We start from the raw sequence: 72089 nt of genomic DNA on the forward strand, positions 1-72089 counted from the left end.
CGTAAATAGTTATACTGGATGGGCTCAGTCGATGAAAAAAAAAAAAAAAAAAAATGTATTGCTCTTAAAAAACACTCCGATCACGCGTCCCAGAGAAAGGTGAGGGGGTGAGATGATCGGCACTCCTTTAACGTCTTAGCCTATACCAACTACGTTCAGGTGCTTTTACATACATGGAGCTCAATTTGGTTTCCCCCACTTGTGTTGTTAAAGAACAGACGCGATACAATACGTCGCACAAGTATACCCGTGTCACGTTAGAGACGCAAAAAATTATAGGCGCAAGGCGATCTTATCGCTTCATACGACGATTTTTGATATGTACAGGAATGAAACGCTCATGTTTTTGCACTTGCAAACTCCATTCTTCCTCTTTTTTTTTCTTCATTCTTCACCCTCGTCTATTGTACATACAACACACTTTTTTTTTCACTTACAATATCCATATAGTCTTCAACGTACAGCGACGACGTACCTATATGTAACACACAGAATAGGCTAATAATGCCGCAGAGCTGGGCTGCCCTGCAGGTATGGTAGATGTGTAAGTATATATTTATACAGAATAGGCAGGAGGAGCGCTACTCCCTCAAAATGCCTCGAGATAATTCTTATTTTTTCTTCTCTTCGTATTATCGCGTGAAAAGGACGACAGTGAGGATCCACAGGATACCGAAGGACGTCACCGCAGTCGAAACGCTTGCTTTAGTTCCTGAAACACATAGAATAAACACAATATCATGTATTTCTGCGAATATGTATATATTATATGGTATACGGTGTAGATAAGTAGGTATGTGTGACAACTAAGTACATGGGGTGTGCTGAACCCCAAGCGCGGCTGCCGCGGAAGGTTCGATGACACGTAATAAAAGGGGACGAAGCAGCATAGAGTTGGGGCTGCGATTTTCTGGGGGGTTGAGACTCGGGGCTGTAATTTTCTCTTCTTCTCCAAAGACGGGACTGTGCGTGCGTCTCGGTTTTCGTTTACTGTGCAATATTTTCTCTCATTTTTTACAAGGAATACGTACAAGCCCATCGATGTTATGGTTTGAATTTTTCCATTTTCGTTTTTTACGCTTATTTCTAATTTATCCATTGTTCAAATAGACGGGAGCATCCGAAAGGGTTTTGAAATATACAAATCCCAGATTGAAGATCAGTTTGGATGTAGGTTGTCTCGTGAGCCCAAAGAATTCAACAGAAGGCTGGTCCAAAGTATATACTTAATTGCCACACGTTTCAAACGATTCATTTTTAAACAACAATAAAATGCAGCAAAAACTTTTTTAATCATCTCAATATTCCACTCAAAGTCCTTTCAAGGTAATAAATAATATCAGTAGAAATACGATGAAATGAAATGCGGAAAATGGTAAAAAAACGAGTAAAAAAGAGAGACAGACAGGAAGGGAAAGTCGCGGCAAACTGGCATTCAAAAAGTTTTGAAAAGAAAGGGGCATAATAAAAGGCAATAAAAAGAGCGAGAGGGCGAGATAACGCCAGAGCACTTTGAGGAGGAGACAATGGGGGAGAGGACGGGCACGCTGCTAATAAAATGAGAGCAAAGTGTAAAAGAGAGAGAGAGAGAGAGAGAGAGGGAGAGAGAAAAAACAGCTATAAGCAAGACGAAAAAGCCTTTGGTTGAATTCGCGAGTACAAAGAGCGGTGGGAGAAATTTTCAAATTAACTTCGGCTGTAATCCAGTAATTTTATCAAATGCGCCCCTATCACATTTTTTGCAAATTAAAAGGATAATTCTCGACATCCTACGCAGCTTTTAGCCAATGTTATACTGTTGTTGATCAATTTTCAAAAAAACAAAGCCCGGCCAATCGGGTTAGCGGGAAAGAGAAATAGAGTCGATGCCAAATAGAGGCTGCAGCGAGGGGGAAAAAAAAGTGAGGCGCGAAAAAGCCCGAAACATCAGCCAAAAAACGGGGGGGGGGGGTCAGTCGCAAAAATACGAGGGACAATAAACAGCAGTAAAAGCAGTCAGGGAAACAGTGCAGAGCAACGAGCGAGCAAGGGAGAGAGAAATAAGATAAATAGGCATTTTTAGCTTGTTTTTTGCCTGTCGTTTGTTTGATTTTTTTTTGTTGAAAAAAAAAAAAAAAAAAAAACCAGAAAAAAATTGCATGCAAATATAGAACGAGACGAGGACGAATGGTGTCACACAGACTAGCCGGCGCATAAATGTTGTTCATTAAAGGAAAAAAAGTTTCAAAATGACCAGAGATTCACCACCGCTTTTTGTTACCGCAAAATGATTTTTCTTCTTCTTTCAATCGCAGGGGTTGTGCTATGCCGTCGGAGAGCCGCTTCAAGTTGTGAAAACAACTTATGGATATCAAAGCCGAGAGGTGATTTGAAATTTTAATTATAATAAGAAGATTCCGAGCGAGCACGAAAAAACACACCATAACCGCGAGCTGTCGATCGACGAATAATTTTGATGGATGTATGTATATATGTATTGTTTTTTCATACATTAGATCCTGGTGCGACTATAGGCGTCATGAATAATTTTAAAACCACTCCCGGTTGCGCCAACTTAGAGGGAATCGGAGATTTATCCCGTGTAATAAATAACCCTCGAGCCCGAGAACTCCTTGCATGTACATTTTTATTCGCGATGGATTGAAATGTGAAATGATGCTTTTGATGGATCGCGGGGCTCCGTTGAACAACTCACCCTCGGTTGATGACTACGTTACAAAAACGAACTTAAAAAAAAAAAAAAAAATGGTTTGTCTACTTGTGCCATGCTCAAGGTCTTCTCGACACTTGTTTCTACGTAAAAGTAATTCGAGTCATACATATTTCGATTTCGCTCTTTATCATCCTTTTGTACGTATTTTAAACAACACCGTAGGATATTTGTAAGGAGGTGCAGGAAAAATAAATGTATAACTATAAATAAAACATTGGTAACGCGAGTGTTCTTTAACAGGCTTCACAAGTGTTTGCCATTGTTTTTGAGTTTGTGTACATAAACATGGCTTTGTATTCTTATCCTCTTAATCTTGTATGCATTGAACTTAATATCTTTATTGTGTCTTTATCGAGGTATCTCTGTCTCTGCACGTTTTTTGTTCTTTATCATTGTATTTTCCATTATTTTCTTTATACGTATTTGTTGTTACTTTGTACTACATTTGTTACTTTGTACAGCTGTTGTATTTTTTTTTTTTAATGTTGAATAAACCGGTAGAGTATAAAAACCATCCGAATTGCTTGTTCGGAAAATTGGAATAACTACAGTCGCTCTACCAATAATCGAGACGCGAATGAAAAAAAGAAAAAAATAATAACGGATGCCTGATATATCGGACACGAGGCGAGCAAAAAATGAGAAAATAAAATAAGTACATGCATGCATGTTAATACACTCAATCCGGGCGAATCTCCCGTAAAATCGCGCGCGAGAAGGCGAGAGGAAAAAAGTGCGCGAGTCGATTTTCGATGCGCCGTAAATACCTGCGAACCGCGTATCTTTTTTTTTTTTGTATGGATCTCTTCTTTTTTTTTCCCAGTAAAGAGCGATCGGATTTGTGGGATATGGGACGTGACCTCGCAAAGTCTCCGGTATTTGCATGCAAATATTTTTTCGAAAATGGACCGCCGCGAGGGAGGGGGTGGCCGGGTCGGGGATTCGCGCCTCGACAAAATATGTTGCCGGCGGGCTCCCATCCCTCGTTCGTACATTAATCACTGCGTGAAAAAAGATGCTGCGTCGTACTTTTAATTTACGCTCGACCACTCCTATAAAGTATACGCACACGCGGCGTTCGTTTTCTCCCCGTTTGCGGATATAGGTTCTTCAATTTTTTCGTTCATACCCGCCTCTTTGGCTATACACCGCGTTAGGGGTTACATACGGAATATTTCACGCTTTTAAGGAATAAATGAGAAACGGGAATAGGCATTTTAACGCGTCGTATTGACTTTTTTTTGAAATAAACACGGCTTCATAATTTTAATGGAAAATACGTGCGAATGCGCACCGTCGCCGTTTTATTTATTTTTTATTCTTTTTAATGTTTCCATTACTGTTATCAAGCACAATAATCTTTGTCATTATTATAATATTATTACTACTGTAGCCCCTTTGTCGAGCTATGGAACAAAATCACAATTATTATTATTATAACTACTTTAACTACACGATCATCATAATCATGATCATCAAAGTCCCTTTGGCGCAGCTAAAATGTATTTTACGAGCCATGGAATGGAAACACGCACAAAGTGTACGAAATAATATAGTTGCAGTACATCGATTAATCAACAGTTCGATCGACGAGTGTATAGGTGCATCGTGTAAAGTGGAAAATATTTTACGTGATCGGAGCAACGCATCATTGGGACACAAAAGCGACGTTCTTTGATGTCATTGTCGTTATTTTTACGTATGAATATTAAAAGCTTTCATGTGATTACTTTGTATTATGTTATTACGATGATAAAAGCACTCGCGCGTAAGTACATTTTGATGTTACATGAAATTAAATTATGTTGCGTGAATTGAAAACTGATGAAAAATCAATACAATGTTACTTTTATAATCTTCAATATAGCGTTTGCGTGCCGCTCCACTAATTAAAAATGATCGAGTAAAGTTCGATCACGTTTGTGGCTGAGAGGAAGCGAAAATTGTTTGTACAGATTTCGCTCGAATTATTGGAACTATTTGGAATCGGATTACCCCGGTATGAGTAAACACGTCATGTTACACAATTACAAGCGCGTTGAAAGTTTTCAGTTAAATAACGAAATTCTACTCGAAAAATCGCCCTTCAATAAAAAAGAAAAAGAAAAAAAAAACTGAAAAGTTTCGCGGTCGAATCGAATTACATGCCTTTCGTTCTTCCATCCTTTCCAGCCATTCCTTACAACCACGAAACTCCACGGGCCGTCGGAGAAAGTCAATAAAAGTTCGGAGCCGGAAGTTGAGTTGATTAATTCAAAACACAAATTACAGGCCGATGTACCTCGAGTGCGAATCGATCAAAGTACACGTGTACACCAGCGGTATGGAAAAGATGTGTAAGCACGAGCCGAAATAACATCTCTGGTCGAAAAGGGGAGGAATGTGGTCGATTGGAGGAGGTAAATGTTAAGTACACGCAAAGTTTTGGCGCTGGCGCGGTGAGAAAGAACTTTCGGCTCTTTTAATGCGGTGCAAAACTCAAGACGAGAAGCGAAGCTCGCGGAAATGAGAATTGTTTTGCGACGCGTGGGATAACAATGAGAGGTGGAAATATAAGCCAAACTATTCGGAAAATTTTGTTGGAACCTGTCGGGAGGAGCGAGAGCTTTGGGAATTCTTTTATTATTTCTTCTTGTTTTGCTTCTTTCTCAATATCAAAGTTTTGCGATGAATTTCAACGAAACGCAGCGCGCTTTTGTGTTCTACTTGTGTTTCTTTTCGTTTCAGTCTATTTGCACATCCAACTGTCGACTGACTGCAATTGCCTATAAGCCACTTTTATTTTCCTTTGGTTTCTTTATATACCGTAACGTTTGTTTTACCATTCATTTCATTTATAAACTTTACACAAATTTACCAAGAAATTATTTGAAAGTCTTGATATCTTACCCAACGCGTAAAAAGTTAGGTGCCCTTTTTCGTGCGCAAATGTACAAAAAACGTTTGTACTTATTCTCTAGTATCCCATTTTAATCTATCACTGACAATATTTTGTTAATCAAGCCCTAGATTTTTGTGAATTACTGGGATTCGAGGAGGTCATTATATTATAACATTAGATTTGAAGACCAATACTTACTTTTTTTTGTTAAACTGAGATTATTTGAAGGTTTCATAATTTATTTATTACAAAAAGTGACCTTCGTGAGAGTTAATGGGTTACAGAGGGTTCAAGTTGACGATCCTTAAAGGTCAATTTGACCATTGAGACGCAAAATATAATATACCTCTCAAATATGTTGTTTAAAGCGGGGGTTACTTAAAGGTCAAGGTAAAATTTATAACGCTACCATTAAACTGTGCCTTTTAAATTTGTTAGTTCTTACAAAGGTAATTTATTTATTGGTAAATTAAAATTTCGTTTTTTCTTAACCAAATTTTATCATTCTATTAATTTTTTTCTTAAGAGATTTAATTTAGCAATTTACTTTGGTGATTTTTCTCATGAAACCACGTTGATTTTCACGAGCTTTTTTTCTTACCCACGAGTATGAGTTTGAAACTGCGTTTTTACGGTTTCGAAAATTTTCCCTCGGCTGCGATACACACAAAAGGTTCAAGAAAAGAAAACACGGGAATAAAAACTTTTCGTTCAGCGCGTAGTCTCTCCTTTTCGTGACTTTGAAAAAAAGTATAAAATTACATTGTTACGCGAAATTTATACTGGCGACGAAAAAGTGAGGGAACCCGCCTCGAGCAGCCAGAAAAAGCGAGCGAGTGTGACGAGCGTGTAGGTGATGTGTTTTGCGCTTTAGGAAAAAGGGGCTCTCTGGTATCGCAACGTTTTTGCGTGGGGAGAAAAGAATTGGTATTTCACCTGGCTTCGAGGGAGCGAGAAAAATCGCGAGAGAAGAGAACTGGCGAATTTTCCACGTTAACAAGATTTTCAGACGTTCTCCTCGCGATAAAAACACGCCTCTATTAAATATCTTTTCTCTATCCTCGTGTTTATTCTAATGTACGTCTAAAACGATGCATCCGTTGACCAAAAAAACAAATAAACAAATGACAAACTCCTACCACGTCTACATTACACGAAAAGAAATTCCCACGGTAGAGCAAAAATTTTAAGGCCTCCTCTTTTTTTCTGAGACAGGAGCCAAGATGGTAAGAACAGGGGAAAGAAAAACATCACGTCACGCCTTGGGGAGCAGAGACGAGATTTCCCTGGACGTCAAATCACTGCAGTTTGCTCAAACGCCACTGCCTCCGCTTGGGTACACAAAAAAAAACCTAAGACCCACACACCTGCGTTGTAGTCGTTCCTCACGTGGCTCTGAGCTCGTGTCTCTCGGCTCTCCAGTGGCTGTTTGAAGAAGCTACTGTCGCCAATGACCCGATGCTCCTCGACGCGCTTGTACACCAGTGGTATGATGGCTATGCACTTAAAGTGGATGTCACCGTGCAGGAAGTGGCTTGGCTTTACCTCAAACTTTAGACCAAGTTTTTCGATTTCCAGGCCATTTTTGTCCATTCGGTGGCTGCGGGGACCAATCGTCTTGTTATCCGTGACCTGCGACACAGAAAAATGACCGATGGACTGTTATACAATTGGTAATGCCTTCAATTGTTAAATAAAAGTTATGTTTCGCACTTGAAAATATGTTTAGACCAGCTTTACCAAAAAGATCCATACGGTTGGGTATTGTGTATTTACACGAAAGGGTAGAAATGAATCTATACATTTTTTTTGTTTATAAAATTGGATTTTTGCAATTCAAATTGTGTGTAAAGGTCTTGCTATATTTAAATCGAAAATGAAGATATTTTTAAAGGTTTGAAAAAAAAATGCCAATAAAAAAACTCAAAAGAGAAAAATAATTACTTAGAGAAGGGGAGGAGGGCGAGAAGTTTTAAAATCAACGCTTGAAAAAGTTACGAGTTATTTTTTGGTCATGCACATGATGTAAAATGACAAAATGACTTTATACTAAATAATGTTTTTTCAAGCCAGTACGTGACATGCAGATGACATGGAATGAACTTTTTGGTTGACGTCGTTTTTAATTAAAAATATTTTTCAAAAGTCTTTGATAAAATTTTTCTCTCGGGAAATGAAATGTTACGTTTTGTGTCATGTTTTCTTGTTCATTTTAACGTTAACTTGTAATTTGATGCATTTTGAAATAAGTATTCGTGGAGTAAAAAATTAATGTTTTTGATTTATAATTAAAAAATTCAATTAAGCAAAAATTAGAAAAATTCGAGTAAGTAAAAACTTTTTTTACTGCGTATACTGGAAAAATTCGATTCCTTGTCAAAAATAAATTATAAAAAATTCGAAATAAATTCCAATCTACTTGAAACTTTAACGGTAAAAGTCAAAGTAGATTGTACTAATATGGAAGGAGAAAAACATTCAATGTGCCGGATTCACTGATCAATCGTCAGACAATTTTCGCCGTCCGGATTTAAACGGGCGCGGGAGAGCCTTCCCGCTATATTTCACGCAAAAATTTCATTTCAGAAGAGACTCACTTTTTCACACAGGCGGACAAAAGGGCCGAAAGCTCGCGAAGTCTTTATCGCGCCGCTCTATTGTTTAACGGCTCCCAGCATCCGTGGATTCGCGCCGATACTCAATCGAAAAAATTCTAGTCTATGCTCCCTCGCGTTTCCGCTCCTGCACGTGTGTGGGTACTGTTTCAATGACACGTATCCGCGGGGAGTCAGAAAATCCATGCAGCCAAACCTCATCTGCGGAATTAAAGGTCTTGTCGCGCTTGGCGTCTCTTTCGGCTTACGTATACGAAGTTATACCCTACACATTGCATAGAGACATGTGGAGCAATTTCATACGCACACACACACACACACACACACACACAACTTCCACCTCCAGCCGAATAAAATTCTCATTTCGCAAGAGGTCTTTTATGTAACGTGCCCGCGCCTATCATCCGATTGCTCTTTTTTTCCTTTTTTTTTGCTCAGCCAAACGGAAATCGAATGGATACCCCTCCTCACCCCTTTTTTTTTGACAAACGGTCTTTTTTGTAGCGAACGTGCGCGGTGCGACAGTTGGGAGAAATAGAAACGCGATTTTGTCGGGATGATGGAAAAAGTGAAATGGCGCTTGATTGAACTGTTATTTTGCAATTGTTGGGTTGTTTGGTTGTGAAAGTACAAGTGAAACAGCTTTTTCCTGCAAAGACATTTGCGCCGCAGATGCGTAATGCCTTTAACCCCCTCACCAGCGTTTTTTTCCTCTTTTTTTATCTTTTAGATCGTTTTTTCATACAAAAACGCATGTTTGTGAAATTAAGCTGCTTTTGCGATTCAGAGCTTTTTTTGATGTTTTTACGTTTGATTTTTATCATTTAATTGCTCAAAAGAGAAAGTCATAGCTCGGAAAGTGTTGCAAAAAGTAGTTATATGTACATAAAAAAAAGGAAATAATATGAAAGGGTCTGTTATCTAGATTTATAATTTTAAATCAAAACATCAAGTAGTAAAACCATGCTTTGGTGGTGGCATGGTTGGTCATCACCGCTTCAAAACACATGATGTATAAGATTAGTTAAACCAATTGGAGTTGGAAGTGAAGTAGTACAACTATGTATTTTATCTGACATATGTTTATCGTATGACAATTGCGGACTTTTGAGAAAATGAGAAAATCATTATCCAATGATGTTTTTTTTTTCATGGTAAAATCAGTCTGGTGATTATTAAAAAATAGTCCAACAATAAATAAAGTAGTGTAACAATGAGTTTGGTCAGACATACTTTTTTTTTAAATAAATATGATACGTAAGAGTTAGAGCTAAACTTTTCCCCATGTCACATAAACATAGTTTGCATGCTTGAAAGAAAAATCAAGTAGTACAGATATGTGTTTGGTCGGCCACGATTTCCTTGAAGAATAAATTCGAACTTCTAGAGTTGTGTTCAACGATGTTTTTTTTTTTTCTGACAAATAAGAACAGTCTGACAAGCGGACAGTCAAATGACTAATGAAGTAGTGCAACCATGCGTTTGATCAGACGTGCTTCCTATCCAATATTAAAATCAAAAGTTAAGTAGTTTAAGAAAACGTTTGATCAGACACATCTCTTTCGCAGAATACATGAATTTGCGCCCAACGATACAATGTAAAACTTTTCCTATTGTCGATTAAGTTAGTTTGACAACTAAACTTTTTAATCAAGGACTAAGTAGTGAAACCTTGCATTTAGTCAGACATATCTTTTCTTTACAAGGAATTCGAGCTTTGATAGCTCGAACCTAACAGTATAAATTGATGTTGACTTTCATCGTTAATCACAACACTTTGATGGTATGCATTAGTCTCACGTGGCCAACATGTTTACATTACATGGTACATTAAAAGTTTACAATTTACTACCACTGCAAAGTAATTCAGTTAGTTCATACATTGGGAATTGTGATAATCAGCTGATGTATGTTGATTAAACGAGATCCATTACCGAAATTTTAGTATCAAAGTGTACTTAATTTACTTGTAGCAGTTAACCTCTCGATCGAATTAGTGTGGTTAGGATGAAAGGGGGTCATTGAAATTATGAAACAGAGGATCACTCGGTTGTAGGGGGATATTGTGGAGAAAAAAGAGGGAAGTGTAGAAGGGCTCTTTCGACTCGTCAACTTGATTTCCCGGACTCAGCTGTGGGGGCTGCCATCTAATTGCCACGTCGTCTTCGTAAAAAAACTCTGTCGTTAACGATTCTGATCGACGCCAAGGAACGAGAGAAAAAAAATTTGACCAATGCGTAACGGAAGAAACGAAGAGAGAGGAAAAAATTGGGTACGGGGAAAAGAAAAAAATGAGTGGGCAAACAGAAAAAAACTGACAACAGAAACACACAAAGAAGAAGACGAGAAAGGTAGGGGACAAAAGTTTTGGAATACGGCCATAAATCCATAGCATGAAGACATTAAACTCTCTCTCTCTCTCTCTCTCTCTCTCTCTCTCTCTCTCTGTCTGGCTTGAGCAAAAGAGACTCGACTGTATGTGGTCTCCTTGCCTGTCTACTCCACAACTGCCACAGCGAGTCTCTTAAAATAAAGATATACACTGTAATCTTTGCGGCAGGTCCTCTTAGTCTCCCACTACGTAACACAAACAAGCTTGATTAGCATTTAAAAGCATTTTTCGCTCCTTGACTCTCTAACTCTCTCTTTCTACTGTTTTTTGTTGTAAGGGGTGTGTACGTATTAATCAAAAAAGTACTTAAGCTCAGATACGAGGCAGTGAATACTTGCGTTCGTAAAAATGATTTGTACGCGATTGTGCGGGTATCGCGTGGGAAACCAATTTTGTATGCAAGAGGTGTGTGACTATCTGATTGTACCCATATAAAAATGAATAATGTACGAATAGCAGAGATAGTGGAGATAATGTACCCTTGGGTTATGTACTTAGAAAGGCTCCATTAATTTTCACATATGTGCAATGCAAACTATTTGGTGTTTGTAAGACAGGAGGATACAAAGTATTGTATTAAAAAAAAATTTTAACAAGATACATAATGTTAATACCGTAGCTTTTTGGTATTTACAAACTTTTGGCCTCGCGCAAAGTGATCAACATTCTTATGAGGCACTGAATCAAAGCGATTGCGTGGTGCGAAATTGTTTTGCATGATTAAATAACATCTATTTTCAGTTGTACTGCTCATGAAAAGATGGGTAAATTCGACCTGTAGGAATAATATAGAAAAAAAATTATTTTTGCCCAAGATGTGCGATTATACCGAACACAGACCCATTGTACGGTATGTTTTAGAAATCTTAAACGATATTAGCATTGCGCTGCAGCAAAGACCACTTTGGGTTACAACGAACTTTAAAAACCTAAAATTTGTTGGAAAAAGGTGTAAAATCCGGAAGACTCGAGAGGCTGTATTCTCGACCCGCACACGTGTTTACGTGAAGCATAAAATCGCCGGAAAACGAGAAGATGCACGTGGGTGCGGTATAACGTGGCGGGGAAGAAACGATCGTCGCAGAAAGATAAACGAAACGGCTTTTTAAAAATCCTTCGGGGAACCCCGCTATCCTTCTCTCTGTGCCAGCTGCTCCTGCAGGGTCAAATAAAAAAAAAAAAAAAAAAACGAGGACAACGACGACGAGCGGAAAAGAAATGTTTCGCGTGTCGGCCTTTATTATGTCCCGGTGGATGCTGTTAACTAGTTCGACCCCCAACTCGAGCCACTGCTGGGACCCCGCGTATATCTTCCGCGTACTACCGCTGCGGTGTATTACACGCTCTGATGCATTGTCTTTCGGGAGTGAGCTGGAAATCGTCATTTTTCATCCGGACGCGTGTTGGTCTCTTTTGATTTTTTTCCTGCATTAAAAGGAAACACAGAAACGCTCGCGTGTTTTTCGCTGCGCGAGTTTTCTCTTCCGCCTCGCCTTCATTAAACGAGGATCAAAGCGTCCGTGATTTTTTTTTTTTTTTTTTTTTTGAGCTCTCACCACCACGGGAACCATTTATATTTCTCTCTTTGAACAGCTTGCAGAAATAAAAGTTTGCAAATATTTGTTTTTCTGTGAAGTAAAATTATTTAAACGCGGGCTGTTTGTTGGGAACAAGCGAGCTCGGAGGAAATAAGAGGTTTTTGATGAGTGGTAAAAAAAAAAAAAAAAAAAAAAAATACACATATTCGCGTTAAATTTTCAATCGGAAATTCTTCTTTGCCCACAATACAGCTTGTAAAGCTCGAAGCTCGTTGAAAAATGATGCGATAATGCGAGTGGACGGTAATACTCCATTGAAAATGTGAATGTTTGTACACGAACACGGTGCAGCAAATATTAATTTTTTCATCAAAAATAAATATTTTGAACCGGATCTCGTTTCCGCATACCCATTCATGCAGACGCGAATGATGGAAATATTCGGGTTTTTTGACTTTTTGTTTCAATGTTCTGGTTGATTAAAATCAAGCCCGAGTAAAATTTTCAACAACTCCCCTTGCCCCAGCGCGGTGCGTCCAACAGTTGCGATTAAAGTGAGAAAATAGTTGCCGCACTCGAAAAAAATGATTAAAACACGGTTACGTGTAAATTTTGCAGATAACTTTTCTACCGAATTTTTACCGTTCGTTCGAAGCACATTTTCAACTAAATTACTATTTTTAATTAAAAGGAGAGAGAGAGAGAGAAAAAGAGAAAAGTACATGTATTTCATATCAAATAGTTGGTAGCAAATAAAAAATGTGAGGGAAAACATTGCTTTGATTTACACTTCAACACGAGCGTTTTGCCTTTGGATTTGCCAAAGATAAAACAAAGAGGATACAATTTCCCGTTCCACCACAGTAGCTTAGCAACAGTAGCAGCATGATCATTAGACTTCAATGATGATGAATTCGCATGACCTACCTAATGTCGTTAGTACGGTCTGATGGTCCACTTAAAAAAATAAGTGATTAATAATTGAAAATTAAAACGTAGAGACATTTCGATGTAGAATGTACGAGTAGCCGTAGAGAGAAAGTAGGAGAAGCGAAGCAGGTGGTTGCAAGATGCGTCGACGTATCGATTAGAGATCAATCCTCGCGAATTTGCGTGCAGCCGCTTCGTTACCATATTTTAATCAACGTGGCTGTACTCCAACTACGTATACGTATATGCCCGTGCATGATTCGTCCCGCTGGTGAACATAAATTTACTTGTAAAATTTACTGTAATATCGCTAAGTACGAATAATTTCCTTGGATTACTCTTTTTTCCCTTGAAAAAATGATTTTTTTTTTTTCTTTTCCATAGGAGGAGTGATAGTACGGTATACACAAAATGCATAGAAGGACTTGATTAAAAATACCGCTTTTGACTCCAAAATCAATCAAAATTTTTGGTCCATGAAAAAATTCACTTCCACATGTTTGCTTGTAAATAACAGTTAAACCATGTACATACAGCCGATCGATGAAGCACAGGTAAGAAGATCTGGATTCTTGAGTACATCCTCGGGCAGGTATATGCCAAAGGATGTGGCTGGAGGACTGACGCCATGATTTATCTTTTTAATAACACAGTCGTACGATGGCGTCTGCACCCAACGCACCAGCCGTGAGAGCTTAACGAAGACTCATCGTCAGACAGTGGTCGTAGCGAATTGCGTGTGTACACTTATTACGAGAGGGTGAGGCTTCGAATGTGGAGCGCCAATTTTCCGTACCAGAGTGTTAATGGGGGTGGGGGGTAGTTGGGGATTCATTACGCATCGGTGGCTCTCGCGTGTCGTTTCTAGCTCCGCGACTCGAGGCCTGCAATTATTGTTCGATCGCGCGTTGCGGAAAAAAAATTGGTATGCGTAGGGTAGGCCCACGTGTATCATTAATGTAGCATAGTAATTAGGAAAGAGCAAATGAATTAGTGGGACATTCGTTTTTTTTTAAATTTCATCCACATTGTCTTCACAAGTCGTAAGTCTGATCGATGTGGCGTCGATAAGGTTTGATGGCATGTATAGATAATAATACAACTGCGTCGTCCAGAAAATGGTACATGGAAAAAGTAGGAGGGAAGAAAGTGTTGCCGGTTGTGTAAAAGTGCTTGTTTTTCTCTCATAACGCATAGGGCCTATCTTGTAATTATTATAGATATAACATGTGTGCTAGTTACAAAAAAAAAAAAGAAAAGAAAAAACTTTTGACGCGCTAGACATAAAAACTTGCACCACAAAAAAAAAAGAAAAACCCAAGAAAGTTCCTCCATTTGTGAATGAAATTACTTTCGGTCTCATTAGACGTACAAAAGCATCAACCAACTCCAAGATTCTCAGCTAAAGGTGGTAAGTATACCACACACTTGACATTAAATGACGTATGTACCCTAAACGTGCACGTACTTCATCTTTTTCTCTTTTTCCCTCCCAAATCTGCTTAGGCCAACATCCCAACGTCCCAGTAAGTACAGCGACTTCGAGCCAACTTTTCGCGCAAATCTCATTGAGCAGCTGCCCAACGCCTGCCCAACTCCGGCAACTGTCAGGGACGTGTATAAGTACATCCTACTTTTCTTTGCTCTTTAAGGCACGTGTCCCTCGTCACGTGAGAAAAGTCTATTCCCCTGTAGTGCGCAGAGGATGGGATGGGTGAGAAAGAGACATGACAAACTCCGAAAAACAAAAGACATTGGACCAAATACCGAAGTAAAGAGACTTAAGTGTCAGAGCAAGAGGATCAGGTTGAAAAAGCACACAAAGTAAGTAGCTTTTTTTTCAGAGCCAAGAGAAGCAAACAGAAATCCCGGGAGGAAAGAAAAAGAGGCTCGTGGTAAGTCGTATTTCAATGCAGTGCACAACTGATTAATCAACATTGGAGCGCCCCAGCGTTTCGTAACATTAATTTTCAAACAGAGAGATGTAGCGGTGTTTGAGTTAAGTGGTTAGTGCAGTAAAAGCAGTAGCTACACTAGCGTACACCCATCAGCTCCCGAAATTCCCTCAAAGCTCTCACACGCCAGATTCGAAACACACCCGGCCCTTTAACGCTACTATGGTTTTTGGGCGCTAGTACCCTCTCTATCTATAGTTTTGAAATCCTTTTTGGCCCTTTGCTACGAGTGTACACGAGAACTGGGGGGGAAAACAGTCTGTGCATCCGGATATTTACGACGCAACGCAACCGCACCCCCAGAGAGAACCTTTTTTCCTTTCTTCCTTTTCACTTGACCTGTTTTTTCGTCTTTTTGCGTTTCATCGCTCCTTATGGCCCGTAGGCCTGCAGTTTTTCCGCGTAACCCCCGCGAGACTTCACACGTGAGTTGGCTTCTATAAACTCTCGCAACTTATTTATTTTCACTTCATGGACGTTTCAGAGGAAAAGGGGGTTACATCGTACGTCACACTCCCAGTGGAGGGGTCAAAGGGGGAGAAGGCATGTGGTCCAACAAGAATAAATCACGGGAATACGTTACACGTGAATGGAGCCAGGTGAGATAAAAAAGTATCTGTATAGCTGACCACGTACGCGTATACAATTGCGGTTACAAGGATGTATGTAACGCTACTGAGGTTTAAATACTCGTGCGGACGAGTTGCACTGAATCACTGCCATTGGGAGATTGAAAATATTCAAGGAAGTGAAAAACATGGTGGGCAAAATGGGTGCTGGATCAGAATTCCAGATCTTTATGGGTTTGTTGCTTTTTGAAAGGGGACTCTGATTTCAAGCTCCGAGTAGATCGGGTTGGGTATATTTTTTGTGCTTCTGTTTTTAATTTTAAGGCTGAGTTTATGTACATGAACATTTTTTTAGGAATCCCTAGTTTATGGCAGCATCGGATATAATGTAGTTTTTTTTTTCTTTTCGACCCTTAAATGTTTTTTCTAAACAAACGAAACAATTAACGCCTGAATCAGCTCACACGCAAGTTTCCAGTCATCTGTGACAAACGTAGAGAATGTAACAAGGTAGAACACAACGCTTTGATTATAAGATAAAGAGGAGGGGGAAAAAAGACGAAAATGTATTCCATAATGGGGAAACTCTCCTTTGAGCTTTGCGTGAATTGTTATCCTGTGCAGTAAACTTTCACTTGGAAAATAGTTTAAGCTCCACTGCTTCTGGGTTTGGCGCGTTCTGGTTTTGGGGTCTAGAGGGAGGGGGGTTAGCTCATGTGCACACTTTAGCCAATGTGTGTACTTGCAAGCAAAGTACTAGCTAGCTTGTGCTGACGAAGCTGAATAACTATCGGTACTCGAAACAGGACTTTGTGGCCAGCCAACTGGATAGAAAATTTTCATCATCAAAAATGTTAAAATTATATTAGGTGCAGGTTAAGTTGTTTCAATTCTACTGCCCGTGTGATATTGTACTCTTTAGCACTTTTTAAAATTTGTTAGTATTGTTAAATTTAAATATAGTTATTTGTCAAATTACGTTGAATTTTTTTTCCACCTTTTTCTTCTTCTTCGGGTGTTTCTATTGTTAGTTTTTTTCTGTTTGCCCACTCATTTTTTTCTTTTCCCCGTACCCAATTTTTTCCTCTCTCTTCGTTTCTTCCATTGCGCATTGGTCGAATTTTTTTTCTCTCGTTCCTTGGCGTCGATCAGAATCGTTAACGACAGAGTTTTTTTACGAAGACGACGTGGCAATTAGATGGCAGCCCCCACAGCTGAGTCCGGGAAATCAAGTTGACGAGTCGAAAGAGCCCTTCTACACTTCCCTCTTTTTTCTCCACAATATCCCCCTACAACCGAGTGATCCTCTGTTTCATAATTTCAATGACCCCCTTTCATCCTAACCACACTCATTCGATCGAGAGGTTAACTGCTACAAGTAAATTAAGTACACTTTGATACTAAAATTTCGGTAATGGATCTCGTTCAGTTGGTAAACAATAGCTGATTTATACAGTTAAGGCTTTGCAGCGAATGATGTAGTGGGATTACTGTACAGTATAAAGTGCAAACTTTTAACGTCAATTTGTATTGTTAGGCGTAAGCCTTCTGAGCTCATGTTTGATGCGTCTGACCGAACGTATGGTTGCACTACTTAATCTCTAGTTTGCATATTTAGCTGCCAGATTTTATTTATTTGAAATATACAAAAGTGTTATTTTGTAATTTCAGGCGTTGACTTTCAGAGGCAGCACGTATAAAAAATCGTGTCTGACTAAACGCATGGTTGCACTACTTACTTAATCTCTGGTTAGAATATTCCAGTTGTTTTTCTTACATGTGACAAAAAAAAGCATTATTTTGTCATTTCAGGCGTGAATTTTTATTAGCACTTATAAAAAAAACTTGGCTGACCGAATACACAGCTATACTACTTAATACTAGTACAGTCCAGATAAATTGAACAAATGTTGCATAGAGCTTTTGTCATGTGTTAGTCCATACCATTGAACTTTTGACATTAGTATAAAATTACTTTTCACATTAACACCCGAGTTGTAACACAAAGCCAAATTTAATAGTGAAAATATTACTCATACAAGTGCCGAGTTCGATAGCTGTCGTAAATATAATCAGTATTGAATAGTTCATCAAAAGCTACTAATTAAATGACTTTGTGTATAGGGAGATACTTTGCGTAGTGGGAAAATAAATTTATTGCGTAAATTTTCACTCATTACTCGTCCCTTTGATTTGATGTAACTAATATTTAACTCAAAGGGCCGGAAAGTCAGCGCGTATAATAGTAGTAATCAATTGATCGAATAAACGGAAGTGCCAATCAGAATCGTCTTTTTGGCCCAAATACGCTATGTGCAAAAACAATCCATAAATACATAGAGACACGAGCAATAAATAAACGAAGAAAAGAATGGATTTATGACATTATTAAACGCATCGTCGCGCTTTTCTTTGTCTTGCAATAAAAAAAAGTCACAACAGAACGCACTTGCAGTGTTATAATGAAAGTTGACTATGACTGACGCGCACGAGACGTAAAGCTGGAAATAAACAGAGAAATCGCGTTTGACGCGCGGCAAGAACGAATTGTAAGAGACAAAGACACGCAAACGGGGGGGTCTTGTTGTGACGGTATACCTCTATAAAACACAGACAAGAGGGGAGCGCACGACTCGGAGGGGAATCCTGTTTTCCGCGTCTTTTCACCGAGGAATACTTAATCCAGCCGGATTGACGCGCTCACCGTGCACCACCAGTGCTCTTTTTTTTTCTCCCCTGAAGAGTACGTCTCTTTTCATTTATGTAAGCTACGAGTTGAGCTCGCAATGAGAGTCGTTCTTACGTATTCCGAGACTTTTTTTTCTTCCCTCATCCCCCTTTTTTTCTGTATCTAGGATACAGCATCTTTTCTTCGTTGCAGGAGGTGACGATTAGACATACGATGAGGTACACACGAATAAAAAAGGAAGGTAATTGCTTTGAATTTCCGTAGTTTTAGTAGTAGTATAAGCGCGTAAAAGCTGAGTTGGAGTAGTACAGTTCAGATTCGAGAGGTAGTGGAAAGCTTTGATGTGCAGGGGGGGGGAGTGTTGGCGAATCGCGGTGGAGTGGAAAGATTTTTCTTTTTTCTTTCCTTCGCGTGCTTTTGATGTCGAGAACGTGCAAGAGAGGGAGGGGGGGGGGGCGTGGAGCTGGTGAAAGCGTGTTTTTGTCGATGTTTTTAGGGTTCGAGAGTAAGTATGCAGGTAATCGAGCTAAAAGTGTCGCTTGCCTGCCTACTTGGTTGCTTCAAAGGATGTGTTGGACAAAGTATAGCGCTCGTAGTTTTAAATATCGTTAGGATTATCTTTCCAGCCGGGTGTTAATTTTCATGGAAATAATTGGGTTTTACTTTAGTTTTACGGGTTAGCAGTGGTGGTGGCATTTACTGTACAATCATAAAGATGATAATTTTATTGCAAATACGAAGAAAGTACGCACTTTGTGACAATTCAGTTTGGACTTGCGTTCTTGCTGCAAGTAAACTGTGATCGATGGTAATGATGAATATTTTCTCCCGGCAATTTATTTCTTTCGCTTAAAAAATAAATTTTTTTCATATCACGACGAGGGTTGGGCGGCGAATCAGGAGCAGAGAAAATTATCCGAGATTGCAGATCGTAAGTTTCGATTTCAGAAGTTTCCATGGCGCTGCATTTTGCATGCATAATCAGAGCGAGATCGATTATTTTAATCGAGCGGCCAAAGGGAGGGATTTTCATCCCAGGGTCGCGTTCGAATCAATATCAATAATAATGCCCCGTTTGTGCGCGTAATTGCAGCTTTCGCGTGGAAAGGACCTGTGAAATTTCATACGAGAAAAAAAACTTACATACAGATGGACGTACGTACGAAACGAAAAGCCTCGTGTTTTGAAATTCACTGCTACGGTGCATGACCCAATTAACAAGCACTGTCCCTACTATCGAAGGTCCGAGTCGTTATTATATGCATGTTTGTGTAAGTATTAAAGTAAATCGGGTCGTTAAGCACTTTAACTTTTAAAAATCCAAAGTTTGCCAATAAAGCTCACACATTTAATATTAGTTTTATAATATTTACCAAGAAGATCTTTAATGATTCAGCCATCTACCGAATACTTAACATGATAATGTTAAAGAAAAAAGTTATGGGCAAAGTTGACTTTGAAAAATCATTGGAATGGCTCGTTTTGAAAGGAGTAATGGAAAACTCGAGCAATTGATGTAGATAAGAAAAAAGTAACAACAATATTTCCTGCATCGTTTTCATACATCAGTTTCGTTTTAAAACGTTGTGTGATTAAAAGTTGTTATCTCCGATGATTACACGACACCACGGCTGGACTTTACTTGCTTAAAAGAGTTTTACATTTTTTTCATTCGACAAAAATTATACCCTACGTTAAAATATACATACATCCAACAATACAAGTATTCTAATAGTAATGATAGAGTAGCGCGATACAATCTACGAGGTAGAATGAAAATTATAAAAAAAAAAAAAAAAAAGAGAGAGAGAGAAAAAATAGCCATTACACCATCGTGCATCGATAAGTAAGTAAGTACCTTTCTGCACGAGGCATAGCGGTATTATACGTATAGTATGTACCTGGCAACGTGTTATTACCCTCAAAACACTTTTTCCATCCCCCTGTTTCTGTACCCCCGTCTTCTCCGGTGTACCTATATATTTTTCAACGAACCTATAAAATACGCTGTATAAAATAAAGCTAAGGGAGGTGCCATTCTTGTAGATACAAATATACGGCACAGCGTCAAAGATTATGTCGTTGGTGAATACAATTAATCACAAACACAAACAATTAAAAATCACCACACCCATCAATGATTGGTTATAATATTTTTTCAAACAGAGCACAATCTTTTAATCGAATTATTTGCCGAAAGAAAAGTATAAAAAGAAAAAAAAAATAGTTATCTGGGGGTCTCGTTCGTCCATCGTAGAATGAAGGTAAGAGATACGAGTGCTGGGGTGACAAATAGATGATGGCCTGCCGCTCTCGTTTCGCGGGGCTGAATTAACGAGGCAGCGGTGGGTCCAGGGTAAATAAATGACTCACCTCGATGTTGTTGATGTACCACGTCAGGGTGGCATGTGGCTTCGACGGGGCTGACGTGCAGTTCATGCGCACCAGGTCGCCCAGCTGGTACTTCGACTTGCCCCCGCTGATTATCGGCCCGTCCTTCGGCAGCACTGCAGCGTCACCAGCAGCCAAATGGATCGGAAAACAGAGCCAACAAAACAATGCTTTAGTATACGATTATACGTGCAAGTGTTTTTCTGCTACACTGCACTTTTTTTTTTTCATCACAAGCTTATTTTTGACTGTGATAAATTTTAGAGTGCCGTTTTCATTTGAATGGTGAAATAATGTTGTAGTGTATTAATTAATGTTATGTAATTATGTATAACAAATGATAGTGTCTGAGAATTAGAGTACGACAACCTTACGTTGAATTCAATATGGCATATAAGGATAAAGAGTAAAAAACGTCAAACGTGAATTGAGTATGGCTGAAAAACCAAGATGGTCAATTGTTTCCTCGACCTTCTTGAAATAGGTACCAAATGGAAAGGATTGTAGAGTAGAGTACAACGAGCCGAGTGACTTTAGAAATTTTGTAGGGATCCTCTACATAAATATTGAGGCTTCTTTGTACCGTTTTTTGGACATTCCTGGTCGAGGTCTTTGAGAGAAGAAAAAATGTAATCATTAAAGAAACAGAGGGACCACTTTTACGCATTTGGTATAAAAAACCAAATTCTTTTTCACATAAAAATCCGAGTACTGCAATATAGCTTATTAGCCGCAAAATACGTATACAACTCCAGATACGCTCCCTTTTTTTCCTCCCGGAGGCGTTTCGTCAAATCAACACGGCTATGCTATAAGCTGTCTGCAGAGAACACATCCAGTGCACGGGTATTATATGTACAAACATACGCAGACTGACAGACGCGCTAGTGGCTACGGATGGTTGGGTGATTCTACGGGCTACGGTTCTGCACCCCTCCCTTCTTTCCTCTCCGTTTAAGTGGCGTGTGCGAATTCTCGGGTGATTGACGCCCATGTGCCAACATCCGCCCGACCAGTCTCCCTCACACACACACGTGCACCATTTAATTCTGCCGCGGTCTGATTAAAGGGCTATAATCTGCCGAAACCGCGTGACCACGTTCTTTTTTTGTTGGATCTTCTATTTTAATTCTCGGTTAACACGAGATCGTGAATTTGCGATTAACTCCCGCACACGTGTTGAAGTAATTCCATCGAATCAATGAGTTCAGGAAATTAGTTGTCGTATCGTTTGGGGAGTCTGTCCACGTTTTGCTTGTATTGGCAAAATGTAAAAAAAGAAACAAAAAACCATACGTATTACTTATTTGTAAGGATTAACGATGGATTCAAAAAATGTTGTGCATCCGAGTCATTGAAAAATGCAACAGTAAAAGAATCGTTTTTCCTACACACACGCAATAACTTGCATCGTGTTTTCACCACAAATATAATTGGATGGGTTGTCGATCATTAATAAAAAAAAATCGAAGCAAAAGAATCAAACCTCCGTTAGCCAGCCGTTATGCCAATCGATGAAGACCTGCATTGAAAAGACCAAGAGAAAGAGAGTCTTGCATTGCTGACGAGATAAAAACGGACAAGAAAAAACAAACATGCGTGTCTGCACTTTTACGTACAATTGCTCGTTATAGTTCTGGTGTACGAATATGTACGTGATGTACGTAACAACCCACGAATGTTCTTTGCCGACAATAATCATCTTTTTGCTATTTGGAGCTATGAAGATGCCTCTTGATTAAACGTCACCGTGTGCATTCAGAAGGCTCGGCGGGTACAGGAAGCAGCTGATGATTTTCGCAGCACAGTGCTCCTTTGTGTGCAGTGTTTGGGGAAAAAGGGGTCGCGAAAAATAGATGGCACACGGAGCGTTCAGTGCTGCCGTATTAAGGAACACGTGTATGCCTCACGTATGAAAAAAAAAAAAAAAAAATACCTAAAAAAGCAAGACAGAAGGAAGATGTATGCGTAATACACTGTGCAAAACTACCTCATTTCAGCGAAGGGACGGTAATGGAGGGGAACAATTTTTCGTGTACATACAAGTGAAGGAGAAAAACATTTCTCGACGCGTGTGGATACTTCTTTAGTGTGCTGAGAAAGTGAAAAAAAAAAGAAAAAAAAAGAGAAGTTGGTTCATACACGTGAAAGGGAGGAGGTGGAAAAGCGCGAGAATATTTTCGTAGACGTGGGAGTCAAAAGTGTCTCGCCGCCCCGCGTCGCGTCGTTTCTTTCGTTGTACGCGAAGTAAGTGTAGTTGTAAGTAGCGAAAAAAAAAAAAAAAAAAAAAAAAGAATAAACGTGAAGAAGGGAGGGACAAGCAAAGTACTCCGGAAGTTTGTTTCTTTTCTCTTTTGTCATGTGCTCGTTTACACGTGCACTACTAGTGTGACGCGACGTCTGTGTTACCAACTATACACTTTCATTCACGGCTTCCTTGGACGCATGTAAGCGTCGTGATTTTTGAATAGCTTGAGGTGGAGTAGAAAAAAAATATTTTAGTCGCACATGCATACTTTTTTTTGTGTCAGAATAAAAACAAGGGGTGTACCAATAAGAAATACTCGCAGAAAATGGATTTTTAAACTTGGAAAATGTGTCACGTAAAAAGTTAATCATGTCTCCAGACCTTATAGTGTAGACGCATCCTTACCTCGTATACGATACTCTCATTGTTTCCAGATAAGAAAAAAATCAAACATTACAATAATTAGACCATAAGGTGCAGCATAGCTCTACTAAAGTGCATGTGTATGTTTTCGTGTGACATATACATGTCTGCGAACGTGTAGACTCGCACATAGCTTACTCACCGACTACGACCAAATCGCTGTGGTCCGAAATGGTGTTGAAGGCAGGCGCTTCGCCGGATACCTCACACCTGTACCGGCCACTGCTGTCGAGGTTCACTCGGTGGATGACGACCGATCGCTCCGAGGAGCTGTGCTTCTAAAAAATCAAAAGAAAAACACATTTAGCTGGGGGTAGAGATAAAGAGAATGTTCTTTTTTCTGGTGTTGGGGGGAAAACTGGGGAGGAGATTTTTTTGAGATTGGGAAAGTAAATGATGATAACATACACGGATAATATACAAGGGCAAGTATGGGGGTAATAGTGTCATCTCGAATTTTATAAGCGGTTATAATAGTAGTACGATATTATGATTAGTAAAATAATAAAACTATAAAAGGTTGTGAATGTGCACTTAAAAAATTTATGGTTATTACATGTCATATTGGCTTAACGTAGGATTATAAATCAGGCCGAAAACCATTTTCATGTGCTTTGTTTGAAACTCATTTATCTGTCCAAAAATTTATCTGAATCTAAAGTAACAGATATTGGTAGAGTTGGGGCTGGTTTAAAAATTTTTTAATTCATACCATCCCATAACTTTTTACCTGTAAAACAATGGCTTATTTATCTTTTCTTTGCTAAAGCTCCTGATAATAATCGATAATTTTATGTGTATTTGGGACTACGGACTCTCTTGATTGGTTTCTATTATTCAAGAATAGAAATTAATTGTTTTATCTGATAAAAATTATTTATTATATAACACTAGCTTATTGCCTCTTCATGTAGAGCAAAAGTATCGTTTATAGAAGCACAATTCTACCATATGCATTAAAAAAGCATGAACAGCATGATTACATAATATCACGGTACTCCAAAGTTTTTGAGTACAAATTTACGGTTCCTTATACGTATAAATTCAGTGACGCATTTTTACTCATTGAATGTGAAATTGTCGAGTATTGTATTTATATTTTCTAATATCTTTGGAAATGTTTGCCCAAACGAAATCTGGGAAATTCGTTGTGACCTCAAAATGTCGGAAATCGAAACAGTCTACGAGTGCATAGAAACACACGCGCGTCAGTTTTAAATGGGTTTTCCATTCAAAAGCCAATACTTTGGGGCCGATACGCGAAACCTCAAATTGACTTTGAATATTTCGCTGAAATGGAATAGAAATACATCTCCGGTCTACTTTGGTAAAATACAAAGCTTAGTTGGGACCCCAGCGATAGGATTTGTTTGCACGTGTACCCGCGTGGAAATCCATACCATCGGGCATGTACGTATACATGTTGTATGCATCGAAAATACATTGTGAATGTACGGGAAAAACATTTCCAATATATTGGAATACGAAGAAAACTTTCATGTGGGGATGGTATTTTTTCGCTTTTAGCGCTGCTTTTTTTTTTACTGATGATGAAATTTTAACAAAAAGGGCAAAAACATGAAAAAAAATTCATTCACGAATTCTCTGAACCCCCGATGTTTTGAGTCTTTCCTTGATCCATGATGTTTTCAGTCTTTCTTTATTATATATATGTATATATGTATTCCCGATACTTTTTCTTACAATATACATACATTCCTACAAATAGATAGGTTTACATGTACTCTATTCTCGTACTGCGATTTATTATCTATGAATTTTTCATACCACCCGATGCTGCGATAAGTTTAGACGAAACGAAACAGTGACTCGAAATCCTGTTATTGAGGGGCTTTATGGTTCCGTTTTATCGGAAATCGGCGTACACGATTAAATAGCCCGCATTAAATGGCACATAAAGTCAGGTATCAATGAGTTTGAAACGCCAGTTTTAGCTTCATTATTAATAAAAAAGTCTTCGTTCCTGTATACGAACGCCCTCAAATCTAGGTCGCACAATAAGTGACACGGAGATTGCGAGAAAATAAAAGTTTAGTAATTTAAAGTAAACCATAAAATCGACTGTAAAAAAGAAAAACAAAAAAAAAACGGACGCACGTATATAAGTTAACAAAGCTATAAAGGACATTTGGCGAGTGTATATATACACGCGTACGCGAGTAACGAGGAGCATCGGATTACACCCTTCCTCGTAGTCCCTTTTTCGCGGCGGGGTAGCGTGTACTGAAAATGATCATTTACACGAAACACAATCAAACCCGAGATCTCGAGGAGGGTGGGGCGAGCGACTCTCTCAACCTGGACCCACAGTGGGACGCGGCTAAAATACTTAAATCCCCCGCCTCGGCCCGCGCAGATAAAGAAGAAATATACTCACTCGCTATCGCTGCTGAATCTCATATTCTAATGCTCGGTGGTGCTGGTAAAAAAAAAAAAAAAAAAAGGAACAACTCGAGGGTGGCCCGTGTAATCTTCAACGAAGACGGAAATTTAAGACATGATATGTTTATTTATTACGTCTTGGGGTGCGACCCCGTGAGGTCCGTGGCACGATGGAGAATGAAAATTTCATTTTGTTTCATTTTGCGGCAACCAAACAAGATAAACCCTCTGTTGTAATTAATGACCGCTCTCGATATGAAGGAATGAGAAGATTGACAGACAGATAGCCAGTACCAGGTGATACTATAGGCAATCGATTAACCAATGGTTGCTTTCGGAAAAATTACAATAACACGTAGTCATATGGAAATAATTACAATTTTTGTAAACAGTTGTAACGCATCACGAATAAATGACAGCCACTACAGAGTTTCATTCAGTTATACTTTTGCCTGATTTCCATTTTCTTTCGAGCAGTACTCAATATTTACTGTGTAGGATAGCCATGGGATCATGACCATACTTTGTACAGGGTTGTAAAGTTAAGAATCTTGTGGGACTTTGGTATTTTCATTGATGCCAAGAAGACTAGGGTCACTAAAATATCTTAAAATGTAACAAGTCTCTGGTATGGGAGCTGGCCAGAATATTCTCGTGATCGATCAAAGTCATTTTCCAAAATCCGAGAGATGGAGAGTAGGAGCTAAGCTAAATACCATTGCAGAGCCATACAATTTGCAAATAAGGACAGCCTGAAAATGTAATTCTCAAACTAGAAATTAAGTAGTACAACCACGTATATTGTCAGACACGTCTTCCTCGTAGAACAAATTTGAGATTTTATTAGCTCCACCTGAAGCTTTTTCCATTAAAAACAAAAAGGAGAATCTTACAACCTACAATTTGGATGAGAAAGTAGTATAACTACGCGTTTGGTCAGCCAAATATTTTCATCTAACAAATGTAAGTGTTAAAAGTTAAAAGCCTCAAAAAATTAAATTTTTGACTACGTATGTTTACCCCAATAAAGGTATCTTCATATCTTTATAATAAAAAAAGTTATATTATATAAAATGGAAATATCAGTTTGACCTGGTCATTGTTACTGATGGATAATTATCCACACAACAGCGTAAATAACAGAGCAGAGCCCAAAGTAGACCCAAAAATTGTGCAGTATCCCTACACGATAGACGTCCACTCGCAATCTTGTAATTTCTCCCCTAACCACCAAAAAGCCTTAAATTCACCAGTGGGTGCACTTTTTACTTGCAGTTTAGTCAGTAATAGCTTCCCGGAAGCCACCGAAAATACATCAGCAGAGCATATTTCACACCCGTGCCAGAGACACGTACACGAGAAGAACAATCACGTCCCCCACTTGTGGCCCTCCATCAAACCTCCTACGTATTCTCCCTTGGCACAAAAGCTCGACCCTCCACTTTCGAGGCTACCACACTTTGTGCCCATGCATATGTATATTACAGCCGAGACGCGTCCCTGCACTCGCTGCATATCTCTCTTTCTCGAGCAGTTGCAAAAATCGTCGTTTCGCACCAAAAGCGTCGCTACCTCGGACCGGCTATCCAGAGAGGAGCCATTATGTCCAAAAGTGGGAAGAGGCCAAGGAAAACGTCCCTTTTCCCGATAAACAAATGGAACGTGCTCTGGCATCACTTATCCGTCCAATGCGCGAAAGGGTTGGACCACTGACTCTGTCCTCCCCGACCTCCTCCTCCTCCCGAGGCAGTCGCACGTACAGATAAGGATAAAAGCGGCGCTGTGGCGGGAAATTACGAGTACCAGGTGTCCCGTCGCGAGAACAAAGGACGCGCCCGCGATTTCCCGATGCTTCGCGCTGTCCCTCCCTCCTCCTCCCTGTTTCCTAGTGTGCGCAAAGGGTAGGAATTGAGAGGGTGTCTGGCTGCTTTTGCGGAAAAGAAAGGGGGACAGGGGTGGTGCGGGGGAAAACGAGACGTTCTATTTCCAGGGCACGTTTCGGGCTCCCCGTGAGTTTGCGGGGCCCGAATTTACGGTCAAATCACGTCCTCTACTCGTTCCCTCCCCCCCTCCCTCTCGTGCACCCATGCTCGTTTTCTCTCACCGCCACTGCGAGCTCTTAACTTTTTTCCATTATCGCTTCGTGCAGCCAGTACCGCTCTCTTTCAGTTTTTTCCTTCTTCCTTATTTTTCGTCAAAAGGATACGAGAGAGGCCATTGGTCGGCGAGGGTATAGCAGAGAGTAACGTGTACGTAGGATCAAAAGGTTACGGGGTAACGCTGCTTGGGGGAGGAACGCTATCGTGGTAATAGAGTTTTTTTTAATGCGCTGCAGATCGCCTGGATTTCTCGGGGCGCGTTACAATACCTGTACGTCCCGTTCGAGTTTTCGCGAGGGGGGAAAAAATAATCGGGGTGTGTGTGTGTACGTGTATGGGCATATACGTGGAGGTTATTACTTTCTGGCGCATTGGCACCGGGCGATGGAAACGAGGCCGCGCACTCGTTTAGTGTTTTCGAACGAGGCTTTTTAGGGGCACGTCGGTGGCCGTGTAATTGATAATTGAGCGAAGCCAATTGTTTCAAGCGGATGGCTTTTGTTTCTCTCACCCAAGAGAGAGAGAGAGAGAGAGAGCTGCGGTGGATTATGCGTACAGGTACGGGCCTCGCATATCTATATACAATCGTTTGGGTACGATGATTTCATGACTTTCTGACGCAATGACGTATTATCTTTGTCATTCTACCGTATATTATTTTTTCTTTATCGATATTTTTATCGTTCATAATAACGTGCGCATTACCTTTTACATTTTGCGTAATTTAAACCAGATAGGGGGAGTATGTAAATTTCCGCCTAATGGGCCATTTTATTAAAATTTACGTATTGCGATCGACCCACATTTTTAATAATTCTCCTAGAGCGATCGGCTTGTCGAACGTATTGAATTTTAATCGGTGAACTATAACACGTGAACTATGTATGAAAAATGAATGGGAGCAAAAGAATTTTATAGGGCTGACTTTACGTGGCGGACAATGAAATTTTTTGAATACAGAGCTATTTTGATTAAATCGCACGAGAGCTTGAGTAATCGAGTGTGACGAATTTTTGTATTCAAGTCAGAGTGAATGTCGGCGTTTGAAAATGTATATGACACGAATCTTGGCCTGCATGAAAAAGAATTTCATATAGTCTGTGGAGATTTTTCTCCTTTTATAGGCAGAAAAATCTATTCCTCCTGAAAAGGATAGGGTCAACATGTGGCGCTGGGCTCACAAATCGTCATTTACTTCCTCTACATTTTGATCCTTATCAAAATAAATCTATCATTTCAGTGAAAGATTTTATTTTTTCTGAATCTTCAAGTGTATGTTATAAAAAAAGAAAATCATAATTACTTCGATTAACGTCATAAAAAGATGCACCTTACAGGGGGTTACTTGAATGCAAAAAAATAAAAAAAAAATAAAAAAGTTAATTAAAACTATGTGTGTAAATTATATGATCATTGACTTTTACAAAGTTATAAATTAATTACAATATGTATAATACTTATAGAAACTAACATTCACCTACTAAAATCCTAGATAAATTTACGTATTGATAAAAAATTTTTTTTTGTTATGAAACATGAACATGCCAACGTTTTCCAAATGAAATAAATTATATAATTATCATCATCAAAATCATTTTTATTACTTTAAGATATTTAAATCTCGACCAAAGTGTAATGAAAATAGTTATTTTTTAAGGTTGATGTAAATATTACTAAACAATCGATAAAAATTTCCTAAACACTTCTAAATTATTTGAATTTGATGAATAGTATTTAAATTATTATATTACCGAATAACTAAAAAATTGGCATATGTCTGTTCTCTACTTTTCTCAATTATCCCAAGTAAATTCATCCACTAGAGTTGTATAGTAATAATAATTTTAAATTACTCTTAATAAAAAATGCTTTCACTTTTTACTATTGAAGTATTGTTTTTATTGAATTAAAAATTGCATCTAGATGAAAATATAATTTTTCCGAAATGTAATGTTATGGTGAGAGAAAAAATGAATAATCATGCGGAAAAACATTCCTGAAAGTAAGAGCTATTACACTCATTGGTGTTTTTTTTTTCACACGACAAATGTTTTTTAAGATGAGAAAACACAATTTGCGCAATTTGTTAATGTCCTTTGAATAGATTACTATCATCGATCTGTTCCCAATTTCTTTTTCCGTCTACTCTCTACAAAGTGCAATATTGACTAAACGAATAAAAGTCTCATCCTGTTACTCGCTACTTAATTAACACTAGATAGTTGCCTTGCATTTTTTAAACAGAATGGCTATAGCTGTTAACTCAAAATTAACCTGGCTAAAGAGACCCGAAAGTAAAAAAAAGAGTTGAGGTAAAAAAAAAAAAAAAAGAATAAAACCAGGTCAGCTGGAAAATCTTTGTTGCATAACAAAATTTCTCTAAAAAAAAAAATTAAATTCAAGCAGCACACGTAATAAAAAGGAAATTTTCACCCCCTACATGTACAGGCCGATGTCTGGAGTATAGCCACTATACACGAGCGAGTGTTAGTACCCCTTCCCTGCCACTTTGAGAGGAAGGAAAAAGGAGGAGGAAGAAGACGCCGCATCGTAGAGAGTTTTTAAGGTGCAGCTACCACGAGCACGAAAAACTGAAAAAAAAAAAAAAAAAAAAACTAGAACAGCGTTGCTTTGGAGCACGTAAAGTCTTGCCGGTTTTTGGCATCCTCCGCGCACTGTGGATATAAAAAACTGTATAACCGTTTTGGTGTTTTCCGTTGACATTGGTTTGCGATAATTCAGCTGAGAGGAGAAATATCGTAGTTTGAGTGAACGCTAAAAAAAGTATTGAAGTGGCAACAATATTGTCCTTAAATTAACACAGTTAAAAAAATGTGATTTTCATGGGTATGTATATCTATAACATTTTAAAATGTGGTGTTTTTTCAAAATTGAACCGTATATTGTTTTTTAGAGCTAATCTGAGCTGTGACCTATTTCTATTCAGCAAACGAATTTCGAAGCTTTCTACGTTTTTTTCTCTTCTGTCTTTGGAACAGAAAGCAATTTTTTTTTTTTTTTACTTGACCAAAGGAAGTACGTACTTTTGTTCTCTTCTTTCAAAGGTTATTGGATTCAAGTTTTTGTCAGCGAGATTTACAGGAATCTTTTTAGGGATAGTCCTTTTGCGCTTACCATTTTTAGTTTCCCAAATAAGATTAGAATGACAGACTAGAATAGGCGTATCAAACATATGAATTGTTAACAATAAAGATTAATTAAAAGCATAATGTTCATCATAAGGAATTTAACTCTGCACTTGGCACGTGTAATTAACCTTTTTTTAGGAATTTTCCTATTATTACGGCCAGGAACTCTCTCTCTAGTGAAAGACTAACGATGATGGCTTTTTTTTTGTAGAAAAAACAGGCTTTATAACTCGCACGAATGATAATATTCATAAAATTGCAGGGCGTAAAATCAAATTTGCGAAAGTAAATTATATTAGGTGCAGCGACGCGCTGAGGTAAAAGCATCGTAAAATTCTTCCGCAAGCCATTACCTGCTGGCGAATATTTACACCACACACACTTAAGGTACGTAATGAAAAAAAAGACTTTTTTTGGCATCCCCAACCAGACAGGTGGACGGAATTTTTTTTACAAAGCCACAAATAATTGGCACTCGTAGTCCGTCCTCGTGTAAACGTGGTAGACTCGACATATTTATTGCCATATTTCCCATCACCCGCGAGCTTCAATTTTACTGCTAGCACGCAACATATACGAATTGATTTCCTCTCTCTTTTTTATCTCCGCGTCATTCGAGACATACAGGAAACACTCAAAGTATAAAACAACGCTGACCCATCTGTAGATGCGGCGTTTTACGACGCCGTCGCCGTTTCGTGCAAGGAATTTTTTTACGCTCTGGTGCATCTTTTTTTTCCTAAAATGAAGATCAACGAAAAAAAAACATATCTTTGAAAAAAAAAAAAAAATAAAAAAAAAATAAATAAATTTATACAACAACAAATGAAGGTATCAAAAAAACCTTGCGCCAATTTTTCTAGTGCTCTATCGTTTGAGAAGCAAAGGCCCAAGCAATAGGACGTCGTGACATGTAAATATATTCTTATCCATCAACTAGGGTCTCCAACCCGATCCTCCGGCTGCGGTTTGGCTCGAAAGTTGTGCAAGCCTTTTTCACTGTACCTCACGCATTAAACCTCACGCAGTATCCCTATTTTATTTCCTGGTTGGTGTATTAACGACGATGTCCTCAAGTCCCCGAGGAAATGCTTTGCCGGTGTATGCGCGTGAGGTACGAAAAAACAGCCCGAGTCTTCCAAGAAGGAGCGCCGCGCCGAAGTGCTTCCTGCGAAATGAAACTTCAGCGTATCTACCATCGGTGGGGTGTAGGGAAGGGCAAAGCCCTCGTCTAGTTATTAGCCAGCCGCTCGCAGTCGAGGATCCTCCTCTCACCAGTTGTTGATAAGAGATTGCACCCCACATACGCGTAAGCTATGTGCACGCGGAAGGGAAATTTACAGTGGTTTTGCATAATACACACGTGTAAGATGAGTCGTACAATTGTTGCACGAGCAGGATGCAATTACAGTACAAAACATCAGTTGGCGTTAATATCCTTTTATTTTATTTAATTTTACATGATCGCATATCAAGCAGCTTGGAATTTTCATCAACAACAATGAAACTACAGAAACGATCATGGCGTTGTCACGCCATTACTGAACCATCAAATTTTGAGTAGTTAGGTAAATCGATGGTACATGAGAATTGGTCAAGTATACGGACATCTTGGACGAAGACAAAGGCCAACGTCATCGTGGCATCGTTGATCCTTGGTTATTGGGTAAGGAGTATCGGGGCTCATCTGCAAGTTTCAGTATTGGACCTGCGCTGCATAGCATGCCAACGGGTACACGTAGCAGTGCTATTGTAAAAGCTAGAGCGGGGTAATAGTGGCTCTGTTGCAGTGGAAGGATTGCTCGGGTTACATCGAGTCGGAGGCGGATAAGAAGGAGGAAAAGGGTAAGACACTGTATCGAAAGGAAAATAGGGTCGTTGGAGCGAGAGCTTTTTCCCACTCCCCCTTTCCGCTTCTTCTCCATGCCACTGACGACAAAGGACGTTTCGGGTCAGTGGGTCAATAGACTCTCCGATGCATCACCACCGAGTACTCGAAAAACGCAGCGATGCAATCGGTCTAATTGAAGATCGAAGGAGTTGGGTGTACCATCGTATCGCGGATGTGTGCGCCTCATTCGAAAATATAAGATGGATGTTGGTGTTGTGCGCGTACGTGGGCATGTGAATACTTTCGTAAAAAATGGGGCCATGCGATGGTTTTTTTTTTTTTTTTTTTTTTTTTCAGTACTCGGTGGAATCGTAGAAAAACGCGCAGTCGTGCGGAAGGGGGATTGTGCATCTGATGGGGAATATATGCGACGGTGGAGACCGAGGTATATGATACATGAACATCGGAAAAAGTATCACGCGCCAGATTTTTTTACTGAAGAAGAAAAAAGTATTACTTATCATATTTATTACTTAAACGTACACGCGTATACGTACATAGAATCAGATTATACCATTTTTAAGTTCACGAATGTGAAATAAGAAACCATCAATTAAATCGCTGCAACAAACAAATCCGTTACATTGCTGTGCAGGTCCAAACGAGGGGCGTAGCACGTAAAATATCCATAAAAATTGGGAACGGTAAAATTTTCAGTTACCCCCCTTTGCACTTCATTGCAATTCAGAGGGGCAGTTGAAAATCAATGTAAACCATGTGACCAACAACAGTACTTAGCAGTTGTTACAACAGTTTCAGTATTTGTATACATACATTTGGCAAATGGTCGCGCCAAAGTCATAGCGTGTCAGCATATTAATATTGAACAATGACCTGTTAAGCGAGAAACAAGCATAAAAGAGCCTAATAGATGATTTTAATTATTACTTATGTGTAAATGCTTACTCCATATTGTTTAGGTACGTAGATTATTTTACTCTTCTCCTGACCTCTTTCCTCGTTAGTTTTTTATAATACCTATGTATGTATTTGTATAAAAAAAGTCCCCAAGGGCTTGAAGTAGAAAAACCTTCTACATGAGCGTAAAAAGAGGCACGGGTGGGTATACGTAGAGGAAAGAGCGGCACATTTGAAGATAAGGATCAGCTCTCATTTTTCCCGGAAATTCAGTTCCTCGCAAAACTCTGGGCAAACATTATCTATTTGCCGAGTTCCCATACTTTCTGGGAGTTACACTGTGTAAACTAACGTGCGGTCGCGTTAATGGGGCAAAGAAAAGCCCCCCGGATGCCAAACGGGCCATTTTCCCTTTTTAACTTCTCAATTTATATTCACGGGTCCCGCTTTTCTTTCATCTGCTTTCTTCTTTTTTTATTTTCCACTTCCTCCCTGTTTTTTTTTGTTTTTCATCGCTACATCTCTCTTTTCCTCCCGTGGCCATGTGTACCCCCGCGATATTACGATTTGACTTTTAATTTCCCCCCAACCGAGGTTACGAAGTTGTAGAGCAGAAAAAAAGGGGATTAAACTACCCATATATGTGTACGTACATGCACGTACCGCGCGACCAGGCCGAGTTTATCGCTGGTACAGGACACATTTTATTTGCCCACGACTGTTTTAACAACGTTTCAATATACTTGCAATTTCTCCCTTCCCCCCCTCCCCCACACACACATACGAATATATATTTATAAATATAGCGGTCGAGCGCACATGTGTGTGGCGGCCGCTTCGAATTGCAGGCGCGAAATGTTTGCCTGTTAGTGATGGTGGTTAGAATTATCCTTTGGTGCTGTGATTTATAATCGAGACGAAAGAGAAATCGTGTGTGTGTGTGTTGGAGAGTTTGTTCGTTCGGTGAACATTTATCTGTGAAAAATGTGAAAAAGTTAATGAGTACACATTGATTCTTTTCACCTTTAACTGGGCGGAATTCCTGGAAAAGTATCCATTGATCGTCAAAGCAGAGCTGGGCAATGATAAAGCGTGGAAAACTCGATAAAAACGCTCTGAAGGACGCTTGATTGGATATTCGATGAGAGGGTGGATTATGAAACACTTCAAAAAAAAAAAAAAAATAAAAAAAAAAAAAAAAAAGATAGTGAGAGGCAGTCAGTGCTGGAGCTCTCATGAAGCTTTGGTAACTTATTGTTTATTATTGGAAGTACTGAACGTGTTACGTTTCAATCGGTGATTTAAAAAAAAAAGTAAAATATCCTTTAATAAAATATCAGAGCACAAATAAACCAATTTCACGATGGCCTCGTTGGATGTGAATTTTATTTATTCATGCAAAATCAACAAGTACTTTTTTATTTTATTGGGTACGAATAATAGACAAAAAATCGTTTCTCCAATCTCAACTACAGTTAATATTATTAAGACTTTTTACAGTCAGACAACTGTAATTTATCAGCTAACAGTAAAAATCTTTATTGGCTAATTTAGTGGTGATATCCAAAAATTAGTTGAACAATTAAAAAACTTTAGAAATTATTTTTTTTCCATGCCACCCTGAGTGTATCTTTAAAATATGATGAAATTTTTGCATCACTAAGTTCATAGGAGGTTCGGCTTCTCAATTATCCACCTTTTAATTATAAGCAACGTCAGTATTACAGTACTAGTATACCCCTTAATCGATATCCAAATTTACTGGCATCAGGATACGTCTAAAGCAATCTAAATTCACGAGCAAATGAGTTTTACTGGACTTGAGATTCCGTAAAATTTGAGCTTAATGAGGCAACGTAATGTATAGTAAGCTCGAGCTTGCGCTTCAGTTTTGAAATAATAAATTGAAACAAAAAAAAAAAAAAAAAATACCATAAAATGAGATACATTTTTGAAAGCTCCATTATTAATGTAGTATTCAATAAAAGATAACAAAAACACAGCAACGCAGAGTCCTCGTGTGCACAGTTTTGTCGTAATGTCTGTAAAAAAAAAAAAAAAAAAAAAAAAAAAAACCAAATGAGAAGTTCAAATAAAAAAAAAAGATCACCTTTTTCGAAATTTTTTGTTTACCTTTCCCTTCGGCATGACAGACACACGATACACTACACTTGGTCCTTTTCTTACTTTTTGCCTCCATTTAAATCATAATTCTCCATTTATTTCTTTCCCCGTATTATAACAAGCTTATTCCACCGCCGCCCTTGCTCTCCGTCCTCAACTCCCGTGGGCACAACAAAGACCTATCTATTTGCTTTTTCTGGTCTGGCGCGTCCTACCCACAAAAGTAGAGCACACGTACCCACACGTGTAGCACGTGCAGGTGTACCGTGCAACAACAAGAACAACAACACGTGAAGGTGAAAAATCTGCGCGCGAGTTTTATATATCGCCCTGCACGTCGCGTGGGAGCAAAAAAAAAGATGGAACGAAAAAAAGAAGCCAGAAAATCGAGCAAACAAAGGGGGATGGCTGCACGAGCGTGGGAGGTGTATGAACGTGTACGTACAAACTTTGCGGGCGTGCAAAGGTCGAAAAATGACGGCGAGGGTACGAGGTACGGTTACCGATATCAAAGCGTGACAATCAGCGCGTGGGAATATTCCTCGTTCTCTTTTTTACGGACGACAGATGTTGCTTTTACTAATGAAACGTTATTTTTCCTGATTTTCAGAGGCACGAGTGCGTAAACCAGAGACTCCTTCTTCTGTTTCTCTTTCTCTCTGTGTTTTGTTCTGATTTTCTCTTTGTTCGACGTGTATAACAATAGGAGCCAAAGAGACACAAGACGGGTTACCATGATGAGATTTCCAACTTTAAAAAGGTTGGACCCCCCCATGTTTATGTTACAAAAGAATCCGTCACGTTCACAAAACTGTAAAAGATTATTGGGTTAAGACAGATAAAATTTATATTGAAAGTTCATTGTAACACTAATTTCTTTGGTAAAATTGACTGAAAAAAGATTTTGACATAATTTCTAAAACGTATGAGCATTTCAATAGAAACAAGAGTACACTTACAGCCGAGTATTAGTGATTGTTTTTACTTATAGAAATAAATCATTCGTCTTTCCTAGTTAAAGCACATTGAGAAATGCAATAATGTCGATTATTATCATTTACATAACTTTTATCATTATTATCATTATTATTATCATTATTATTATTATTATTATTAGAATTATTAGCATAATTATTAATCTTGTTGCAGTAAACGTAGCTCATGACAACGGCTTCTTGGAAACTAGCACCCAAGTTCATCCCGTGGATGCAATCGTGAGTGAAAACTTTGTACAACGCGTGTAAAGAGTCACTTGGAAATATTGTCATAAGTTGCTGCACGTCGAGGAAAATGGAAAATGAAAAAGAAAAGATTCAATTAAACGTCTATTATACCTGTGAACGGTCATACCCGCATAAGCCTATTGTACTTGGAAAAATGAAACTTGTGATTGTAATGATTGGTTCCCAGGTTTTTATTTCAGGGCTGTTAAGTTTTATACCCCTGCTACTACATACACAAATACATGTTATTTAGTGCTGACAAAAAGTTTATGGGCTGTTTTTCGTTCTCTTTATCCCCTGGTCCTTTATGAAGTGAAAAATCAACAGTGGCAGTAGTACGAGTCCACGTGTGGTCAGACGTTGACAAAATAACGCTAACACTTTTAGGATTCCTTTCTGTCGCTCCCTATAGTGGACACACATGAACTTATATATACATGCATGTCTGTGTATGTGTATCTGTGTGTGGGCTATGGACGCAGAGCCACGAAGGATCCTGAAGCTCTCGGGGCACTCCACCTACAAAAGCTCGCTCGTCTCTCGTTTTCGTCCCTCCCTCTCACCCTTTCTCTCTCTCTCTCTCTCTCTGCTTGTCTCTGCTCTTCGATGTGCCTATGCTTTGAGAAGTACTCCGCTGCGTCGCAGCTTCTTGTGTAAATAAGTGCACGTACGTGAATCAAAGGTGGTTATGCCGCCGCTGTTGCTTCTACTTCCCACTTGAAAGAGGCACGGAGAGGGTCTCCACAAAGACAAAGGGGTGGTGGTGACGATACTTAGAACGGGGGAGGGCAACAGCTCCAATCGTGTGTGCATGTGTTGTATTAGTTTGTAGAAGTGGGAAGAAAATAACAAGAGAAAATTTATTTTACGCTTGTCATTGCGGTAGAAAGTCCTTTGTCCTCGGAACAGAAGGCCAAAGTGACAGCATACCTCTGTGGTTTCCTTCAGTGGGTATGAACTAGTTGTTCCAGATTCTTTGTGCTGTGGTACATGCTTAGGTCATTGATAGTAATTAGGTTACATTATACTCTGTTGCGGACCCTAGTAGTGACTATAGAGAATCTCCCTGCTTGCAATATTAATGAGAGATAGAAATTTCTCCCAACAACTAATACAACGCAATGTATGGACATGTGATGTAATTTTGTGCTGATTGTTATGAAGGAATACATTTGGATAACGAGCTGTAAGCTAATGTAATACAGAAATGAATCACGTGAGGGTAACACATAATACATCAATCAGATTGATTAATTCCTTGGATTTTCCTTTCCCAACCCCTTTTTATTTCAACGATTCCGTCCTTACGGCTATTACTCATCTTTAGACACGTATGAGCAATGATGTCATCTGTTTCCGGGATTAGAGGAATAACCCTGAGTAGTTGTCTCACTAACTTCACCTTTGGTAGTGCAAGTACGTAATAATAAACGATAACCCTCGATGACGATGGGCGTAAAGCTTGTTTTTTTTTTTTTTTTTTTTTTTACATTTCCCCAGTCATTCGAAATAATTTTCTTTACTAAACGTAGCTTTATAATCTTAGTGCTTTTCAATTCTTTGATAAAGCACACAAATTGTGGCTTGTGTAGTACAAATAGGTGTATAGGTAGTGCACGTTTAACTAATAATTGCCCGGTTCGATTGGCTCGGCGCAGGCAACTCGATTACACGGTGCTTTTCCAAGCGCGCGGTTATGGCCCCCCCTCTACCCTCCAAACTACTAAGTGGAGAACTAACAAGAAATGAGCTATCCAAACTTGCTTGATGATGCAACGATGGCCAATTGAAAGCTTCTTTGGGAAAATTTACTTTGGAAATATTCACTTTAGGTATCGTCTCAATAGCTACAATTTTCGTTTCCAGATAAGTGAATCATGTATTGCACTCCTGTGGTTATGTTAAATTCTTAGTTCAACAAACTGCATCTTTTCGCATTTAGAAAGCTCATTACGAATTTCTCGACGGTACTTTTAGAAATTGAAAAATTACTGTCGTATAAATTTAGCCTAAAATTATGTCTGTCAGTTTGAGAAAAAAATAAAAAATTAGTTCCCAGCTTTCTCTTAAATTCGATCACGAAGGAGGTAGAGGATTGGGGGTGCATGTAAGGACTGGAAACTTGAAATTACTTTCAATTCCAAGCCTCTGGCTTGAACGCATCGTCTCCTTTCCAAGACAAAGGAAATTAACTCTCGGAGAACTGGAGTTACTGCTAGTGGTGCTGCTCGTGCTGTAATAGTTGGACGAAGTAAGTACTGCGGTATAGCACTTCGGTACTCGAGAAAAGCCTTAGCCTCTCAACCATTTCATTTCCCGAGCTTGGGGTATTCCTTGATTAGCCTACTTTTCGCGAGAAATTTTTCTTTCCTTGGCTTTTAGGAGTGACAATGAGCCGAGTCGAGAAATATGGTCGAGATTACTAAACTTACTTTTGTGATACTCTGAACCCCCAATCTATTGCCTTCATATCATATTTCTTACACTTTAGAGTGATGTCGAGGACGAAGCTGTTGCTGGTTACTATCGGGCATTTAACTGAACGTATGTATTTATTCCATCCACAAAATCTCCCCCTGAAGGACTATATATACGTATTTGTATAAGCTCTATAACGAAGGAAGGATAATTTTCAAAGCCGTGTTGATCAAGGCTTTGTTTTTTTTTAAATTATTTTCTCGTGAAAATAAAGAATTTAAAGTATGCAAAGTAAATTGCGCTTTGCCAGTGAGAAGCGTAATGTATTTTGTAGAATTTCTTTTTTAAGCACACTCTGAGTTTTTTAAGCTTTTTAACAAGTAACAAAGCTATAGTTGCTTTAAATTAATATTGTGTTGTATGAATTCAGCTGCTACATTAACTTCTTTCTCATTTTAAACGACACATAGCTTTGAATATAAAAAATTCAAAGTGTTTGGCCATTTACTTGATTCCATAAGAATACCTGTACCACCCGAAGAATATTTGGTACAAACGAAGTCATGGCCATTGTACTAAACAGTATCAATTTTAATTATTCGTAGTGCACTTAGTGGTAATACATACAAAAATAATGAATTATAAAAAACTTCACCAACAGTCCATATCTCCCCGTCCTCTTATTACTTCCGTGGATGAAATTTTTAATTCCACATGTATTTCAAAGAGATAGGTGCAAATAACAAAAAAAAAAAAAAAAAAAAAAACACTTGTGCTTTCAAACTAGTACTAAAAAAAATATCATAATGCGCGTACTCTATCTCTCTTTTCCTCTTTCGAGGACAATATCCGGTTCAACGTAACGTGATTATTCTGTCCCATTGCATAATAAAAGCTCGCACAACAGCGCACGTCGTAGAGCCCCTCCCACTCCTACTCCTCGTGGCGCCCCTCGTCCAACCCCCTAAGCTCACTGTGGGGAAGAAACTCGGGGAATGTGGCTGCATAAAAAAAGAGTACGGAAGAGAGGGAGGGAGAGAAAATGCCAGGGGACAGAAGGTATCGGGATGATATCACAATGTGGAAGCAAAAATAACAAAAGTAATAAAGGGAAGCTTTTATAGCATCATAGTATGGATTGTACGTACGTCGACGTTGACGCCAGGAAGGGAAAAGACGTGGACGTCGGGTCGCTCGTTTGGCACGTAGCGATAAAACTCGTTGCCGTCCTTGTACCACTTGACCGAGTACAGGGGCTCCCCGTCCAAGTCGAACTCGCACTCCATCTGCACAGTTTGGTTTTGCACTACGTGCGTGGGTATCTTCAGGTTCGTCATCATCAGGCCCTCCACTGCACCTGTAAAAAACAGAGACGAGCTTTCAATGGATTTTACTGTATATTTTACATTGTGTGACAGTTTTTATGAGCATTACGAAATGTGACATTGGTGCTGCACTTTCATTTTGTAAGGGTGTACCCTTGGATTTTTCGTAGGGCTTTGGTTTCCTTTCTATAAAAAAAAAATTTTAGGACTTTTTCGACTAAACTTCAGACGAAAAATGTTTATTTTGTAACACTGCACATCGAAAAACTATATTTTTTAATGAAAAAATCAATGTATTAATGGATGAAAATATTTTTATAACTTTTACGAAATAACTTTTATATTGACTTTGAAAGTAAAACTTGTGTATCAATCCATCTGATTTTTCCATATGAAAGGAAATGTACTCCTGTTATATTAATTAAAAATTTAATTTTGTAAATGTTTTTTACAAAAGATGTTAAGATGATTTCTTTACGGCCATTCGGTAAATGAAGCAAACTGTTAATAAGTTAGTTCGTAATACAAACATTTTAAATGTAGTTTCCGAGGAAAATATTTTTTATAAAGGTCCCAGTAGTTTTTAGTTAATTTTGCTTCGGTTATATGTGTAATTTATAAAAATACTTCTCAGGCTGATGAACTTAGTAGTTCAATTGCTGGGTAAAAGGTTTCCTTATTAAAAACACAGTAGTTTATTGCATAGAAAATCGACAGTAAACAGTTGGTGTGTATTGAGTAATACTATTAGATAATCGCCTTTTAGTTATATTACGTTTTATTTTTAAAACTCTTTTCATTAAACAATTGTTAATTTTTTATTTTTAAAAATACACCGCACCATCCTTAATCCTCGACGAGCTCTAAAATCTGAACATCAACAAACTCCAACTCCACCCCTGATTTAAACAATAAAGCCCTTCCGCACAAATAAGTATGCGATAAACAATGGTAAAATTAGAATTTCGCTCGTCGCATCGCTTGCGCTTTTCAAACAACAATATGCATTGTGTAGATGCGCATAATAGCCGAGCCACGAATTGGCCATTACAGGGTCGGTAATTCATACCGCGATGCTCGATTTAATGCCCCTTTTTGAAATCACGGTCCATCATTGCTGCCGAAACAATCGAGGCGATCCCCATTCACATGCAAAATTTTCTACTCTCCCTTTTGATTTAAATTTATGAGTCCGGAATGGGATGTGAAAGGAACGCGTACCCATTTATGTGCATCGAAAACAAGAGTTCGGACGAGAATTCGTAGTTGAATGTATTGGCTGGTGGAATAATATGTGGGTCGAAAGTGCGTCATGAATTTTGGGTCTTAAACTTCTGTACACTGTATATAGTTACAACGAACTTTTACAAAGTGTATTAAAATTATTCATTTCGATGAATTATATATGGACTTGGAAAAAAAAATTGCAATTTAATGTAGAAAAGTTTAATGTATTACAACGTACGCAATGTAAAACTAGCGCTTATTATCATTTTTAAAAGTACGGCCACTCAACAAGACGTGCTTTGCACATATACTGGAGCAAAATAGTGAATCCTTTATGAAATGACTATTTCTATTATTATTATTTTTTAAAATAATTTTGGATTCCATAAGTATCTCTAAGTAGCACTCTATAAAAAGGCAGATAAAAAAAAAATGTTCTTTCTTTGTGATATGGGATATAGTAAAAGACGTTATATAATTGCTCTTTTTCTCTGTGATAGTAGTTTTCGTCATAGTAACGTGCGACGGTGCTTAAGTGACTAATTATATTTTTCCTACCGAGACTCTCACACCAGACTCTCAAAAACGCCTGAGGTAGAAAAAATCGTCCGATGGCCGACGAAAACTACTATTATCCCTGAAAATGCTAATTTTCTGGAAAAAAGTGTTTTTTTCTACCACAGCCTAGCAGTAAAGCTGTCATTCAAAATGCAAAGCATAAAATTCTCACTTTCCGATATTCTGGAGAAAGTGGCAGTGAGGCGTCAAACGCAATTTCGAAGAGGGAAGATGGGGACCATCGTTGAATAGAAAAAACACGAAGTGTGGTACTTCAGTAATACTTGCATTTGACACTTCCAAGCGTCACCTCTTGAGTGCGAAGAGAAGGTTTGCGCAACAGCGTTTGCGAGTTTGTGATAAAAAAAAATGTCAAAGGGAGCGCTGACAAAATGCATTAGTGCAATTTTTTTTTAAATAAGCGTACATAATAATAATATCGTACGTTTCGAAGGAGTGGGAAAAAAGTGTGGATGACAGGTGGTGATAAATGGCGATGGATGGGATTTGGGTGTGTTGGAACGATTGGACTCGAGTTGAGCGCAAGCCTCTTTTCTTCGGGGCACTCGATTATTTTAATATCAGAAATCGATCGTCCTCCTTCTCGGATTTAATACTCTTTAACGCGTACTCGCTCATCAGAATAAAGCGGAATTTTTTTTTACTCACGTGAATGTCATTCCATTGTGCTTGCCTTAGTAATATACCTGATACTGTCTGGACGTCTATCGATCGGTGTGACACTTTCCAATGATATATTTTAATTGATTGGGTCGAGCGTGTGCGACGGAAAAGTGAACTCACAGTATCAGAGCTTCGTACTTTTGCGGTAAACAAAAATTTTGAGTTTTAGAAAGAGCTAGTTTTAAGTGCAACAAATTACTCGATGAATCCATAGTTGAAATGTTTTACCATGTATTTGCTAACTTGTGTGCATGATGAATTGAAAATTAAAGTTTGATTAAATGAAAAAATATTTACTACTGATTTTTCCGGAGAGATTATGCGCTTGCAGTGAAAAGATCTCGATGTGGTTAGACACGCGAGTTTTCATGTCACTGGGTTCGTGTGTACTCTTGTATGTATACTAGTATTTTTTTCCATATCACGACAGGATGATTTCAAATTGGATTATCATGTAAAGATGTAAAAAGCTATATATTTACATGTATATCTTCGACGTTTGTTGCTTTGGAGATGTGTTTGAGATATAACTACCAATTTGTAATATACCAAAATTTGAACGATGGCGCTGAGTAAAAATACACTTTGAAACGTTTCATAACGAGATTTTCCCTCAAAATATTTATATTTTGTGATGGTACACGTATTTTCAAATAACTTGGTTCGATAAATCGCGTTAATCAACTTTGTGCAGAACTACCCTTTTGTTTGACAAACATCAAAATAAACTAACCAAATAAAGGCAAAAAACTCGCCATCAAACCGTTTTCCACCCCATTCGCCGTACAGCTTTTCACCCAATAAATGAATCAAGAGTAATTACTGGCTCACACCACGCGTCTATCCATCTAGCCCCTGTATTTTTATTGCTTTCATAAAAACATGCGTAAAAATCGTGCAATTTTCCGTTGGCTGCGGATTACATTACTGGTTTGTCGATGACCAATTATGAATTACAAAAAAAAAGTGTCTCGTTCCACGTGTAAGCAAGTGAGACTGGAAAAATAGGGTTTCAAAATTTATTGGTTTTCCTTCTTTAGCACTTCAGCGCAAATATTTCATTAACCGTTGAGCATGAAAAAGGAAAATGCAATGCTGAATGATTAATCCGTGTGTGTTTTCGAGCTAGGAGTTCTTTTCGAGAATAATCAATATCAGTGATAATTAAATCTAAATATTTGAATAACTTTTTTTTTTATAAAACTTTCAAGTATCATTCAATCATTCTTACGCTGCAATAAATATTAATAGGTCACATCCGATGCCTACAGAAACTTTTGTTCGATAACGTCAAGATTTTTAAGAGTTACAGCATGCACTCGCTAATTATAGTTTTATAAAATGTTTAACAGTAAAAAAATGTGATTTGTTTCAAAATAATTATTGAAGCATAAGAAGTTAAATGAGAAATTTTTTCAACAACTTGTTTTTTTTATCAAATACTACTTTTAAATTGACAGTTTTTTTTGTAAATTTTTTTATATTTATCTTAGTTCAAAGGAAAAAAATTATTTGTCGCAATTTTAAGATATCACTTGTTTTTTTTTCATTTTTGGTTTAATATTCATAGATATACGACTAATGTTTTTTCTAGTTTTTACAAGTTTCAGCTATTAAAAAGTTAAATCACACAAACTTCAAATAAAGTAATTTATGCAATGTAGAACGAAAAAATAGTTTGAGAGGATATTTATCATACTTTTAATCCGTAACACAGATTCCAAAATAACATAATCGATCTGAGGGAAGTTTCTATTTTCAGAAAAGTTGTTTGGGCATTGATTTTATGTGTAATGAAGTAACAATTTTTAAAAATTATTTAGAAATATTTCTAAAGAAACAAAATTAAAATTATACCATTTTTCATTTTTGGACCCTACTCAGTGTCATCACTTTAAGAAAAAAAAAAAAAAAAAAAAAGAAAAAGTTTAAAAATCCATAGTAGCCAGTTGTAAAAAAAGTGAAAAAGGCGCTGAGAGAAAGAAGACGAAAGAAAAAACCCGTGCACTCCGAGTAGAGGCAAACCCCTGAGGCAATAGAACTTTTTCCCCGTTTGGGTATACAGAGGTAAGGATGAGAGGTGTTGTGCAAGGGAGTGGCCGAGTGGCCGCGAGTTTCGCTATCCGCATTGGAAACTGTCTGTACCACCTATATACGTGCACGAGCCCCTTTCCCCCGGAGAGTTTTCTCTGCTTTCTCTTCCACTTTCACGCGTGTGTGTCTGCGAGCGCTATCCTAAATTTCGTCGCTCGTATACATACCGTGCACAAAATCCTATCGGAAAATCTGCGGCTCGCGAACGAAGAAGGGGATTTGCCACAAAGTTATTTTTTTGAGGTGATCGATCGAGATAGAATACCAAACCCACGAGGGTTACTTTTAGTGCTTCAAAGATACGTCCTGGGTAAGAGGAAAAGTTGATGTTCAATGAAGAGTCATGACTTTATACCTAGTCTTTATTTTCATTTAATTAATAATTCTTGCACGTATACTTGAATAATTTTCAAGACATTTTTTTGTGTATCAGAGCTTATTATTTAGTTTCTGGTTTGAAACTTATAAAACTCACACAAAATCATACTGCGCATTTTGTTAGCTCTTTTAAACAATTTTATTTTGTTAGCTCTTCTATTTTTCTTTACTTTTTTTTTTTTTTTTTTTTTTTTTTTTTTCAAGATGTAAAATTTTATGTATGAGACTCGTGTATGTACAAAGTCAAAAACGATGAGGTATTTCCAAAAGTCGTAGGAAACGGCAAACCAGAGTTTTTTCATCAGTTACAATGAGTAATACCTTCCTCGAACGTATCAGTGAAAAAAGAGTGCGGATATTATTACGTTGCCAGTCGTATACACTCGTCGTACATTGCGAGAGCGACTATGCCAAGACATAACTAATATCGACCCATTTCTTTGCGCAATCCCGAGGCAGTCACGCATACGTACGAGCTCGCATCTCTACGTGATCCTCTCGCGAGCATACACCATCGATCGCGTGCATAATACATATAATGCTCTTGTACTCAAATGGAAGCTGATATCGGTATTTTGATGAAAAAAGCTCCGATGAATAATCACTTTCACCGATCCACGTGACTAAAGAAACTCATACGTGCGCGAAAATAAATGTAGCGGATTTTAGTACAGGGTAGGATTGACGAGAATATGGTACAGAATGTGGATGAGCCACTTGTTTCTGGCCGGCCGAACATGGAGCGGGAGGGAGCTTAATTGGCTCCTAATGAGGATTAAAAGACCGTGAAAAAGCTTGCTGCGCTGGAGGTTGCTCATATAGGGCTACGCGAGTAGTACGTGGAGGGATGGAATCTGGTTGACGTGGATGAAGAACGCGTTTGTGTTCGTAGGGGGGGTACTTTCAGTTAGTTTCGATCGAAGGGGAGTTACGAAGGTGTTGAGAGCACCGTATGGGATTAGCGGGGATATCGAGATCGTGGGGCTGTACAGTAAGAGAGTTTCGGGAAAGTTGATAAGGAGATTTGGAAGTTGGGGATTATCGTGGTTTTTTTCCTTCATTCGGAAAGTGTGAAGTTATACGATATTGTGTGACAAATGAAATGGGGTTTGTAAAAATAAAATTTAATTGATCGGAAAATAGTTTTATGCGTCACGATGAGCAGAATGTGGACGCTCGGCTTTTTCAATAAGCAACGAGACGTGCAATTTTCATGTTCCACTATTGCTTATTTACATCAATTTTCCGATTTCAATCTTTCGTCGTATCACATGTCGGATACAGAAAATAAAGCTCGATAAAACGTGTATGCTCGACTGAGCCGATTTTATTGAATAAACGGGGATATTTATGTATCGAAGGTGCTGCCTGTCAGTTGTAAATGAAGTCAACCTGTATTCCGATACGAAAGATTCAGATGCACATGACTTTTCTAAATGAGTTTTATCGAGTCAGGAAATGCATCGATACTATGGTCGTCACGGTATATTTTCTTATTGATACGAGATCCCATTAAAAATATTCGTTATTTTGAAAAATAAAAAAAAATCATGAATTTAACGTACACACATAAAGTCTTGTTAGTTTTGTGGGGGTGGAAAAAGGTGTGGTTAATTTATATTTATATACGTATGAAAAAAAAAAAAACTCACTCCAAGCATAAAGAGCTAGAATACACAACGATCGCTGAATTCCCAAACTTGGAAGAAGAGGAAGATTCTTGCTTGCCGCATGAAAACTCAATATAACTTTGAAAAGTGCAAAAAAAAAAAAAAAAATTTTTTTTTGTATTCCAAGCGACCGGAAGCTCAAGTATTGTGCACGGAAAAATGCGTGACTTTTTTTTATTTTCAATAGGGCTTGACTTTATAACGTATTCAGCGAAAACGAGATCATAAAAAGTCTGGTAAACCGTGGACAAAGTTTTCGTATTAAAATTCCCCCTGAGAAATAGTCTCTTGCTCCCTTTCTCCCCTGAACGCCTTATACAAGAACACTTTGCAGATTATACGAGCGGCGAGGCTGAGTATTTAAGAAAATAAAAATTTACAATTCAAGATCTTATCTTCTCCCTGTGACTCGTGTTCGCCTACCCTCCTCCCCTGTTATTCATCTGACGGCACTGCCGTTGCACGACTGATAAGTATCCCGTTAACTGCATCCCTATGAAGTATAGTACCCTGCACTCGTTAATTGCAGAAATTTCATGCTATTAAATTTTTATGAATTATAAAAAAGACATTCACGGATGATTATTTATCGCACAAAACGTGGATTCTCATTTTATTTCAAAAATAATACCGGGAGCGATCAATATTTAATAAAATTTTAGCTATGCGTATATATGTATATACGTGTTCAAACCATCCTCCTGAGTCCATCGATGTCAACTATGTCCAATCGAAAGATGCTGCGTTTCCTCAACGAAGATGTAATACTTGTAATGCACATCTCAGCGAATACCTATCATAATAGCCTTGGTCAAATTATACGTACGTCATCAGTTTTCTACGTATCTCACTTGGAAGTCATCCGATCATACGCACCAGAAACGCACCCGCGTATCAACAAACATGATACGCACAACCAAACCGAGGCATCAATATTAAACTTTCGGGGGGTTGAAACATGCTTATACACCAACAACTAGTTCTCCGTACGTAAATTACTACGATGCCGCGTTGGGGTCACCTGTATGCATGGAAGCAAACCCCTTACCCGCCATTACGTAGGCACATGTGTCTGCACATAAGATCCTAAGCCTATACAGCCTGGCTCGAGTATAAGTAATTGTTTGTGTGCACAAGCGTGCAGCCAGTGTATATATATATATATATATATGTGCGCGTGTATTTATGATGTGTGCACACACATGTGTGAGCCTACGAACTTTCCAGGGGTATGGTAACAAGGTGGGGGAGGAGGGGCGAGAGCTGCCGACACGCCGGCAAATCAGATAACGAGGCCTGAAATTTCCTAGAGGTAACTTTGGGGGAAAACGAGGGGTGGGCCAGTTGTAAAATGCGCGCCGTTGTTGATGCTGGCACGCAGCGCTTGTTGGATACAAGGGGATCCAAATGTACATGTGTTTACACGCATACTTGCCTTCGTACCGGAACGAAGGAAATACACGGATGAGAATAACTAATTGTTATAATTTCAGATACCATGTATCGCAACAGACCACTGAAAAATCGCGAGTCAATCATGAGTCTCTTGGCTCATCGTTTGCTGCGCACCCCAGACAATAAATTGTACAAGTTTGTAGTAAAAATACTTGGCAAACAATAATATCAAAGCTCATTTACATTTACATGGCTGGCAAAGGGTGTGTTATTAGTCACGTGAGCCAAGCCACGGATCTCGCATACATCATTCACAAACGAACCCAAGTTAGCCACCAGCGGGGGAGTTGTGGTGAAGTTTAAGGGCTGCACAGTATGCTGTAATTGTTTGTCCCCCGCATCTGTGTTTACACGTGTAGTTTAATGAAATTTATCATCAGGTAACGGTATAACTTGAGAAATGCGTGGACTCATCGGAGAAACGCTGCCCCGATATCATGCCGCCAACAGGCTCGTTGGGATCAAAGGGGTGGAATCGAAGGGCCAAAAACTTCTCGATTCGGCCAGTCGAAAGGAGCTTTGTATAATATTTTGTTCTGTTGGACCCACTTTCTTTCAGCCTTCCTGCCCTCTTTGGCGCACTTGACCTACAAAGACGCGAGGTGAATGTCTAGTGCTTTTTTAATTTAAGAAGTTACTAGACTGAAAACCGGATTCGGAAAGAGAAACGCGTGTTCGTGATTCGGCGTCGATCATTAGTCGGACGGTGGGTTTGGTAGGAAATACAATTTTTTCCAAACGCAGTTTACGGTAATTATACGAGTACTTTCTTTCCTTGCAAGACTTTAGTCGCAGTGGCAACCCACGTTAATTAACGAACGCATCTGTTGTTGCGTGTACGAGCCTCTTTTTGTCGCCTACGTTCGAAATAGAAATCTCGTTTTCATAGTAGAAACTCGAAATACGCCAGAATGACTCGAGAGGACTCCGAATATAACATTATTTAATTTTTCGACATACACTCTTTATGAAACTTCTCCTCGATGTTTTCTTTTGGTCTGCTTTTTACTTCGTATGCAGATCCACTACCGATTACTAAAATTACGCAGGAATAAAACATTATAAAAATATGTATCGCAAAACATGAACAAATTACGAGTTAGGTGTATGTTTAGCTACAGGAACAGAAGCGATTTAAAATCTATTGGTTCCTTACCGATAACGCAAAAGGGGTATGATATTTTTGAATAATATTGATAATTAGGCCTTATAATTTATGTAATGTACTTATTTTGAAAAAAAATCGTTCAAGATAATAATTTCCTTGAACGTGTTGCTAAACTTTTGATAATGATTAGACGATTTTGTATGCAAGAAACGCCTGATGCTCATCACTAAAAAGAATCGTGTTAATCGTGCACGTATGAATATTAAAAGTACTGTAAAACGAAGTTTTGATAATTTCAAACGATTTTAGTAATTTGTAAGAAAAAGTGTGAATTGTTTATATCTGAAATTTTTTAGTCTTAAAGACTCTGTTTCTTACAAAAAGTATTCGATCAATGTACAGTTACACTTTTTGCTTTGATAGAAACACAAGGCTCTTGTAGGGATCGTTATGCTTCAAAACAACCATACCCATTTACATTTGTCGAACTAAACAGATAGTACTGATGCAATTTTTATAATCTTGTACACAAAGGATCTTCCACGCGCTAGAACACTAGAACAAAGAGAAATGTATTACAGGAAGATGGTGAGAGAGAGAGAGAGAGAGAGAGAGAGATGGAGATTGAGTGGTTCTAGTCAAGGTAACGTTTCCTGTGTACACAAATACATACATACAGGCATCGTAACAAAAGCTCATGAGTGACGGCACTCATCCGGCTTGATTTGTCGTAATTACGGATGGATCATCCACATCGAGCTCTCGTAGCGTATAATAACGGTGATAACAACAACAACACAGCCCAACAATACAGATACGAAAACAAGCGGCTAAATTTTGATGTTTACGGCATGGCTAGCATATTTTTGACCAGAGAAAAAGTTTCATACATATGTAATACACGGAATTGAATATACCTCATTGATTGTTATGGTTTTTCTACGATTCTCCATTAATTTTATTTTCTTTCATTTGTATTTTTATTTTACAAGTCAAGTGGAAAACTGACAAAGTACTGCTGTCTAAGGGATCGTATAATACTTCCCTTTGAAACGCACATTTTCGCACGCACACACAAAGAGAGAGAGAGAGAGAGAGAGAGAGAGAGAGAGAGAGAAAGAGCTACCATGAAAATTGTTTCACAGCCCAAATTCTGTTTAATACAAACCTAAGAGCCACGTAGCGCAAAGCACCAATTGTAGCGACGATAGCCGTTCCCTCCTCGCGCCGTTCGGGTCAACGTCGCTCTTCATTTCTTCTGCTTATGCTTATCGTCTCTATTCCCTCAAGTCGTCGTCGTTGTCTTTTACTATTATTACAACAGCTGTCCAATCATCCTGACAACTAATCCAATCGCGCTTACACACTTGAATAGCGTTACCTCTCCAACACTGCGAAACACTTTACACATCATCACGTACCACTCACCACTTTCCAGCACTGTAGTATATTATATCTCTGATGGGTTCATCGCATACGAATACATAATTTATTATAATACGATGAGTATTAAAAGAAAACGTATGAGCCTACGATTGATGCCGCTCACCGTAGAGCGATCAACGCGCTCAACTGAGCGCCAGTAGTAAAAGTCAGCGTATGGTCAGACATACCAGGACCAAATGGCTATCGATCGTCAAAATCCCTTTTCACGCTCTCCTTATTTTTTAATGACACTATAACTATTGTTACGCGCACTAGCACATTACTTCAACGTGGTCAACGAAATAAACGAAATGCGACAAGAAGGGGTGACAGCGCGCGTGATTGCAGTGATCCGTGCGCGGGCAACCACCACCTCAAGCGGAAAGCCACCGGCAAAGACTGCGGCAGGAGCCCCATCCCCAGCCCTCCGGAAGCTCCTTCGTTGCACAAGCTAGAGAGAGAGAGAGAGCGCAAGCCTTCCCCCCTCCCTTCTACTCGCGTCTCGTGTATCAGTAGAGGGAGTAGATGAGGGGAGGAAGTGGCTCCTTGTGGTGCTATTTCCACTGTCCCTACCACCCGTTGCTCGGCTGGGGCTCTCTGAGTTTGCGCTGAGGATCCACGGCCCCCTACCCCCGTCCTGTACATCTATATACCCACCTATGGATATAACTATCTCTCTGTGCGTATTCCTCTCCACCTCTCCCCCATTCATTGGCAGTCGACGCAATGGTGTTTCTTGCTTGGGGATCTGTTGTGGCGCACGCGGTCGGTGGTGCTGTGCTGCCGCTCCCAATGTGCTCTTTCAATCCACGTGTGCAATTTGCTACTGTTTTTTATTGCCTTCAAAAACGGATGAGAAATTGAGATTTCTTTACCTCTCTTGTATGGGCGTACACACGAGTATTGTTTTTCATAGATGCAGAACTGTGAGCTACGTTCGATAGCGAACATGTTTGTTTGTTCGAGGCATTGTTTGAAGCTATAAGGCATGATAAATATGTTGCTGGTAAGCACAAAAAAAAAAAAAAAATCAAAGTGTGTTGGTTGCTGGTTAAAATTTCTGGTTCGTCGTGTGCAGTAGAATCGCTATACGTGCCTTACTGCACGTCGGAGGTTGATACAGTTGTAGAAGAGGGCAAATAGGTCTCAGGTGTCACGGTGCTACGGCCACTTGTTACGCAATGAATATTTCATGTATAAACTGAATTCCAAATTAATGAAAATTAAATCAAGCTAGGCTTTTCCGCTCTGGTGGATCACTCGGATTCGCTGATTCGATCGTCGGATTACACGTTGACCTTTTCCACTTTTTTTTTCTCATGATGAAATATTTTTTGAGACACCTGCTTTTTGTTTTTTCTTTCTCCACAGATCATTTTTTTTTAGACCTCATATTCTAGAGTGACTCTCAAAGGAGGTGACTGGTGGGTGTCGATCGGTATGCTCCCAAGTTGACGTGAGATTCTATCCATTGGCGTACTTCAATTGCACGATTTTGTACCTGCATCGGTAGCGAACTTTGACGCTGGATTTGGATTAAACCCGCATGCAGTAATAAGTTTCTCAATGGGACGGGATGGTTCCAATATTCATTCGCACGTCCAAGTTATTCTGGTCCTTTTTTTTCTTTAGCACGAAATTCACGAGTAGAACAGTTGAAAGTAGGACATTTTTCTTGTCCGTGTACAACGGAGCTACGTCAAAGTGGCTTGTGTGTGTGGTGGCTCGACACTTTTGATTTTCAACGTAAAATTACGAGGGCCCTGGGGTGAGCTTGTCGTCGTAGTGGTGCAATTAAAAACCAAAAAACGTGTTAATTGACGTGCTTGCGTCGCACTACGTAGACGTATAGTCGTGAGCCTTTCAAGTGCCACTAAGCGTATGTATTTTCTTGCGCCACTAACTCGCCTCTTTAGATTTCAAGGATTTTTTTTCCCTTTTTTAGGCTCGAGAGAGAGCTCGGTTTTTTTTCTGTTAGACGAAAAAAGCACTCCTGGCGTTTTCTTTTGAAATAATAAACCGAAAACACCCGCAACGACGCGAAGGCAGTAGACGCTTCGTAGCTCCCCGTAGTTTTCGTTAATAGACCATCACCACCACTGTGCGTCACACGCGAAAAATCTCACCGAGCCTTTCTATTGAAACAGCACCCTCCTCAAAGGCTTCCTTTTGTCTTCTCCGTTCTCTCCTCTAGCTACAATGCACGCCGTTGACGGCGTACACATACACGTAAGGGACCTCTTCCCAGCTTTAGAAGCTCAAGAGGGTATATATACGAGCCTCCTCCCTCTGACTCGGCACCGAACAGCACTTTGAGTCTATTTTAGTAACTCCACGGGCTTTTCCTCCACCACTGTTGTGGTTTTGCACTCGTTGCGGCGTGTTACAATTCTCGCTTTCGTCTCGTGAGGCTCACGCGCGGATGTTATTCCTTTCAAAACCCACGTAAACTTTTCTTCAACAGGTCCCTTCGTGGCTCTGTTTTTACGGATACGCTGCTTTTAATAGTGCAGGCAGTGTTGAAATTTATAATGGTTTGTTTAGGAGCCTTGACGCGTTTGATAATATTGGCGATCTACTTCCCATTATTCTTTCGCAGTGTATTACTACGAATCTTTTTTTTCTCTCTAGCAGTATAGGATAACTGTGTGTCCGAACGTCTCTCGTACAGCCCTTGGAACCTAATTCGTGAGTTTCGTAATGAGCGGGTGTTTTTTTGCACTAAATTTTTTTCCCATTTTTGTGCTTCTTTCCTATTACAACCGGATAATCGTGAATAAGCAAGTTGTTTGAAAAACGCTAGACCATCACCACCGTGGGGATATTAAAAAAATCGTAAGCTTGTTTAGATGAGAAGAAGTATGGCGTGATACCAAAGTAGGGCGTTAAAATCAATTCCACGTGAAACGAGTGGTTAAACGAAGCTGCTAATAAGGGACGTTACATGCTAGAGTGCACGCGTCCGAGCTTAATTTAATTTCCCAAACTGCTCGTTCCCTTTGGTAATGATGACATTCGGAGCCAAGAGAGCCGTCGGAAAAAGTTTAAAATTGGTCAATTACTTGATAAGGGAAAAGAGAGGAGGACGGGCTAACTTTTCGTCCCTTCCGCTTCGTTTTTTTCCCTTCTTTCTTTGCATTTCCCTTCTTTTTCCATCCAAAATTTTCCTCGCATTTTTCACGCTCCATTTCTCTCGAGTCCCTTCTACATGCCTCTTGACCCCCAGCTTTCAAAGTTTTCCTCTGTTCTTCACACTTTGCATTCAAGGATTCTTGTTTTCTCCGAGATTTCAAACAATTTTCCGAAACGCTGCCTGACAAAGTCTGGACCAGTGACTATACTCATTTCGCACAAGAAATAAAGTTTTCAAGATGACTTCGTTTATTTCCTGAAATTCACTTGTACAACAATTTTACGAAATATGCACCGATATCGCTGCACTTGGAGACGCAATTTTCATTTATTCGAGTCAATTTGAAGAGAGCAATAATTCATGAAGAAAACTCATTCCTTACGATCGAGTTGACAAACGAGATCAGCTAAATTTCTAATTAGTCCTTGAGTTTCTTGCCTTTTTAATTGACCTTTATCCATCCTAAATTTTTTTTCTTCAACTTTCTCTATCTTGCACGCGTGTTTTATCATCACAACGATTTTTCAAAAAGAAATGTTGATGAAATGATTGAGAGAAAAAAAAATGAAGATGCAGGTACTATTTTTAAAATAATGAACGAGTATTTGATGGAAGATAAATATAATCCTTCGATCGCACTACCAGAGGTACCCTTGTCCTCTTATCCTCGCTCGAGATATTGCATTGAAAATTTAGCTTTTATCTTGTCTCTTGTACAACATGTAGGAATATACGTACGCGGATATGGCGAGAGCAAGAGCCTTTTTATCCCAAGCCCAAAAGTAGTGCACCTGTGGCCCCCTGTTATTCCCCACCTTCCCGTCTCTCCCCTTCTCCTCTTCCCCCCTCCGCTGCTGCACTGATACTGCAGAAAGAGCACAGTAGTCGCAAAAACGCAACTTTTTCTCCCCCCCCCATCCTCCCCAACGTCTCCGACTCATTTCGCGAAAGTTTTTCTTTTGTTCCGCGCTCTTTTTTTCCTCCCAAGCGCATCTTTTTCCCGCACCCGTAGCCAACTCTCGCCCTTCGCTCTTTGCCACGCTACGTCTTAGTTTCTGTCTTGACTCTTTTTTTTTTTTTCCCTCCTCCATACCTCCGTTCTCTTCCTGCTACTGCGTTACCCAAGCGCGGCGCCGCTGCTGTTTCATTTTATTTTTCCTCTTCCTCCTTTATCTCTGTATTTATCATCCCCCGACCCCTTTTACTCGCCCACGTCGACTTACGTAACACCCCCTTAATTCCAACGACGATTCCACCGCCTTTGTTTCGCTCCTTTATACCGCCGTAATTCTTATAGGTCCTTCTTTTTCTTGCTCCTCCATCGTCTACTTTTAATTCTTTCTCTTCTCCTTTTTTCCCTACCTCCCCTTCCATTATCATCCCCTGCTCTGCAGAGGAATGTTGGTAACCATTTTTCATTCCATCTTACCTTGGCTATACTGGTACTTGGTTACATCGCACACTTTTGCCACTCGAATATCTGAAAGGACCCTCAATTATGAGCATAAAAAGAGTTCTCGATAGGTCAGAAAAAGGACCTTTTGTTTTATTGCGGTACGTACCGCAAAGGTGCTTATATTTTTATTGCGGGAGAAATGTTTTCTCTTCTCAAGCGCGTGGTTGTTGACTTTGGCCTCAAGTGGCGCAATTGCACACGACACAACTACGCATACATGGAAGAAACAATACCCCGGGCTACATCGCGGAGGGACGATACGCTCCCTAGCTCCATTTTTTTTTCTTCTGTTCAAAAAAGAAGAGTCGAGAGCGATGTACATATATTTTTCTGCATTTCCATGCAGGTCGTATTTATAAGGTGTTTTTCTTTTTTGCTCTATTACATAGATGAGAACGGTGAGAATAAAAATATTCTGCACGGTTGGACGTTCTTTTTGAAGATTTTATTAGAGGAGCCAGCTCTAATCAGCATCTGTAAAACAACTGCCAGCTTTTTCTTTATGAGCGAGCGGGGCAGGATGCCCGAAGTGTAGATCAAAACGCAAAAGCCCGCGAGAGTTGTACCTCTGCGCGTTTATTCTTTTTCTTTTTTTTTTTTTTTTGCAGCTGTGAGCGAAGTGGATGGTTGTAATAAAACGTTGCTCTAAAATGCAAAGCGTGCCGAATTCACTAAAAATTTATTAATCGAGCAATTTTTCCGAAAGGGTTTTCTTTTGGGAGAATTTTCAAAAAATAAAATAAGTGATTCTGTTGTTGTTGGAGTAACTTTTTACGTCAAGTACGTTGGAGGTGATATCTAGGATCGAATGACGTATAAGTTTTATGTTGTTTAAAAAGCACGAAGAATGAAGCTGTCGTTTGAAAAGTACAGTATACAGAAGAGCTGGTAATTTTCGTTATATGTAACTGAACGTATTTAACAAAGTTTATGCCAGGAGATGTTAACAGGGTTAGGAAAATAAGGAGAAAACCGATGATATCGAAAACTGATTTATGTAGTTGCAAAGATTGGCCGTGATATTAACTTTGTCTGATCAAATCTAGGCTTGAACTACTTAATCTTTCGAGTAAGTGCTGGAAGATGAATTTAAGGTTTACGAGAAAACTTGCAGATCAGAGGACTTTTGGAACTTTGTCCTTGTTGAGCCGGAGTGTAAAGAAAATTTACAGGACTTGCCGGCTTTTGGGCAAAAATTTTTTAGGGCTGAGATTTTATACAAGTTTTACTAGCGCATTTTATATCTTACGTCTGCCACTATTGGTACAAGCAAGTGCTTGTTGATGGGATTTTAATGAATATCATTACGTACGTTTAAAAAACTAACTTAAGCAAGATTGTTTCTCATTGGAGTGAACCAGAGTACATGACAAAAATACACCATAACTTTTTTTTAAAAGAAAAGTTTTTATAAATAGATGAAACGTGAGAATAAAATCATTCACGCGGAAGAATTTTTCAGAAAATTTTTTGGATCTCTTTGTGAACATTATTTCATTGTAGATTAATTCATCCAATACCTACATCGAAAACGATCACACTTTCACATTCTTGATTTTCGAGAAGAGCTGTAACGTGTTGTTTTGCTTGAAAAGTAAAAAAAAAAAAATTGATTACTCCAAAAAATAAAAAGCCATCACTCGCTTCGCAAGCACTGACAAGTTATCTGAAACGCTAGCCGCGAGCGCACGTACGCACGTCAGTGCTAAAGTTTTCGAATTATCGATGAGCATCCAACTGACGTTCGATCGTTCGTTTGCACGCGCGTGTTCCCGTCGAGCATAGAAAAGCTCCTCCCCGAGAAAAATCGTCCCGAATCAAAATTCAGCTCCCCACCTGCGCTATTTTTTTCTCTCTCCCTCGTCGTTTGTCCTTTAATCCTTCTCGAAGCGAAAAAGAGAACAAATAGATTGTCATTCGCGATACAAGAAAAATGTAATCTACGACACTGAAAAAGAGAGACGAATCCTTCATAAAATCACACGTACCTTTATAAATGTGTACGCCAGTACAGTCCCTCTTCCGCAATTTTCTCGCCCTCGAGGCAAAAACACATGCTCAATCGAAAATCTAAAATCCCGGTGAGCTTGAAAAATCACGGCAATGAAAAAAAATCGGCAGCTCAACAGAGTCCCGGAAACCCAGATATCGATGCGCCCTCGCGTATGTATATTTTCCCACCCTCGTATCTTCTGTATTCATAACCCTCCCCCTCATCTTCTCTGGTCTGAATTCATCCGCACCCGAGTGCTCATCCGCCTCTTCTCCTCCAACAGCTCCGTTGTCAGGGTACTCTCCTTTTTTTTATTCCTCCGCTTCTTTCCAGCTTCGCCAGCCAACTTATCTCTTCTCCTCCGGCGTCTCTTTTTCTTTTATTATTTTTCTCCGCGCCCACCATCCCCGCTTTTCCGCGTCAATTGTTCCAAAAGCGCGGCAGAGCCTCTCGAGCTCTTGCATTTTTTCTTTCAACCCTGTTCCGCTTCTTGCGTTTTGCTCCATCCAAAAGTGTGGGTACACGCGCCTCTAATGCACTTGTGTCGCATACTTTCGCCGCTATTGGACACGCGTTTCGAGGAAAAAGTCTCGGGGGCTGGAGAAAATGTCCAAAACTACTGGCCTGGAAAAATTTCCGAAACCAAGATTTCTACCCCTCCGTATTCTCCATGGTATTTTTTTTTTTTTTTTTCAGTCTTCTCTCTTTTATGGCCCGTGTACCGCGAATCTGTACGTACGTGGACGGCGCTTGAATTCCGATGAAGCATGTCGATGGGATGCACGGATGTGGGGCTTTTGCGTTGGAGGCCGCTTTTTCTTTTCTTCCTTGCTTCTGCTTCAGCTCCGTAGTTTTGCACTGGACGTACGAATATTTCCTGTCTCTCCCGTAAGTGCCCTATTTCGTACTAATTGTCAAATTACTTTTTGTTTTGTTTTTAAAGAGAGAACTGATGAAAGTAAGCTTTTTCGAATCCCTAGTGGATTAAACGGTACGGCGGTTCTTCAATTTTCTCGTTCACTGTTCAATGGATTGGACATTTTAAACAACAATGATTTTGATTGGACAAATTTTATATTGGAATTAATCACGACAAGTACGTTTTACGATTTTCTTCAGTTGATACGAAAGATGTTTAACGCAATGAACCCACGGAATTGTATGTTACAGTAAAATTCATTGATTTTATAAGTAAATATGAGTTTATAGATAAAAAGAAGGAAATACGAAATAAACGTTTAAATATTTGGTTTAGGATTACATGAAGTTTAATGATCAGATCACGATACTAAAAATAAAGCGCCGTTATTTATAGTTTTGAGAAAAATATAAGGCGTTCTCTATAATGATCGTGCCCAATAAACAAAAATTAATAATAAATGAAAAAAAAAAAAAAAAAAACAAATACAAAAAAAAAAAACGATAAAATCAACAAAATATGTCTCAAAACATGGCCTTTTATTTTTTCATCTTCCCTTCATTGTTTATAACTACATGTTACTATTTGAGTACCAGCATCCATACCCTTTTACCCCTCTATTTTTTCCGTCCATTTTTTTTGTTCTTGCTTGCCTTCTCAAGCTTCGTACGTATACATCACAGTAGTACGTATCTTCTTTTGACTAGGGAGCTTTGACTTGCTCATTGTTTGTTTCCACCTTACGAGAAGTAAACGTGACTATTTCGCTATAAAACATCAACATTAAACTTTAAATTGTCATGCGTTAATACACCACTGTTTATTAAATTTTTTTTTAACCATTAAAATAAAATTCAAATTTTGCATTATTTTCAGGTATAACTGTTCTTGAAATAGTAAAAAAAAAAAAACAAAAAAAAAACAATTTTTATTCCACCCCAATTATTGACATATGCATACATGCATGTCTGAAAAATCAATGATGATATTGCGTATATCTAGTATAATTATTAAACCGTCAAATGCACTCCTCGCCCGACTTGACTCCGATTCTCGCATTTATTATTCTTCTCATGCAAATGAATTTCAGTACTTACCTACCAATACTACGTTTTCCACTGCAGTAACTCATTGCAATAAATGTAAAAACTAATTCCTCGAAAAAAAAGCACAGCTTCTTTCGTGTAGAAAAAACAAAGACGCCAACACAGCCTAGTTCCGGGCAAATGGATCCCATTTTCAAGTGAAAATAAAAGGAAAAACGAGGAGTAGCCCGGAAAATAAAGGGGAACAGAGCAGCACCCCCGAAAATGTCCAAAAGTACATAACAAGAGGTGGGGGTGAAAATTTAAATTGGTTTATGCGCGTTGTTCGGGTGCACTGGAGTCTGCCTCTTTCTATTATTTTATTTTTCCTCCTCCACCTCCTCGTCGTCGTCACCGTCCACTACCTGCAGCAGCAAACACCATTTCTCTCTTTCGTACTTGCTCCCTCGTTTCCTTCTCAAGTGGCCCTGGCCCCACACACTCCCCCACCCACTTTTATTTAACTCTTGCCCGCTTGTTTCACTCGCATGCGGGTCGAGCTAATTTCCCAACTACTTTTTGTTTCTACTTATTTACCGAGCGCGTATAGCCCACACGTCCCGATATCCCAACTCCCTTGTTTTTTTTCTCCTTCAACTAATACCCGGCTTGTCCTAATGCGTTTGCGCTCGCGATACTGCGTTTAAGCTTTCACGTGTATATAATCTGCCATAACGACCTTTTTTTTTTTTTTTTTTTCGCTCTCTTGTCCCGGCGGAGTGGAGATATAATGTATTTACATGGATTTTTCGGTCAAAGGTACATTTTGATGTTAGAAGTTGTAGCCGGTCAGGTAAAGGGGATCCGACTGAAACAACCAATCACCGAAGAAATCAGGAGTGAAATTGGTCGTTCGCACGCCAAAGGGTAATCGATTTCATCCGACGTATCTTTCACCTTGGCTTGTGCTTAGTGACAAAACTTTTTTTTTTTTCAAGAGAGGTTTTAAGGAGAATAAAAAATACTACTGCCATTAAATTAGTGCGTTCAACAGATGGAGTTATTTATTTACTGTGCTATCCTTGTACAAATTTACAATGTGATGTTTTGAGAATGGAGGTGCCACTTTTTTTGAAGCGCAAGTCATTTTATGCAATTTATTTTAAAAATTCTTTTCGTATACTATGTCGTATTCTTATCGTCGAGCCCCAGTGACGCTTTTATATCAGGAATTCCCCCGATTCTTTGAGAATACGATCGAGAAAAGGCACAATAATATTCGCCAAGCCAGCGGGTTTTTGAAATTCGAATGCAATCGAATTCGGTTTTGGCTTGGAAAATCTACGGGTGAAGTTATTCGCATTTTATTTCCCATCTCCTCGGTGTACCAACTCTTTTCTTGGACTTTTCCTTTTTTTTCACCTCCTCTACTCCGGAAGAGATGTACCAAAATATCGCAGGCATTTTGGTCCAAGTGGACACGAATAAAAATAACGAACCCCTTTCGAAAGAAAACTCGGTTGGCAAGACGTGCGACTTAACAGATAAGGATTTTTTCCATCACCGTTTATTTTTCCAACAATGGGACGGAGTAAATAATCCATTATGTGCCATACCAATGTTCTGAAAACTATTTAACCCTTAAAAAACCAGGAAAATAAAAACATTCTGACTCCCTCGAACGAATTGCAAAAAAAAAAAAAAAAAATAAAATAAATAAATAAATAATAATACTGCGTCTGAATCTAGCATCTGTCGAATAATCTAGCTCAACTTACTCCCCACGATAAAAATAGACCATCTGTACCTACTCTCAAATCCATGCGTCTATTAATAAAAGAGTTTCTCGCACTGGTAATAGGAGCGCAGAGAAATGTAAAAAGTCAATAAGTGTGTGTGTCACTAGTACTCCGCATGGAACTCCACAAAAATAAGAGAAAGAAGAAAATAAGTATACAATCCAGGTTCACTTGTTCGGACGTTAAGCCGGCTGAGACATCCGAATTCCAGGGTATTGCCATCGAAATCCTCCATTTCCCACTTTCAGCTCACGAATTAAATCAATTCTCGATTTCACGCGCAAAACTTCATCGGCCGCACACTCCATTGAAAAACACAGGTGTACGTACATACTCTTCGTCACACTCTTGGGCAACAGCACGCACCCAAATGATCTCTAAGTGCACATCACGAGCGCGCAGAGAAGAGGGAGGAAAGCGATGCTCGTTCGAAGAAGAAACTTTTTTCCATCCGAGCCTTTCGTTTCGTTTTATTCGTCGTAGTTATCCTTCCCATTTCCATTCCTCCCCTCGCTACCCCCTTCCCCCTTTTCAAGCTCTTACAGCCCCAGGCGACGTGATCTCTCCTCCTCTTTTTTTTTTTTTTTCTCGACAGTTTCCACTTATACCCCCGATACTTTCTCCCTCTCTTCTCACCATTACCACAGTATACTTTTCGCTCGATTTTCCCGCTATCTCGAGCCTAAGCTCTATAAATACAATATATACACCCTTTTCTCCCTCTACACAGATATATATTCACTCGCTATAGGGAGCTTTTCACATCAATTCGTTCTTAACGAATGTAAATACCCTATTTGTATTTTTTTTTTTTTTTTTTTTTTTTTTTTCGCTACAATGATGTGCAGCTTGGCACTTTATCTCCTTCCCCCTCGAAGTGTGTGAGTTCGGGATTTTTGGATATCAGTTTTTTAAGCCAAGGTAATTGTATCCCAGAATTTAAGAGTTGTGGAACAAGATATGTCTTTTGATCAAATAAAATGTTAGGGTTGTAATTTTTATGCATGGAAAAATGTAATAATATTTAAAACCTAAGACTCAATGGAAAGTGCGAACCAATTATTGTTATTTTTCCTTTTGTTTTCCATCAAAATAATTACAAACGTACCAAAACAAACGAGATTCTTATTTGACTAGTGCAGTTGGCATACATAGCTACCTTAAACTTTTGTTCTTTTGTACCTCGTATTGTACAAGCTGCTTTCACTGCTAAGCACTTCCAGTGCACATGTCGCTATTGTCAGGGTATTTTATTTTATACGAATGTGTGCAATGTGCGTGTGTCTCTATGCCAGTGTCGTCGAAAGGAGATTCACAAGAAATTTACTTTGTTTGCTAATACGATTTACTCCGTTACCTTTTCGACACTCGTGCAAAATTGATAGAGAAAAGTGCTTGCAGTGCGTGTTTATTATGAGTATCCTATTAGTAAAGTACAAAATAGAGACTATTTGGACTTGAAAGTTTAGATGTACACGTTGTTTCTTGCTTAAACTAATTATGAAAATTGATTGTTTATTGGCCATCTGGTACCGATTTTTTCCAATGACGATTACTTCCTGAGTAGGTTACGTAGTCTTATCTTTTGATCGTAATATTCTTTTACAAAAATACACGTGAAAAAATTACGCGTCGTATGCCTAATCCATTAAAATGCTCTTTTGAAAGAAAACTACATTTTTTTTCTCCAAGCACTTCTGTGTAGTCTAACATTATCACGCTAGTTAACTACACTCTTGAAAAATGAGGTTGAAACGTACTCTTTGAATGGGAGAAAAATGAGCGAGACATTAAAGTTGGCAAGATAACGAATACGGGCTTTTACATGTGGACTGAGTTCAAGTTAATAGATGCGATTCGTGTCCATTGAAACGAGCGAGTTGTCAAGATATTCATCTACTTTTATGTGTACTCGCGTAGTAGTACTAAGTTACACTTCGTCATTATTTAATGATATCAGTACAGTGTGAACTTGCCTTTTTTAAATTATTATTATATAAATTAAAGTCACTTTGTTTAAAGCTTTATTTGTGTCAATTTTATCTGTATGGTATAAGTTAATTACATTAGATGAGAAAAAATGAAAAATAAATTAAAAAAATCTATAATGATGCAAAACTATGGCCATAAAACTTTTACAACTTTTGTAATTACCATCGTCTCGTTGTTAATTCCATTTTTATGTAAATTAACAGAAAATGTGCATAATATATTCATTAAGAGAGCTTTTAGCTTGTCCTCCCTTTCTTTCTCGATTTCGTAAAAAACTTTTTTCTTTACGAGCTAAAACAGCACTCATCCAATACAAACAGCTCTTCTTGATACGAATTTTTTTTTTTACATTGCAGAGTGAAATTTTTCGTTTCTATTATTCTCAAAAAAAGGAAAAAGCACTTGCTGGTAGTTTACGCTGCAGTAAATAATTTCGTCGCTACGGCTTTTCTTCCCATTTTCCCTTTGACGATGCACTAGTATGCTTCTTTTTACTTTCAAACTCTTTGCCTCTTTCGTTCCTTTTAAATAAATAATTTTCATAACTAAATTATGTTGCCAAAGAACAATCTTGGTGAAATTTCTATTTTCCAAGTAGGTGACAAAATAATTCGTTTTGTCTTTTATTGTAATGATGAATCCTTTTGTTGTAGCCTGACAATGTATTATGTAACTTATTGATTGCTATTCAAGTTTTTTTTTTAAATTTCACGATCAAATAATTTAAAATGATATTTTTAATAAATTTTAGGCGTGAAGATGTCACGTAAATATAAAAAACAGCATTAGTTCGTACTTTGAGCTAAGTGACTTTTTTTAAAATTAAATTTCATTTCGTGAATACAGATAGTTCGACAGATAAAGCAGGATATTGCAATATTAAAGTATTGAAATTACAGATTTTTATTATTATAAAATTAAAAAACAATATTAAAATTATAAGAGATAGATAACGCGTGTTAGTAATAAATAATTAAACATTTGATTACGTCTTGAAAAAAACGCTCTCCATAATTGACCAATACGTAGATCTTAAAATTTAATTTAAAACACCATATTTGTAATGGAATATCAATGTCCACAGAAAATTTTATCTTTTAATAATAAATTACGTCACCCACAAATGGGTGATATTTTAAAAGTAAAACTATTGCTATACACTGGAATTATATTTTAGTTAAAGTTATTTTTTACTTTGTAAAGTTTCGTATTTACTTGATTCAAAAAATTCCCCTTAAAAACTCGTACTTGTATCCACGTTCACAAATAATCTACGTTGGAGATTAAGGTAAAAGTGGAGGTACAGAGGCACACACATCGCAACGACAATCCGACGTCAAAGTTAGTGCAAAAGTGCAGTTAGCGTCGGCGGTGGCTCGATCGCGTGCTCGCACCAAATTTATAACTGCTATGTGTATAGCTGCACACACATAGATACACATACACATATATACACATTAACACGGGCCTCTGGTAAATATTAAATGCCCCAACACACCCTACTTGCGGTCATTAGGCGTTAAGGTCGCTTTCGTACCCTCAGCGTGTGTACATGTATGTACGTGCAAGCGCATAAGGTATTCTGGGGGTGAAACCAGAGGCCAAAAGGGAGACCGAGGGAGTGGTGCTGTGCAAATTTGAAAATGGAGCTCAACTTCGTCATCGGAATGAATTTGCCCTGCCGGCTGTCGCTGTGGGCCGTACGTGTGCGATTTCTCGAATCCCCACCTATTCATGCCCATGTGTGGATGGATGGGCTGGAAAGTCCGTGTAGGCGCTGCACATTGGAAATTCATCGAGGATCTTCGAATTTACACAAATTTCCTGCCTCGTTTCGCCCATTTGGGTCGCTGTGCGACGAAATTGTCGATAGGCACGCAGAGAAGAATGACGGTGGAAAATGTCGGGAGCGAGGAAATTTTTCAACCGGTTCTCTCTCCTCGAGCGAGCGAAGCCTTTTTCCTCTTTCTTTTTTCTTCGGCCTTTTTTCCCACACGTCGTTTGAGTAATTTAGTAACTGTATTTGACGCCTTACTCATGACAGCGTACATTTAGTAATGCATTTAAATATCAGATGGATTAAATCGCATTTGTTGTCTTACCAGAGCACGACTGCATCTACTTACGAAATAATCAAACCAGCAACTGTCTTACTGCAACACGACAGCATCTACTTATAAAATAATCTAATCGATAACTATAAATCTAAATGAGAACAATTTTTGTGTAAAAAAATAACTGACTGTGCTGTGGACTGTAGATTTCAAGCGGAATGGTAGACGTCAGTTGATAATTATATGGATTTTGCCTTAGGGCGGAGACAGATTTATATTTCTTATGGAGATTGCAAGTGTCATAAGTAAAAAAGTTCTACATAAATTTTTGTCAGCTATATATTAACTGGATTGAAAATTTAGACAAGTTTCATGTACTTAATTTGACCGTATAATACGTGGAATTCAAGAATTTATTCAGTGATTTCACGATACATTCCTCTACTTTAGAATGGCTAATTAATTTTATTCATGCTCCCATTATTAGATACATCACTGATTTGATTTAAAATATATTTTTTTTGCTTTTTTAAATCACTTGTAATTCTCTACCTTCATGTGAATTATGAATCAGGTACGGTCTTTACTTTGTAAAGCAAAAAATTAGCCCAACTATACCGGTTAATCCAGTCACTGGTCTACCAAAACTTTGAATCTCTCGAGTATCTATTGCGGGTAGTTAGGGTATGGCTATACATACTGCAGCGTCGTCTACAGTGCCGTATAATTTTATTGATGTCCAAACGGTTACTTGCTATTTTGACGTGCCGCGTCACTTAAGGCTGAGCTTCCAAGCTTATTCGTAATAGAGCTCCGCAACAGATCCTTCCTGATGGTACGTGCTACGTTATTCAATTATGATTTAGATAATTTGAGGGGCAAACTATTATCCCCCACTCACTATTAATCGTCTGAGATCGAAATTTTCTCGAGTTTGCGCAACCTTACTTGCTCAAAAACAACCTGTCCTTGGGCGGATCGCGTGACTCGGCCCAATAAGAGAAAAACTTCATGCCCGCATCTGATATTTTTCCTCGTAAGTAAGTATTAAACCCCAACTGGTAAATACACTTTATTGGTTAATCACTCGGAAGTAATATATCGCGTGGCGTACAAGACGATTTAACTTTTTGTTTTGAAAGAGAAAAAAAAAAAAGAGAATAAACCTTTTTCACGTTTTTACCGACAATAACCGTAAATCATGAAAATCAGATGAAAAAAATATTCCAGACCGATGTGAACGATTTCGTTTGATTAATCGCGTTGGGATGTACTAGCAAGCAATCGTACGGTAGTAGGGGTGGCTTGTTAACACAGGGGAGAGTCTCTCGCGGCTCTGCTCTGCTTTGGTACAATTGTTGACGCTACCTGGCTATTAAGGAAATGAGCGGGCCAACGATCCTCCAAGTGATATTCTCCAAACTTTGCCCCGACGTCCCACCTTCTCTTGCTCATCTCGTTTGTACGTGCTTGTTTATACGGAGTTGCTTTACCTTTCGTCTAAATGAACCTAAATCTGCCCTCCCGATAAATTCCGCGCAACTGCTCGGTTTTACCCGATGATGATGAAAATACAATCGCGTCATGTGACATTTTTCAACAAAAATGGCTAACATCTGTACGGATTGTAACAATACGTTATACATACTACATTAATAGCTTTTGCGATTTCGTGTCGTGTGACTGTTGAAATTTATTATTTTATTTGAGAGCTTCTTGCGTACTATTTGCAGGTAAAAACGTAAAGTTCATTTTTGTGAGAATTATGTTAAAAATTTTCTTTTATCTTGAATGAGTGAAGGGGCTAAGAGCTGGAAAAAACCAATGTACAAGATAGTGTTAAGAGTATGAAAAATCAACACACGATATTTACTCTAAATTTTCGGAAGAACCTTTTCAATTGAATCGCAGGGAGCGAGAGATGAGCAGTACAGAGGGGTAGGCTGGAGTGTGAGTCTCTCGTTCGGAATCGTCTTATGGAAATCTCGAGCCCCTAAAAATTTTCAGCATCTCGAGGAGCTTCCTGCACCCAAACTTCTCAAGATGACAACGACGGAAATGGAAAGAGTCTCAAAGGGAAATAAACCTCTCGTCTTCAGTGATATACACACGCAGAAAGAGCAACTTTTCGAAAGACGAAGGGAGGGTAGGTTTTTTTTTTTTTTTTTTTTTCTTTTTAATAACCAGTGATGAATAACTGCTCGATATGGGGTGTAAAAGGAAGGGACGTCTGAAAGACTACGTTTGACTTTACACGCGCGCTAGCGTGGCTCATTGACTTTAAGCTTCGAAGTGTACAGTTAATACAAAATATAAAATATACACTACTGGGGTAGCCAGAAAGTGTTCCACAATACACTCGAAAAGTTTTCGTCAACGAGAAAACGCATCTCTTTTTTTTTCACTTTATACATTCATGGCTGTTTTTATTCTTCCTGTCGTAGTTTTTGCGGCTCTTGCTTTGCGTTTATATCTGTGAACCAAGCTTTTGTTTAAAAGATAAAGAGCAAGCGCGTCGGGGGAAAAGGAGGCATTGTCAAGGGAGGTCAGAGTTGGTCCGGTGAGAAAAGTTTTCCCATCGGAGCTTCCAAGCTCCCTTTCCCGGTGTATATAACACCCTCTTGGTTTAAAATCTACTCTGTGGGCACTTTGTACCGTCTCAGCTTCGTTTCCTTGCAAGAGGCCAAGTATTGCAATTATTAATTACGCAATCGTATTATCAATTTATTTGTAATTAGAAAAAAAATGTATTTGTTCATCATTACTTATGTGATTTGTACTCCCAAAAATTCCGCAAAGTCACGGAAATTTTTGAAAAATCTGGGTCACCTCCTACAAAGAATGAAATTACAAAAAGTCCTGTGAACATCAAACAGGAGAGGAGGAAGTCAGGAGATTCGAGAACCAGAAGGGTAAAAGGCAGATTGAGGTGAGCGAGGAGGGTCATTAATTAGAGGGTCACACACGCGATACTCCCCCCCTCTCGCGAGAGATTCGCCGTTGATTAAACGAGGGTTGAATCAACGTCAAGATCCGAGATATATATTTCCATTCGCCCCTTCGTCACTTGGGCACAAATGATCCGAAAAAGGGGTCCGTTCTTTGGGTGCGTTTTCGAGAAGTTGGCAGCTCGATCGTGAAGAGAATTACAAATGCGGCGGTCGAAATTATAGATCTACTTGAGTAATCAGCGCGATGACAAGGGTAATTTTATTCATTAATAATTTGAACAAGAACTCACGCAAACGTTTATTTAACCTTGGACAGGTACGCATTCCATTTCCCCTTTCCATGGATGTACAAAGATATTATATGCATATTCAAAGTAAGATAACGTAAGGCTGATTGTTATAGTTGAGCTTTGGGCAAAATAGATAGAAATCGACCTTTGTTATTTAAATGGTGAAAAAACCCTTAGATTGACTTGATTCAAAGTAGCATAAGTGTCCTATTGGCTTGTACCTATCATAAGTACTATTGGCACGTTCCATTATGTGCACAGTCTTTAATTTAACATTTAAAAAATTTTTAAAACAATTTTTCTTATAATCATTATCGTGTAGACAAAGGGCCGAGGATTATTATTTAAGGAGAAAATGCCTTGCAGTGGGACTAAACGATCGAGATGGGAAAGGCTGAACTAGAGACAAGGGCGAAGAAGATGAGTAAAGTGAGTCTGTGTGCTTAAGGAACACAGAAAGTTGAAAGACGGAGAAAATGAGCCAAGTACACCAGCAGCAGCTCGGGGATAATAATGGCACGGGAGGCGTGGAAGGAGAAGAAGAAGGGAAGTCATTTAATTACTTACAGAGAAACACGGAAAGCTAAATGTACAGTACTGTGCAACGATATCCTTTTCAGTATCGCAGAGGACCCGATGTGATTGATTCAATGTTGAGGTAAGGTGTAGGTATACATTTTATTAGACTGTGATGTACATTGCGTGAAAATAGTTACAGTCCTTATTGTATCATTGGGTTGTTTGACCATCAAATAAACATGCATAGGCAAATCACTGACCCTTAAACCTTTCTTTACGACACACGGCAATGGGAGCCCAAACAAATAAACTATGAATCTCCGAAGCGTCAAAATATAATTATCAAATGCCCCACACCCTTAGTGTCTGCGGGTATCTGTGCATATACACCGTAGCTTTATGAAGCGATGAAAAGCTTACGGGCGCATTCTTCTCCTCCTTTGAAAGAAGCAGCTGGTAGGTATTACCACCATTGAATGCACAATTTGGAAAAGGGGGAGCCGAAATCAAAGGCTCGCTTGCATAAACAGAGGGACGGAAAACAAAGCTCAGCAGAGATGAAATATAGTACATGAGGGATACTCCTCCTCCTCTTCCTCCTTCAGCAGATCTTTTGGTAAAAGCAAAGGAGAATCCCTCCACTGCAACTTACCCACTTCTCTCTTGGCCAATCTTAAAGCGATGTGCTTATATCATAGCCATTGCTGGGTGCATGTGTGTACGTTATACATAAAACGGATAAGTGAGTCTGGGCTCAGTGCTTCCATTCAAGTTGTGAGACCAAGTTTGTTTAGAAACTTGTTTGAAAGTTGCCAATACCTGATTGCTTCGGTGCTCCTCCTGAGGAGTTCATACATGGGGGGTATCACCACAAGTTCAATAGTAGACAAGAGGTATGTAGGTGTACAGTAATGGGTAGGTATGAGTAGGACTGTACATGTATGCGCTTGCCATGAGCTCGATCCACGTGTTGTATAAAGGAACTGCTGCTGATGCTCGTTTCCAGGAGGCACTTCCTGCAGGAGAAAAGGAGTGGGGAATTTATTGTATGATCCGCCGCCTTCACGCTACGCCAAGCGCCGGTGCAATACTTCGTCGCGTAATCTTATACTTGCACGGGAATGCGATTGAGTCTCGTGATCGGATTTGCCTTTTTTTCTCACCTTATATTTTTCATCATTTGCTTTCATAGAGTCGAGCTTGGCATCTTTTTTTTTTTCTCCAGCGTATACGGGCAAAGGAAGCTCATATAATTGGATCGATTTTTTTTTTTTCATGGATGAGTTCTCGATTATTAGATGGATTTATATTTGATCTCGTTATTTTTTAATATCACAGAAGTGCCGCAACAAATAATAAAATATTCACTTGTTCATTTTATAAATATTTTTTTCGGAATTTCATCTAAGGCCCAATTATTCGGGTTACATGGCTATAAGATCAATGTGCATTCCTACATTCGATATTTACAAAGTTAAATGTCAAGTACCTGAACATATCCAATGGTGTAAATTAATTTTGTTGATTTCACGGTACTTTAATGGGGAACACGAATGAGTCGACTTGTTTTGTGAATCTCTTTCTTGTACTAAACGAATTTGGGCGATAATTTATTAAATTTTACGGGACTGTGTTGAAAGACTTAATTTTAATTTGGGAACTTTCTCAACATTAAAATGCGGTTGTGGTAAGAGAAACTGGGTAAATAAATTTTACAGGCTCCTCGAGCAAGTTTGCAAGATGTTTGCGTCACTGGGGCTGTTTTTATTCAGCTTTACATTGAACAAGTTTTTTTAGTTTTAACTGCCGGCTTTTTAATTAGATTTTAACAGCATGAGAGAATTTTATCGGCCAGATAAAACAGTTTGATAGTTGCATCTAATACCGATTTATCGGTAAAGAATTTAAAATACAGCAGCAGTAAGTTACCATTAATTTGCAATGATAAAATTAACAGTTTCAATGCTAGTAGTAATGACTTTTAATTATGAAGTTCGTATGAGGTTCTTTTAATTGAATTAATAATCTTGCAAATATGTTCTGATTGCAAGAACAAAACATGTGTCTGCATTTATGATGGTAAATCATTTAGTTAACATAAAAACCTTTTTATTTTCCAAAGCAACAAACACGTAACCAAATGAATGAAAATATGTAGATAAAAAAACAGTTTGAGATATTGGTGTGAAAAAAAAAAAATAAAAAATAAATAAAATAGAATAAAATCAGGCAAGTGATACAGTTCTTTTCAACAGGTCTTACGCTTCAAGACAGCAGGTAATTGTATAAGGAAATATTTGGATAGTGCTAGCGGCTGATTGATCGAGTCGATTTGTGGTACCAAGAAGCTTCCGGTCTCGCAGGGGAGGAAACGAGCGAAAGTGAGCGAACGAGCGAAAGAGAGAGGGAGGGAGGCTATCTTTCAATTCGAGGATATCCGATGGAAATGCCACTACACGCTATTTGCTATCGACCTGTCATCAAGGGTATATATAGGTAGTAAGTGCCGATATCTCTCTTCTGAG

The 72089-nt window shown here is 38.7% G+C and overlaps 1 protein-coding gene across 1 annotated transcript; it reads right to left on the reverse strand.

Annotated features, from left to right (window-relative positions):
- Positions 1-632: 632 nt before the first annotated feature.
- LOC106636004 (cell adhesion molecule 2-like) lies at positions 633-51816 on the reverse strand. Its single transcript, XM_014348229.2, has 6 exons — positions 51177-51816; positions 40658-40866; positions 23487-23622; positions 20656-20789; positions 6962-7226; positions 633-712 (listed from the first exon to the last, which is right to left on the reverse strand). Exons 1-6 carry the CDS (start codon positions 51259-51261, stop codon positions 633-635), a joined length of 909 nt encoding a protein of 302 aa, XP_014203715.2. The 5' UTR covers positions 51262-51816.
- Between the last annotated feature and the right edge of the window lie 20273 nt (positions 51817-72089).

Source organism: Copidosoma floridanum, unplaced genomic scaffold (genome assembly GCF_036245765.1).
Source record: "Copidosoma floridanum isolate Cflo_tuat_1 unplaced genomic scaffold, Cflo_Japanese_pri ptg000014l, whole genome shotgun sequence".
NCBI lineage: Eukaryota > Metazoa > Arthropoda > Insecta > Hymenoptera > Encyrtidae > Copidosoma > Copidosoma floridanum.

Coding starts and splice junctions, on each gene's coding strand:
- LOC106636004 (XM_014348229.2), bottom strand. CDS start 51,261: ATGAAGAGCGACGTTGACCCGAACGGCGCGAGGAGGGAACGGCTATCG. Junction 40,867..51,176: donor TTGCGCTACGTGGCTCTTAG/GTTTGTATTAAA, acceptor TGTTTTTTACAG/GTGCAGTGGAGGGCCTGATG. Junction 23,623..40,657: donor TTCCTGGCGTCAACGTCGAC/GTACGTACAATC, acceptor TTGATTTTTTAG/AAGCACAGCTCCTCGGAGCG.